The sequence below is a fragment of the Sciurus vulgaris genome, assembly GCF_902686455.1.
Source record: "Sciurus vulgaris genome assembly, chromosome: 2".
Lineage (NCBI taxonomy): Eukaryota > Metazoa > Chordata > Mammalia > Rodentia > Sciuridae > Sciurus > Sciurus vulgaris.
In genome coordinates this window covers 56,538,494-56,600,057 of record NC_136462.1, presented here as the reverse complement: position 1 = coordinate 56,600,057, position 61,564 = coordinate 56,538,494, and the positions used below count along the sequence as shown (strand labels likewise).

At 35.7% G+C, this 61,564-nt stretch overlaps 1 protein-coding gene across 3 annotated transcripts; it reads right to left on the bottom strand.

Annotated features, from left to right (window-relative positions):
* Positions 1 to 1,753: 1,753 nt before the first annotated feature.
* On the bottom strand, positions 1,754 to 46,058 carry MIS18BP1 (MIS18 binding protein 1). Of its 3 annotated transcripts, none has more exons than XM_079126021.1 (17): positions 45,989 to 46,058; positions 38,624 to 39,254; positions 34,634 to 34,738; positions 33,876 to 34,360; positions 29,849 to 29,922; positions 27,442 to 27,572; positions 24,529 to 24,616; positions 23,468 to 23,625; positions 18,918 to 19,054; positions 17,653 to 17,746; positions 14,633 to 15,503; positions 12,202 to 12,374; positions 11,379 to 11,536; positions 8,229 to 8,377; positions 4,989 to 5,076; positions 3,008 to 3,059; positions 1,754 to 2,706 (listed from the first exon to the last, which is right to left on the bottom strand). In XM_079126021.1, the coding sequence occupies exons 2-17, from the start codon at positions 39,159 to 39,161 to the stop codon at positions 2,603 to 2,605; spliced, it is 3,405 nt and encodes a 1,134-aa protein (XP_078982147.1). In that variant the 5' UTR covers positions 39,162 to 39,254; positions 45,989 to 46,058; the 3' UTR covers positions 1,754 to 2,602. The 3 variants fall into 3 exon arrangements, with proteins under 3 accessions (XP_078982147.1, XP_078982146.1, XP_078982148.1); XM_079126020.1 differs by lacking the exon at positions 45,989 to 46,058 and adding an exon at positions 45,636 to 45,752; XM_079126022.1 differs by lacking the exons at positions 34,634 to 34,738; positions 45,989 to 46,058 and adding an exon at positions 45,636 to 45,752.
* Positions 46,059 to 61,564: the final 15,506 nt, after the last annotated feature.

Here is a 61,564-nt window from a genome sequence, read left to right as displayed (position 1 = left end):
ATTAGGATTCACTAAGTTGCTTAGGGCCTCCCTATGTTGCTAATTTCAGTTTGTCTTTAATCAAAGTAGATTTATTTATACATTATAGAAAAAAATGACACTTTGTGTGTGTGTGGTACTAGGGATTGAACCTAGGAACGTTCAACCACTAAGCTACATCCCTTGTACTTTTTATTTAGAGACAGTGTCTAAGTTGCAGAGGCTGGTCTCAAACTTGCAACCAAGAAACTAGAGAGTTCTCCTTCACTTTTTTGACAAAAGTTAATTCTGAACTTTGTTTCTGAGATAGTATAAACTCTGAATTCCAACAATAGCTGACCTCTTATTTGCTGTCCAAAATTATGTCAAAGCCAAAGAGAAAAGAAACATTGTGAATTACTGGCTGGTGGTGTATTTACTTACTGGATCCAAAGTCATACCTTAGTATCTGTTTTGCTATAATGATTGGATTCTCCCCGCACCACCCCAGCATTTCTCTTTTACAGTGAGCATAATGCTAAGCTTTGTCAGAAGAAAAGGGCCTTTCTTGCTGGTTCCGTTGTGCTGTTTCATACTCCTGCACGTGGTCTATCAGTGGTAAGTGTGGGTGAGGACGTGTCGTGGTCCTCTGCCCCAGAAGTATGCTGGAAGTATGCCGCGTCCCTTCACAATTTCACACTGACCTGGGCTGGGTGACTTCTTTGTAAGCATCTCCCAAAGATACCACATACTCTCTGACTCTCCATATGTCCTCTCACCAGATAAAACATTGCACAAATTAACGTGATGTGAGAGAATAAAGAATTTGTTACGTTTGCTATGTGGAGAGCTTGCTTTAATTCTGGCTTCCAACAGCCTCCTCCTGTACTGTCATTGGTGTCCCTTAATCTATTAATCTTACTGATTACTAATCCATCTTATTATTTTAGTCCTTCAGCCCTTAAAGTCTTTGGCTTTTTCACTTTTAAGCTTTCTTCAGAGAGATTACTTACCTTATCTTAAACGTTATTAGTTTATTTTATGACCTAACAGAAATGGACGAGTACCAGGAACCTGGCAGGGTGGGATACAAAAAAAAAGTAGAAAAGGACATTGAAGGAGTTTTGATAGGACATGGGGAATATGAGCACTGAGGGTCAGACTTTGGGTCTGGGTTAAGTCTATGCCATTCCATAATTACCTTTTTGTTTTCTGTTATGGGATTTGGCTTTTAATCTTTGCTTTCTAGAGCTGGGGTTGAAGCTTAAGTGGTAGAGCACTTGCCTAGCATGTGTGAGGCACTGGGTTTGATTCTTAGCACCACATACAAATAAATAAAATAAAAGTCCAACAACAACTAAAAAATATATATATTTTTTAAATTTGCTTTCTGTTATAAACTGCTTTTGTGTTATGGATTTCTTAACTTCTAAAACACTACATTAACTTCAAGCACATATCAAATACTGGCAACTAAGTTTTAAATGGTATTTTTTAGGGCTACTACAAAATAAACCTTTCATACCCTTCTTTTCCTTTATTCCATCCTACATCTACTAAGAGTTTGGGGGGCAGAAATAATCGTAGTAGTTTAAAGAAGGATAGACCAATTGTACTACTTTAATCTTTCTAGAAGTGCTATAGTTACATAAATGATTGTTACTGACTACATTCTTTAGAAACAAGAAAATGTTATTTTCTACTAAAAGTTCAGATAGTTTTTGCATGGAACTTAATCAGCACCATTAACAAAATGTGTATTTATTTCTCTGATCTGTTAAAAAAAAAAAACAACAACCTAGAAACAAATACTACAAAAACTAACTTTATTTGAACAGTCTAATAGGACAGAGTCAATGAATGTGTACTATAAACAGAGGGAAAATATTTTATGTCAAATTTTGTAACATGATGTCAGAATTAAGCTAAAAGGTTATTTCTAAAGAGCTGTAAGTGAAATAAAGGATGTTTACTATGATACAACATTCATTAACTTGGCTCTTGTAATGGTGGATCAATTCACTGATTGTATAATTTATTTTTACTGAGACAAAATTTAAGCTATGTCTACAAATGAAAGCAGGGCTGTAGAATGCAACGGAATTTGTTCTCTGGTAAAATATTTATACATTAATAAAGTTATATAGGTTTCATATAGAGATCAATCAGTTTTTAAAAAAACGAGAAATATCAAATAGTTCCAACAACATGTAATTTAAACATTAAATCAACTCTGGCTTATAACAACAGGCAGTGACAAAGGCTAAAAAGTTTTCATGAATTTAGTGGTCACCAATCCAACTTCTTTCATCTTCCCACCTCCCCTTTCTAGGGTAGCAAAACTTTAAAAAAGTCTACTTGGGACATGATTTCATTAAATCATTAAAGTAAACAGACTTAGATGCTTATAAGAGACAACTATATTTTAATATTACAAAACCAGATTTACAGCTATCTAAAGTTGCAGCAATGAGAAATATTGTACAGGATATTTTAATTTGAATACAAACATAACACCTTTGAAAAAATAATCCACATTTTCATATGAAGCTATATTATGAAGAAAATGCTTATTCATCAAATGAAGACACTAACACTAACACACAGCTTTATGATAAAAACCTTTAAAATTTTCTCATTTTTACTATGCAGAATCAGAATTTGAAAAATAGTAATCTTTCTCTTCTTCATCTAAAGGTTCCACAGCATTATTGAAAAGTTTTCCAATACCAGAGTTTTCTCCTAAATCTGTAAAGAGATGTTTAATTAAAAAGGATTAATACATATCCAACTAATTTTAGTGAAACTGAAGATAAGTGGAAGGAACTAAATAGTAGTCGTTCTCTTTGGAGCCAATTAATTTTAGGATCATCTAAATAAAGATTACGGTAGAGGGCTGGAGTTGTGGCTCAGTGCGTGTGAGACCTTGCATTCGATCCTTAGCAACGCATATAAAGAAATAAATAAAAGATCCATTGACAACTAAAAAATATTTTTAAAAAATTACCATGTAATAGATCCTTACCTACAAAATGAATGAATAAATTACCTTGGTTAAACAGGATTTTTCTTGATGTTGGAGTTGGGAAATTGGTTTCAACCTATAAAAGAGTTCTCATTAGTAGCTAAATGGTATGTACTTTGATGCCTCCTCAAGCCTAGACAAATTTAAGTATGCTTTATCCCCACAGAATAACAGTTAAATCACTTAGTTATCTGTCAAAAGCCTAATTCTCTTTTTGAGTTCATCCAGGGCAAAAAAATCAATGTTGTTTCTTATTGTTGGTAAACATTACTATAAGAAAACATAAATGAATGCTACAATGGCTAAAGCTTCTAAAAATTGCCAATATACTAAGTATTTATTTCATTTAAATATTTAATAATCCTGGACTAGTAAACTTAAAATATACTTTATCATAATCGAAATAACTGAATATTTGGAATAGACTAGAAAATATAACAATAAACCTCTTACGCTAAGTATTGATGTGAGAAACTTCAGATTAAAATTTCATGGTCAGATACTGATGCAAATGACCTTTTCCCCCTTTGTGTAAAGAGGAAAAACACTATTACATCATTCAGCCCTCAAAATAATTCACTAACATAAAACAATATCATTATCCCATTGCCATACAACACATGAAATAAGATTAAAAAGCTCAAGAAGGAGCTGGGGTTGTGGCTCAGTGGTAGAGAACTTTCCTAGCATATGTGAGGTGCTGGGTTTGATTCTTGGCATCACATGTAAATAAGTGAATAAAATAAAGGTCTAGCAATATCTAAAAAATAATAATTTATAAAAAGCTCAAGTAGCATTGGGCATGGTGTACAGTAGGAATCCCAGCTAGTCATGAGGCTAATGCAGGATAATTGTATATTTTGAGTCCAGCCTGGGTAATTCAGTGAGACCTTGTCTCAAAAAGGGCTGGGGATGTAGCTCAGTTGTACAGCACCCCTGGGTTCAATCCCCGGCTGTTTTCCCAAAGGAATGTGGGATTGGAGAAAGGGAATCTTAAGGATCACGAGGAGTCTGGCTAGTTCATTTATGGAGTTCATATTTCTTTGGAAGAATGGAATCCCCAGACTGATTTTAAAGCAAGGTCCTAGTGAGGTACCTACTATTTCCTGTGTATAAGTAAAGCTCAGGAACATGGATGTGATTATGTAATCCTAATATTTAAAGACTCAGAGAGGAATTATACTCTAGGCAGTATGCTGCATAAACATTTCTTAGGGAAGAAGAGATGGCCATAACCTGGCTTTAAAGGAGTACTTTTAGGGTATCAATTTCCCCTAATCTGCCCCCATAAATTATTCTGAATTAGATTTTCTAAAATCCTACTACTTATATCTGGTTATCAGTAACAAAATCAAAGTAAAAATGTAAAAAAACAATTCAAGGGGATAAAGGATTCTCCTAATTTTTTCTCGAGGGTATATATATCTTTCTATTTTGGCAACCTTGAGTTAAAAGTTTTTTTTCTGTAATTGGATTTTAAATATTGAAATGAAAAAATTAAGTAGATGAATCTGAAAACCATCTGAAACTATTTTAAAGTTGTATGGAAGTCGATGAAATGTCTTCTATGAAAATCATGAGTCAACTAGTCTGATTACTCCCTTGTAACTGAATAGATACTTATTTTTTTGTGATGCTGGGGATCAAACCCAGGGCCTCATGCATGCTAGGCAAATGCTCTACCACTGAGCCACATCCCCAGCCTGATACTATCTTTTTTTTTTTTTTTTTTTTTTTAATACACGTTGAAATAACCTTCCCTGAGCTATATTTTTCCCCACTGTACCTCACTTCCCAAGTGGAAACTTTTACTCATTCTCACCTTGATCAAATGGTGAGCTGCCATCTATAATCTTACAGTAGTTATCATAGCTACATATTAGAATTCATTTATGTTAGATTTTAAGTAACTGCGGGGCATGGACTATTATATAGCTATTAAAGCACATAATATCTTATAGTTGTTTTACAGATAAATGTTGGAAAAGATAATAAAAATACTTACCTTTTTTTTCTTAACATTGCCCCAGACAATCCCACCATTACTTTTATGATTTTTTTGCATACGATAAACATACTTATCACAATCATTCCTGTTGAAATACAAAATAATTTCAAGTCAACATTAACTGTAATATTTTTACCTACAGGTTGAAAAGTAATTGATAAAATCTAAAATCTACTTCAATCTTAAAAAAGTAGGTTTTCATTGGGCCAGGTGGCACACGACTTTTAATCCTAGCAGCTGACCCAAGGTAGATCAAAAGTTCAAAGCCAGCCTCAGCAACTTAGTGAGACCCTATTTCAAAATAAAAAATTAAATAAAAGAGGGCTGGGAATGTGGTTCAGTGGTTCAGAGCCCCTGGGTTCAGTCTCCAGTACAAAAAAAAAAAAAAAAAAAAAAGACTTTCAGTAGTGAAGATGAGAATGCATACTATAGAAAAGAACAAAATGCTGCCATCGAACATTTCCCATCTCTTTTCCATCTCTATCTTGCTGCCTCTTCTAAAACTCTCAGAGACTTCCTGTTAGACTCCCTTTGTTATATTTACCCCTTTTCCTGTTCATGTCCTTCTAGTGAAGGACAGATTGAATTTCACAGCTGATAACTTTAAGGCTATGCCTGGTGATGCATACTCTGAATTTATATTCTCCAATTGTGTTTGGTTTTCAATCGCTCAGCTTTTATTTCTCCATAATTATATATTTCCCATGCCAACTATGAAGTTTTTTATTTTTCATTTCTTTTTACCTTATCTCTACTCCAGCTCAGTCTCAGAACATAGGATTGATTTATAATTTACAGATGAAAATTGAAGCCAAAACATAATGGTTGTTTTCAATTCCCTATCCCTGCAATTTCTAGTTCTACTTATGATAGTAAACATCAGCTGAACAATTATCTTCTCCCTTGGCCCTGAGATCTCAGCACCTCCTAAGTATATTGTACAATAAAAACTGAAGTCTTCTACTTTAAAGTGATAAATTTCATTATTTAAAATTCTTGTAAAAAGTAGTAGAGCTGGTGAAATCAAGAAATAGCACAGAAACAACATGTATCCCATTTGTTTACAATAAAAATAAATTAAAAAAAAAAAAGAAATAGCAAAGGTTTAGAAAACTCAATTTAAGTACAAAAGTTTTGAGGAAAGACAGATTCACTGTAGTCTGTTAGGTATTTGCCCTATAAGGGAAAAAAAAAGTCCTACATTATTATAAAAGCAGTATAAACAGAAAACAACCTTCCCTTGAAGATTAAACAAAAACAGACTCATACCAGTGTTATTCCACAGTGTACAGATAATAGCTGTTGATGTTTTGGTCAAAATATTTCCTTTCTTTTAAGAAGTCATGTTGTATAAAACTGAGATCATGCCATATTCTATTTTATTTAATTTTTAAAAACTAATATCCACTGAACATTATTCCATGTCAACAGTTTTTGAAGACATGATTTTTAATGTTACATATCTTTCTGTTAATTGGACAAAAATTTCATTAATGTTCCCTTATTTTTGGACTTTTAGGTTATTTTCATATTTTCAGTATGCTTTGTCATGAATATCCTTGTTCAGACAAATATAAAAACATGCTTGCCTAGATCTCTTATTTCCTTAAAGCTGATGAAAAAAATTCATATTTTTAAAGCTTTTCATGATTTGGACAACATACTTATGAAAACTGCTCAAAGTTATACTCAGTATACTTTCACCTGCACTAAATATTAAAACAAAATTTAAAATAAAATTTGTGAATTGAGAAGGAAATATAATTTTTCCTCCAATAAAAATGTAAATTAAAGTTTCATTGAGCTTCATGAGAGTACTGAATAGTTTTTCTGTCATTATTTGGCTTCTGACTCTCACAGTATAGAAATGGATCTTACTAGGATCAACATTTTTTTAAATTTTTATTTTTTTAGTTTATTTATTTTTATGTGGTGCTGAGGATCGAACCCAGTGCCTCACACGTACTGGGCAAGTGCTCTACCGCTGAGCCACAATCTAAGCCCCTAAGATCAGCATTTTAAATTGCCATATAGAATAGCCATCATTGTGACACCCGACTATTGGACACTCCTATTTCTTAATTTTATTTATATTTCAAATTGTTCTTATATACACATAATTCAAGATTAAAGTCACTCTTTCGTTCATCCCTGGGTCCCTTCCTTAAAGACTGCAAATTTTTCAGATTCTTACCTATCTTGTCAAGAGATATTTAATTTAATAAAAGCAAGTATACACATACATATGCATATATAGGGCCTCTATGCAAATAATAACAAATTATTCACTGCATCGTACATTTTTAATTAATATATCTTGGGCATTTGACCATAGTAGTAATAAGAAATTTCTTTATTAATTTGTATGATGGCATAATATATCAGAATTCATCTTTAGAGTCCCTACTGATAAGGATTTGAATTCTGCCATTGTAACAATACTGAATATTAGCTGTACATTCACAATTCAAAAATAAAATTCCTAAAAAAAATAAAATAAAATAAAAATAGAATTCCTGGGTCAAAGGTCATGTATGTTTATCCACATTAACAGATTCTGACAAATCGTTGTTGCAGAGTCTACTTATTTATATTTATTCTTTCAAACTACAGATTGAACCAAGGGGAATTTTACCACCTATTCCCCCAAAGTCCTTTTTGTTTTTTATTTTGAGACAAGGCCTTGCTAAGTTGCTGGCTTGCCTCAAACTTTCGATCTTCCTCATCCTCCAGAGTGGCTGGGATTATAGGTGTGTGCCACAGCACCTGGCAGATTGCACTGATTTACCTTTATATTAAGAAATGCATGAGAAAAGCTTCTGTTTTCTTGTTAATTTGTAGGAAACATTAGGGAATAAATTGAAGTAAATTCTTTTTTGACTGTGATAAATTGAAGTAAATTCTTTTCTGAGATTATCTGTCTTTTGAATGTTTGTGGTAGTTAATACCAGGTGAAATGCATAAAACTTTTTTATATGGCTGACTTTATGAATCTTTTCATTTGTGGCTTCTGGACTTTGCATCACAGTTAGAAAAACCTTCTAACATACCATCTTCCTGCCTCAGCTTCTTGAGTAGCCGGGATTACAGGTGTGCACCATCATGCTTGGCCCATCATTCTTAAATAATGATAATTCTTCCCATTACTACATCTGTGTTCCTCAACTCATGAAATATTCAAATGTTGCTCAATATGCTGATGCATAAAATTAACATATCACATGCATAAATATTCACCTTTTTACAGAGACCAGCATGCCAGGACTGACATGCTGACACTGAGGAGTTTCTGCCAGTGGAAAGATAACTGATGATGGAGTTGTTGGATTTCTGTCCATATTTGGCAGGATATCATCAGCATCTTGACTGTACTGGAAACTTGGTAACTAGAAAACAAATATTTTCAGCAGACACACATAAAAATGAATTTATTTTCATTATCATAAAATGATTTTTAGTGAATTGTTTTCCTCCTTATAATTTTCCAAATTAGATAATTAAAAACAGTAGATGACAGAATCACTAAAAACAAAACACTTTTTTTTGCATGTAAAATGGAGACAGTAACACTAAAGACTAAAGGCTGTTTAGACCAGAAGTATGCAAATGATTTTTGTAGAATCAGATGGTAAATACTTTAGGATTTATGGCCTACACAGTCTTTGTCCCAACTACTCAAATGTGTCACTCGCATGAAAGCAGACGTAGATAATAATATGCAAACAAATGGACACCTCTGTGAAACAGATGATAAACTGAATTTGACCAAAAGGCCCACAGTTTGCTGACTTTAGGTGTAGAAATAATAACAATTAATTGATTCACTATTATAATTGGCCCTTAGTAGGGACTCATGCAGTGTTAAAGATCTTTATACTGAAATTGTAGATAAAGTAGACCTATGCCATAGAAAATGAGCTAATTCACTTTCCATTTCTATCTGCTTCTAATGTTGTTACTATTGTATTTAGTCCTAAACCTCCATGTCTAGAGCATGCAATGATGTGGGGTAACATAAAGGGTACGACCTCTACTGGCCACGATGTAGTGAAGGGAACACAGCACAGGCCTCGGTTGGCCCTTAAAATACATCCTTCTACAACTTGTGTAAGCAAAAAGGAGGCAGAAATAATGCCACTACTATTTTCTGCCAGGCACTGAGTACTAGCCTTGTTAAATTTTAGGAGATGATTTGACAACAATACCAAGAAACAGGTAGCTGAAAAAATTACTCAGTTATCATATTTATTAATTCAATTGTCATAGACACATATTTGTGCATTACTTTAATCCTAATATATTTAACATTTAGATTATAAAGTAGTCTTAAATTTGCACTTAATATTTGTACTGTATTTCACAGTTTATGAAAAACATTTACTGGATATATTGTTTCCAGTTTTTTGCTATAAAGATAAATCTGGAATGAGTATTTGCAAAGATTTTAAGCTTCTAAATTTCTTAGGATGAACTCTTAAGAACAGAATTTATCTTTATAGCTTTTGTAATATATTACCATAATGCTTTCTAAAAGGTATGATTCCATTGATGTATGACTGCATCAATATCAGACTTTCTTTTGTTAGCTGTGGACATTTTGACTTATTTTTTAAAAGTCAATAATATAGAAGGTATATAGATATATACCTCCCTATACCTATACATATATATTTTTGTATCACTGGGGACTGAACCAGCGGGGCTCTACCGCTGAGCCTAGCCCCATGTTTCCTGGAAAATTTGAGACCAAATTGGGGACCTTCATTCCTCAGCTTCCTGCATTGCTGTGATTATAGGCATATGCCACAGCACTTAGGAAAAAAAACTAAAACAAACAAAAAACCCCACCCAACTGTTCGTTACATTGATTTTTGTATTTCTTTTTTAGTCTCTACTAAATATTGCTATGATGTTTACTATTACTTTCCTACTGATTTGGGGTTTGATTTACTCTTATTTTTCTAGTTTCTTGAGTTGTAATGTTCGACTATTTATTTGGCATCTTTCTCATTTTTTTTTTTTTTTTTTTTCGGTGCTGGGGATCAAACCCAGGGCCTTGTGCTTGCAAGGCAAGCACTCTACCGACTGAGCTATCTCCCCAGCCCTCTCATTTTTAATGTAGGGGTTTATGGCTAACTTTCTTCTTAGTATGACTTTTACTGTATTCCTTGGGTTTTGGTATGTTGTGCTCATATTCGTTTGTTCCAAGGAATTGTTTAATTTACTTTTTTATTTCCTCACTGGCCAATGGTAATTTAAGAGTATATTTAGTTTTCATGTATAAATTAAGTTTCTCTTAGTGGTTTTTCAGGCACCACTGGTGTGGGCTCCACTGCTGGGAGGGGCATCTAGCAATGCCAGCTGTAGCAATGCTGGAACTACTGAGTATATACACTTGGCAGAGGCGGTGTAGGGCATATGCTCTCAAGCCAATGGGTAGGTGGCCAATGGGGCTGGTGGTAATGTTAGCAAGTGAAAAGGTATGGGTACCAGGTCCAGGGGGGAAATGCCTTGGTATCTTGGGTCCTGGGGGTATCCCCTACTGCTGAGTTTAACCACATGCCTAGGGCACTATGCAGGCCTGAGTGGTGCAGTCAATTGCACCTTGGGTCTAGTTGGGTTTGTAAGGCTGAAGCCCTCTGTCTTAGTACAGTAGAATATCTATGGGGCCCATGAGATTGGGATATACAGAGGCTTCTGGTCCCCTAGGGCAGTAGAAATTCCAACTGTGACTATTTCTCAAGATGGTGTCAAGCTACAGCAGTCTAGGCTCTTGGAATGTAGTTATCTATCTGTTGCTCTGGTCTTCTCTGTAGAAAAAGAAAAGGAGAGCTGAGAACCTCTATTTGGCCATCTTGGAATCTCCTTACATTTTAAACACGTTTTGACCTATTTCTTTCTTTTCTATTTGGTTTCACAATATTACTTTTGAACCACTGAAGGACAGACTCTAGAAACTGGTGAAAATGGCATATACCAGAAGATCGCTTCCTAACCTATTCTTTAGTCACATCTATAAAACTTATTCATCCTTGGCTGAAATATTAGTGATGAACACTAACCATACATAAAAATGAAAGGTATAAAATACAGTCAATATAAGAAGCTGGGTGTGGTGGCACACACCTCTAATCCCAGTGACTTAGAGGGCTAAGGCAGGAGGATCAAAAGTTCAAAGCCAGTCTCAGCAACTTAGCAAGACCCTGTTCCAAAATAAAAAATAAAAGGGCTTGGGATGTAGCTCAGTGGTGAAGTGTCCCTGGGTTTAATCCCTGGTACAAAAAAAAAAGAAAAAATCCTAAAACTAAAACCAAAACCAAAACCAAAAAACCAAAAAAATCAGCATAGGTTAAGAAAACAATGATTTCATGCATTTGAGACTCTTACCAATACTCTTCGATTCTGTAAAGGTGTTGTACTGAAAAAATCATCATGGTCATCTTTTGGCAACTGTTCCAGAAAATTCCTCATTTGTTGTTTCCTTTTAAGAGTTCCCACTTTGGCAGTTATCTTAATACTCTGCTTTTTATCATTGTCTCTCTCACCTTAAGAGTTATCAAAAACATTTTGATTAGGATTTAGTCATATAGTAACTGCTTTAAAGTTAACAGCTTCTATTATTTTAAGTATCCTATATAACAAAAGATTCTACATTGACATCTGTGTAGTATGATTAGCCTACATGAAACTCATTAAATTATGTTAAGATTAGGCACGATGAGGTTAAAGAGATTGTTACCCTGTGAGAAAGGCTATGTCCCATACCTCTGCTACTAAATGTCTGATTTGGTTATTTAGCTAAAATGTAAAACTTAGTGAATTATCTCTCTGACTCTTATTATAGGACTTCTTTTGCATAAAACACCTTTTACTAGAACCGTGGACGTGAGCATGTAATCCTGGGACTATGAAGACTAAATTTATTCTCAGTTTTCTTGTGAGTTACTACAGAGCCCTAGTCAAGTGGTGTCAATCAATTAGATCCTCAGAATAATAATTCAGGTACTGAATCTTTAATTTCAGATTTCCTAGAACAAATTGAAAGGCTACAAAACTACTACTGATGGAAGTAGCTATACAGGTTAACACTTAAAAAAATACCTACAATACACCTATAACATACTATAATAAGACTCATGGGTAAATATAAAATACACTGGTGAGTGATAAGAAATCTGTACTGAGCACTAGGAAAAATTACAAAGGTTACCATTTTGGTCTTTGGAATTGGCTTGCTTTTTCTTACTGACATTTTTCTGAGGACCTTTTCCTCGAGGATCTTCCATATATTTCTTCTGGCATTCTTTAGCAGTTCGAGAACCTACTATCATAGCTACATCTGACCAGAAACCAGGTTTGTGCTTCGGAAGAGATGCAACAGCACTGTGGAAGACCAAAATCAGTTAAGCAAGAAGCAAGTCAAATCTCCTGAAAGCATAACCATTGAGTAAATGAGGTTTACTGGGCTGAAGGAATTTTACCAAAACCATTCTAGATAACTTTTTGGAAAAAAGACGTTATTCCTCTGCTTAGTAACTTACTCTAAGTGCTTAAAATATGAAGACATAATTTTACGTATCTATTAGAATCTTTTTTTCTTTTTTTGCGGTGCTGGGGTTTGAACCCAGGGCTTTGTGCATGCAAGGCAAGCACTCTACCAACTGAGCTATATCCCCAGCCCTCCAACTCTCTTCTTAATACAGTGACTGCCAAATCTATCTCTCTGGCCCTGAATTCTTTTATTTAGATTTGTATTTAACTTTTCCCTGCTGGATATCACTGTATAAGGTCTGACTTAATACAATTAAGGTTGAGAACTTTATTTTTGGTTGATAAAAACAAACTTTCCCATGCCTCCACCCACTTTGCCTGCCCATTTTAATTTCTGGAAATGTAATTCTTTCTAAAACTAGGTTTAAATTCTTTGACGTAATTGATTTTTTTAAAATCTCATTAATTACCAAAGAGATATTCCATAGGGTCATTCTTTCTACAGCTTATTTTCTTGACACTACTCCTTTTCAGACCTTTGATTACTTTTGCCTGGACTCTGGAAGTAGCCTTACTTCTTGTTTTTTTTTTTCTTATGAACAACAAAAAACAATTTCAATTCTGACTGCAGGACCAAATAATCACTAGAGTGGTTTGAATATGCAAATTACTGTCATCTTTTACCTACTGAAGTGAAATCTTCAAGCATAGAGTCTGTTTTGTTTTTTTTCAGTACGGTAGAACCTAGAGGGATTCACCCCTGAGCTACATCCCCAGCCTTTTTATATGAGATAGGTTCCCAGTAAGGTGCCCAGGCTGGCCTCAAACTTGTGATTCCCCCTGCCTTAGTCTTTTGAGTCACTTGGATTACACATGTGCCACTGCACCTGACTTTTTTACTTATTTGCTCGCTTATTGCTTGCATTTTTACTATAAACTCTCAAATGATTCAAAAAAAAAAAAAAAAAGAGAGAGTTGGAATATGAGAGGACAAAAGATCACTGAGGAGGACACCATAAAGAAAGCAGCCTAGGGCTAGTGATATAGCTCCATTGGTAGAGTGCTTGTCTCCCATGCAAAAGGCCCTGGGTTCAATCCCCAGCACCACACACACACACAAAAAGCAGCTTAGAACAAGAACACTGAAGAATAAGAAGGAAGATTACCTTCTCTGTCTGAAAAGAAGGCAGAGGCCAGGAGTGGTAGTACACACCTGTAATCCCAGCAACTAGGGAGACCAAAGTAGGAGGAATGCAAATTCCAGATCAACCTCAGCAATTTACTAAGGACTCCATCTCAAAAATTAAAAAGGGTTGTGATGTAGCTCAGTGGTAAAGCATCCCTACGTTTAATCCCCAGTAAAAAATGAATATACAAATGAATGAATAAAACAGAGGAGGAACATTTGGGAAACGGAAGAATATAATGTTATGGAGATGCCTGAGGAAAAAATGTTTCAAGAAACCAGATTTGACCAAATGTTATAAGATTGAAGGAAACATTCCTGTTATCCTCTCCTTTATTAATCACATCTTCCTTTTTTCCACTGGATCATTTCCATCAGCATACCGCTATACTCTGTCATCAGCCATCTTACAAATAAGCAAGTTAGCAAACAACTAACTTCCCTAATCTTCACATTTGCTTTTGGTCCCCCTGAATTTTTCTACTTCCCATTGTTGCCAGATTTTTTTGGATTGTCCATCTAGTTGTCTTTAATGTCTTTGCCCTTCCATTCATTCCTTTTTTTTTTTTTTTACATATTTTTAATTGTAGATGGGTACAGCACCTTTATTTTATTTATTTATTTTTCTGTGGTGCTGAGGATCAACCCAGTGCCTCACACATGCTAGGCAAGCGCTCTACCACTGAACCCCAGCCTCTCCCATTCATTCTTGATCACTCAATTAGGGCCTGGTTTCTGTACTACCACATTACCCAAACTGCTTGTCAAGTCTATGTAGACAAATCCAATTCTAACCATACCTGAGTTAGCCACAACAAATCAATCCTACTCTTTTGAAAAACTAACTATTGGCATCTTATAGTAATAATGGTTACAAGTCACTAGAGTAGCTCCTTATTGATGTATTTTGTTTTTAACTCTTGTAGCCACTGTACATAGTTCAGAGTTATATTTAAGTACTTACCAATGAAGTTTCTGTAACTCCTCCTCATTCCATTCCTCATCTTGAATTAAGGAAGGTAAACATTCTAAGGGGTGCTTGTTAGTTTTATCAGATCTCATTCCCTCAATAACTGGTAGCTTATTCCTAACATCAGATTTCAGACTAGTTTCTTTACCAGAAGATCTAGGTTTCTTTTGTTTAATATGAAATTCATTTTCACTTTCCTCAGTTTCAGATTCTGAAATCGCTGAGATATTCCTTGTGGTATTTCTTGTGTTTTTTCTCTGCTGACCCATTGTTTCCTTGGTATTTCTTGCTCTGGTTTTCTTAACCTCTACTTTCCTTCTAATTTCCTTTTCTGTTTCACTTTCTTCACTTGACAAATTTGATGAGGACTGATGGTTGCAAAAAGACATAGCTACTTGAGTTTCAATTTTCTTCAATTTTGATAGCGATCTGGAATTTTCCTTAAAGTCACAGGTGACCATTTGTTCATTTATAGGGCTAGGCATTTTAATTTTCTGGTTGACAGTGAGTAAATGACATGCCTCACAATCTTCCTTGTTATTATTATTATGATGAACACTACACTCAAATGTATTTTCCAAAGTCTCAGTGGCTATACTCATGGGACTCACAGTTTTGTTTAAGTCTGACTTGTAAGTTTCTTCCTGATGCTTTGGTACTGCAAAGTCTGTTACTGCTTTAATGGTGTCAGAGGACAGATTATACTTCATGCACCTTTGCTCTATCAATTTTTTAGTTTTAAGTGGTGTTACTAAAATATAAGCCTCCTTCTGCTTGAGAGCCATGTATTTTCTTTCTTCATCTGAGCAAAACTGTTCTCTTGAGGTTAGAATATCAATGGGTACATTCAGTTCTTCAGTTCTCTCTTTAATTTCACAAGAAAAAACCAGAGACCAAAATCTCGAATTAGCTCTCAATTAAGTATAGAAAAATATTTTAATGTTAATATTTCTTTCCAAGTTCCATTGTATATCCTACTGTCTTATTAATCTTCCTGAAGCACAGGTAAATTCAAATCATTGCTCTTTCAATTATAAACAAAATTATTTACATAAACCTATCAATGACCTCTCAGTCTACTGGTATACATAAAAGCTCCTCTACTAGGCCTTCAATAGAGTGCCAGTCTTTCACTGTCCTTAAATCTGCACCATATTCTATCAGACCATTTGCTGTTTCTCAGATTTGCTTGGTTCTTGGCTTTAATGCTTTTCACTGTATTTGTAAAGTTTCCTCACCCTTCTACAAACCAAATAACTACCTGTTTTGGTTTTATTCTCTAACCCAGTTAAACCACAAACTTTGTCTTGATCCCCCTCAACTGAATGAAAGCTCTTCTTTAAGCTTCCAGCATACTCTTAAAATCACACCATGTTTGAGAATGTGTCCTGCATTATAATTGCACACTGGACTTTTAATTAGATTGGAAAAAAAATTAATGATAAGAACTTTATTTTCATGTTTGGATATTTTTGCTGTTGCTCGTACAAATTTTTATACTGCAGACACTAAAATAAATCTGTTAAATTAATTCTCTGGAGCTAAAATATTTAGAAGACATTAAGAACACCACTAGGATCACTAAACCTTACTAGACATGTAAAATATGAAACAATAGTTGTGCTAGTTAAGGAACATGGAACATGGAACTTCAATCTGTATGGCTCTACCTCAACCCTGATGGTAGTCAGAGACAAACCTTTGCTAAATTTCTGCCACCTCCATGAATTATGGGAAAATAACCAAAATGAAATAACTGGAGATTCTTTATCATATCATATGTCACTAAAGAAAATATGCTGACTACAGTTCTCTAATTTGAAACTTGAGAAACCAGAAGCTAAACTAACTGAAATTCTAAATTACCATTGTAATTATAAATTCATATAAATTTAAAATCATTATACAAGGGGCTAGGGATATAGCTCAGTTGGTGGAGTGCTTGCCTCACAAGCTCTAGGCCCTGGGTTCAATCCCCAGCACCACAAAAATCATCATACAACAACAGACTACACATTTTATATGCTACTGTTGACAAGATCGACAACAAAATTAAAGACTAATTCAAAATACTGAATCTGGGAAGAAAAATCTCTAAATTATATTTCATGAAGAAGTGGTACTAATCAAAAGTAACCCAAATTTTTCTGTAAGATTTTTCAATGGCATCATATATCTTCAAATCATGAGCAAATTATTTTCCCCTAATTCCTCATATAATTCAAGTGTTCAACTAAAAATTGGAAAATTCTGAAATTCTAATTTTGAACACAACATTTCTATTCGAAATATTTTTAACCATTTTATTAAATAATAAAGATTCTGCCTATTCTGGATACTTTAACCTAATACATATGAATCTGGCAGACTAAGCAATATTGCTTTCCTCTCCACATTTATAAATATTCTTCATTTTCATTTCTTTTCAGATACAGGAATAAAAAACATAAAAAGAAAAAATGCTATTAGACTGATGGATTTAAATAAATATTCAATTTTGAACTCACTAATATTTAGAGAAAGGTTCTTTAAGTGTTGATACACAGGATTTCAATTAAATTTCTCTGAAAATCCACACAACACAAAACTAATTCATGGTATTCATTTTATGAAAGGATTCAGTCTTTAAACATTTTTATAAGTATATTTACGAATACATATAATTTTGTGATCTAAATAAAATTACTTTGTACCCAGGTCAGAAAAGGCAGGTCTGTGCATAATGTAGTATTTAAAGAAACTGACTATTATTATTATTTTTTTTTGTGGTGCTGGGGATTGAACCCAGGGCCTGTGCTTGCAAGGCAAGCACTCTACCAACTGAGCTATATGCCTAGCCCAGAAACTGATTATTTTATTATGCAAATCATTTCATGTAAAAATAACAAAACCAAACATTTAAAGCCATCAAAATAGTTTAGATTAGAAAATTTATAAGATCACCTTTATCATATTAAAAGCATTTCAACAGTAGCTTCCTCCTTATCATTACAAAAGCATTAAAGATATATTACCTTGCTTCTGACTTTCAATTATCCTCTCATTTATCTCTTCACAATTTTCATGTTTCTTTGAAGACAATTTTTTTTCTTTTTTTCCAATCAATTTCTTAAAAAAAAAAAAAAAAAAAAGATGACTTGCTTTTATTTCAACAACTACCATTTAAACATGATCTCAAGCATTTTCACAACATGCATCAAACCTACAAACTTCTTGGTACTTGTAGTTCTAAAAATTTCATTAGAAGCATTCAGAAACTCATTAGAACTTAAACTTCAGAAGTACCATCTGGATATACACTATTACATATAATTCCTTTACTGACTTACTACTTTGTCGTTTTTCAAGTGCTTTTAAAATATAATTTCATTTAAGTTTCACTTTTTAAAATTTTTGTTACCAGGGGATTGAACTCAGGGGTGCTTAACCACTGAACCAATCCCCAGCCCTTTTTGTATTTTTTATTTTGAGATAGGCTCTCACTAAGTTGCTTAGGGCCTCACTAAATTGCTGAGGTGGACCTTGAACCTGCAATCCTCCTGCCTCAACCTCCCAAGTTGCTGGGATTACAGGCATGCACCACCACACCCAGCTCTAAGCTTCACTCTTTCAACTAATGACTGGGGAAAATAAATCAAGACGTTTACCTATCATTCCAAAGTTAATGAAAAGTTATGAGAATTATAGCAAAGTCACAATGGAAACATTAGAAGAGCTTTTCAAAATGGATTCAGGAGCCTTCAAGTGAAGACTTGTGCAAGAAGAGTCCAGCTGTGACCTAGGATTGTAAAGTTTGGTTGCCTTCTAACTTCAGGCAGCTAGAACAGATAATCACATTCTGCCCAGAGCCAAGATGCGTAAACAAGTTAGTGGACTCGTCTATGGACATTTTTACTACATATATATACATTTTTTTCTTTTTTCTCTTGGTTATGTGGCCCCTATTGCTAGCACCTGTTCTCAACACCAAAAGCAGTTTCTTCACACAAAAAAATTGTTTTTGTCTTGCAGTAGATTAACACTATTTGTTCTACATAAATTCTCACTTTTCCCAGCCTTCTATGGAACACTGATTTAGAGCTATCTGAATCTGGGTTTCCTGAATTGCAATTCTTAAGATCCCAATAAAGTTCCTTTTACTTTTACAGTTTCTAAAGTTGGACTGATCCACAAAATTCATACTGGCACTTAAACAGAACTTGTGTCTTTTAAGTTGGTTCTAAGCCTTTTTAAAAAATACACTATCCCTCTAAACAAGCAGTATACAGTAACGCCTTACCTGATTAGAAAAGTAGGATTCTCCTCTATTTTGAGTAGTATTATTTACTTGGTTATGTGGCGGTTTATTATGACAACTACTATAGCCATTGTTTATTCCTGTAGGTCCTGGCAATCCACTGCACTTATTCCCCAGTTCTGTGAACACAATGATGGACAGTTCAATAAATGATTACAGCAAAGATAAGCTGCTTTTCTACATTAAAGAGCCAACTTTGAAAAAAATTGTCTAGCCAAATGTCACAAATATTCACTATATTATATTGTGATGAAAAGCAATAGGATAGAATCAATCTGTATAGTTAGGTGTAATTTCAATCACTTTTATTTTCTTAAAAAAAAGGAGAACCATACTCATAACTGTTTTGAATTTCTTGTCACATCTGAAGAATAGTAATGTTAATTCATGTTGTAAATACAAATTCCTATTCATCCTAACTGCATGTCAACTAAGTAGAAAGCTAATACTCTTATATTTCTTCAATACTCCAATGTATAACTAAATTCATGCTAATTAAAATTTTAAGGAAAAACATTTTATAATATATTGTAGGGAAGCTATAAATTTACTTTTTTCTTAAAAGGTCTGATAATTTTAGTTTATGAGATGAACTGACCAGATTAACATAAAAACAAACAAACCCCAAGATTTTTTAAAAGGTTTAAATATGAGAGCCACATACGTAAGTAGGAGATTGAAAGGACTAGATTGTTGAAGCTCCTTAAGAGCGAAACAAAGAGATAGGGCTTGGGCTTTGGGGGGAAGGGAGCCCATGGGGGCAGGTTATGAAAGGTTGAGATAGGGAGGTTCACAGTGAGCAAGGATTGTCTGCTATGTACATAACAGCCATCAGTGATAAACTGTGTCTAGACTAGATGTCAGATTCTAATCTCTTCTTCTTGTGCACAGATCTTTCTCAGGCAGAAAGAAAAGCCTGTTCCTATTTTTTATAGATATAAATTTCTTTTGCAAAAAAATGCAGGCTTTATCAGCCACACTTGGTGGTGCACACTTGGGATCCCAGTGACTGTGGAGGATGAGGCAGAAGGATCCCAAATTCAAAGTCAGACCCAGTAACTCAGCAAGGCCCTAAACAACTGAGACCCTGTCTCAAAATAAAAAATAAAAAGTGCTGGCGATGTAGCTCAGTGGTTAAATCCCCAGAACCCAAAACAAAACAAATTTTAAAAATGCAATTTCCTACAAACTGTCTGTAGCTTCTCAGAAGAGCCATTGTGAAATATGCCTAAGAAATTTATTTCAGGGTGGCCTATTTAGGGATCCCACAATATAATATATCTCAACAAATGGTTATTGAGCTAAAAGTCTATATAAGTTAAAAATACTTATAAAATTAAAGACATTTTTATTATTCCTCAAGAAGCTGTAAAGATGTATAATAGATGATCCCAACCCCTGACAATACTACTGTATAGTGAAGGAGGCTGATATTTTAGATCATTTGTAATATACTCTGGTAAATGCAGTAACAGTAAATGTAAACTGTAATACTATAATGTAGAGGTTATAATACCAAATAGGCAAAACTACTTTAGGTAAATCATTAAAAGACACACACAATGACATTATCTTAAATTATGGATTGGTAACTCTATATAATCTTAAGTTATTTAATGTCAGGCACAGTTTAATTTAGTTTTTTCATGGACCATGTAATGATAACAATAATAAAAAGAGTAACAGTACCAACCAACACCACTCAAAATAATTTGTGACATGAGGACACTCAATGTCTTAAAGAGTTTCATAAAACAAAGAATAAGTCATAATAGAAAAATGACATGACTATAATAAAATACAGTATCTGACCCTAACGTGAACTTCCTGAAGGGAGGCATCGTATCTTATTCATCCCTAAGTTCCTAACAGTTAATATAGACCAAGGTCCATGAAAGGGTGCTTTAAATTGTTTGCTGAATGTTTTTCCTGTAGACACAGCTAGTATGCAAAACAGGTTACTAAATTTTAGTCTTTTAAATTTGTATTCCAACTTTGGGGGGAGCCATCCATGTCTACCAGAATCAGACTTGGTTGGGCCCATTTCTCAGATCCACCTTTAATACACCCAACGATGTGGACTGGAGAATCAATCCCAGTATTTATTGATGATATTCATATGATGGGAGGTTTTACAGGTACATTATGCCCATCCATGTGAATGGATTTAACTATACTGGCTAGTGGAAGCTTATCTATATGCTGGTTGCATGATAGACACTCTGGCTGTCTAGAGGTAACTTTTCAGGAAAAGACAGCATAAGGAATACCTAGGCCAGCCAATTATATTGGCCCTTGGAATGTAAGATTGTATGTTCAAACAGTTATTAGGATGGGACTTTCTTATAAAACAGCCAGTTATTTCTATGAAATATCCACCAATATCTTACTGCTTTAACTGTTCTGCAATAAAATCTGGCACCTTTCCTAAATGGATAAAATATACAAATGTGTTGCCAATACTACATAAAATCTCTAAAAGTGGTGGATGTGTTTTTGGATTGATCTTCAAAAATTGCTAAAAGACAGATCTAAGAAACTAGGCAAACAATTGAATTATTTAAAACTATTTTCAGAATACAAAATAAGATTAGGTATACAATTATTCTGATTTTGAAACTCCATGCAATTTGGACTAGTCCCTATTGTTTGGATATTACTTTGCACTGCTGGTAACCATGTAATAAGGATCAAATTAGAATCCAACAAATGGATTGATATTACACTAGAAAGATAAACAATTCACATTTGTATTCTAATAGTTATTTCTTATTTGATGATAATTTGGGTCCTATATATTTTAATGTTTTCTTTTAGGTTTCTATCTGTTCCCACATTCATTATATCTAGGGGCATAATTCCTTCTGTCATAAAATGATTGAGATCAATTAAATACTTTTAACAGCTACTTCTACAAATATCAATGATGAGCCTTTCACTCTCCAATGTAAACAAAGGCTTAAATGTCATAATGACTGTAAGCATGTCTGTGTTGCTACAACTAAATATCATACTTCTCAATGGGACTAAGAGATAATTAAGATTCATCTAATGGACATTTGATGTAGCAATAATAATAGCCTGGATCTTATAAAATCACATTGCCACAACCAGGATATTCAAAAAGTAAAATTGATCTCATGGACTCTACTTCTCTAGCTGATCAAATACTTCCTAAATTGAATGGTATACTATTGGAATGATACATGTGCTATTAATTCTTTTTTTTATATGTTGCCATACCCTCAGAACCAAGATCCGAAACCTCAAAATAACTGCCCGTCATTTGCATTTTAAAAAATATAAAAGGGGGAATATGTGAGGAGCCATTCATGTCTACCAGAATCAGACTTGGCTGAGCCATGGGATACAGAGGTCTAAGTCCCAGGAACTGGCAATCATGAGATACTGTTCCAGACTGCTGGGGAGTAGGTGGCCCTGTATGGGAGTGGCTCACCGTCTAGGGATATACTAGTTCCCTAAGCAACTGGCTTCCCTAACTCCACCCCATCCTGTTCCTCACAGAAGGAGCCCCTCCTGGTCTGGGTCCCTTTACCTGTTATGACTATAAATAAAGATGGAAGTGGGGTTCTCCATCTTGTTGGAGGCCAAATCTGGTATGGCCCCACCATTCACACCCCCTTCCTTTTGAAAAGAGTATTGGCTCTTGTGTGTTTATTGATTAGATAAGTTTAATAGTAATTGATTGATTTATTGCTGGCATCATCCTCAGCTAACCCTTCCCTCATCCACAATGGATGTGGCTGAAACCCCCGTACAACCTACTTGCCCCTTGTTTTCTGAAACACTTTATGAAGCATATCTGCAATTCAGCTAAAATTTCTAAAAACTGCTGCTCTGAATGGAGGGGAAGGGAGATGGAGTTTAAGGTTTAAGACAAAAGAAAATCTACAAATAATTGAAAGTGAGATACTTTCAGTGATATTTTTGATTCAAAAGTAAAAAAGTCAATATCAGATGCTATAGTTCTAGGACTCCAGAACACTCAAAATGGGCTAGCAATAATAATAAGTAATATGCCTAATTTAGAGGTAATAGGTGACCTTTTTGATAAAAGGAAGAGTTGAGAAGAAATTGAAGTTATAGTGAACTTTTGCTAGGACAAGGCAAGTAAATTTAAATTATTCCTTTTTTTGTACTGGAAAGGATAAGCAAAGGATAAGCAAAGAGGAGGGAAGTTCCAAAGTGGGGGGCAGGGAGTGGTTAGAATGAGATACAGATTCATTTATATCCAGTGTGTCAAGTTTTTGGCAGAAACAATCCTTAAGTCTTTTAAAAGTTTTATAAGTTCTGTACAGCTTAGTTATAGGTCAAGGTAAATTTGGAAGAAATGTATAAAATAGATTTTAGTAACTTTTACTCATACATATTACTTAGAAAGGGCTATAAATTAATGTTCATACATTTTTGGGGGGCGTGGCATACAAGACAGACTATATAATTTAGCAAAAGGTTGAAATGGAATAGTCTGTCAGTTACCTCTATACCAATAGAGAAAAGACCAAACATACCCAAATTATCACTATCAAGGTCATAAGTGGTGCTGGCCTTTTGAACGGTATCTGTTTGGTTTTCTTCAGCATCATTTTTTCTTGATTTTCGTGTGTGAGAGGCAAACACTGCAGTTTTCTCTTTTCTTCTGGTTTCTTCCCTGTTCTTTTCATCAGCCCTAAAGACAACTATATTATTTTTTTCTCTAATCTTATTTCTCAAAAAATAAAGTACTAAACCCACAAATAAATGAATGAAACCCCTTCAGATAAAGCTCCCCCTCCCAGCCAACTGTATTTTTAATGTTACAATTTAAAATTTTCCAGATTTCCATCCCCTACTCCACAGAGAACTCAAGTGCAACATGCTGAGTCAGAGGATTCATAAAACCTAACTGCTTCCTACTGTATGCTCTTACTTCCTACTTAAGCTGATATTATAAGAAAACTATGGGGCAAATTCAATCAGTTGTCTGTTTTTGTAAATAAAGTTTACTGAAGCATAGACATGTTAACCTATTTACATACTACCTATAGCTACTTTTCTGCCAAGAAGACAGGACTGAGTGGCTGCGATAGCGACAACATATCCACACAAATACTTACCATCTGTCCCTATAAGTTATGTGTACTATGATTGACTTTAAGCTCTGTATCCCCTATGAGCACCTTAAGAACAAGAATTATTTAAATTCTTTGTTTTCTTACTACCAACTACAATGTCTGCTAAGTAGCTGACAGTGAATAACTACTGAGAATTAATGAAAAGAAAAAAGGACCACGAACTTTCAGGCTAGTATTAAACACCCTTACACTCTTCAAAGGTGAATGAAGATGATTTCTGGAAAAATGCTGAAAGTTTTATTTCCCTTTTAGATTTATCAACATGACAGAAAGTGTTATTTTTCTCTGAAACTCTTTTGAGATCAAAGAGAACTTCAAAACTGGTACCATCCCCAAAAAACAACTATATGTATGTATTGTAAAGCGCATTATATTTTATATCTAAAATGCATGCATTTATTAAATGTAAGTTATACCTTAATAATATTCATTTTTAAAATCTTAAAAGAATACTTTACCTTAATTGTTCTAGAAAATTATCAATGTGTTCTTTCCAATTTTCTGGAAATCCAAACATAAATTTCCTTGTGAGAAAATATGGATATCCTATTTAAGGATAAATGACAACAACAACAATTATCTAAAAGCCTAGAATTTTAAAGAGATATCATTAATTCACTAAATCAAACTGGAAGCATGTATTTTTGTTTATTATCTACCAAGCACTATCATAGATACTGAAGATTCAGCAGTTAACAAGATAGACAAAAATCCCTGACCTTGTAGAACTGGCCTTCTGGTATGTACAATTAGGCAAAGCAATAAGTAAAATGTTCTGTTTGCCAGATGGTTCTGCAGGGAAGGGGGATAAGGATGTTCATGAAAGAACAGCAATTCAGAAAACGATAGTCAGGGAAGACCTTACTGAAATGCTAAGCAAAAGTCCTGAAGAACCTGAGGGAATGAGTCATGTGGCAATATGGAATTAGAATGTTAGAAGCAGAGGAAAGTGAAGGCCATGAGGCAAGAGGACACCTGGTCTGTCTGTGGAATAATAAAATCAGTGGAGTAGAAGTGATGTGAGGGGTTAGTACTAGAAGGCTACTCAAATGGATAACAGACACAGTGCATGGCAAATTATAATCTGAAGCTTTGTGGTCATTTTATGGACCTTGACATTTACTTACAGTAAGATGGGAAGCTATGGAAAGACTTTGAGCAAAAGAGCTACAGGGTCTGACTTACTTTAATAAAACTGGATTAGCTGCTATTTTGAGAAGAGTCTGTGGAGGTATGAGTGGAGAAAGAACGAGATCAAGTAAGAGGCAATTATAATAATTGAGACAAAAGGCTGAGTGTGGTGGTGCACACCTGTAATCCAGTGACTTAGGAGGCTAAGGTTGGAGGATTGCAAGTATGAGAACAGCCTCAGCAACTTAGTGAGGCTCTAAACAATTTATTGAAAGCCTTTCTCAAAATAAAATATAAACTGGGCTAGGGATGTAGTTTGGTGGCTGAGCACCCCTGGGTTCAATCCCCAGTATTAAAACAAACAAACAAAAAACTGAGACAAAAGATGAGGTAGGTCCAGATTACAGTGGTGCAGCGGAGGTCTGTGTTTTAAAGTTCTTTTGGAGATACTGCCAGCAGGATGTACTGATACGCTAGATGTGGGTATGAGAGAAACTAAAAGATTTAAAAATGCGTCCAAGGAGCTGGGCATGATGGCATATGCCTCAGGAGGTTGAGACGAGGATTTCAGGTTCCGGGCCAATTTCAGCAACTCAGTGAGACCCTATCTTAAAAGAAAAAAAAAAATTTAAAGTGCCAGGATGTAGCTCAGTAACAGAGCACCCCAGGGTTTAATCCCTATTACTCTCCTATCCCAAAAAATGACCAAGGATTTTGCTAGTCAGTAGAAGCATGGAAAAAGGGGGAAGACTATAGGCCAAGCAAATTTAAGGAAGATTGGATGTTAAATCTGAGGTAATTATAAACATCCCAATGGAGATGTCAAACAGATGGAAAATGAAGTGGACACTTAGGAGAGATCTTGGTTTGAAATATAACATTGGGGGCTGGGGTGGTAGCTCAGTGTGGAGTGCTTGCCTAGATGTGTAAGTCATTTGGTTTGATTCTCAGAACTGCACATAAATAAAATAAAGGTACACTGGAAACTAAAAAAAATAATAATAAAAATAAAAATAAAAAAAAGAATTGTAACACTGGCATTTGTCATTTCAAGCCTAAAAGGAATCAGCACATAAAGGAGTGGAGAAAGACTCCTAAGTTACCCCATTACTTAGAGGCAAAGGAGAGAGAAATACTCAAATAAATTAAGGAGGAACAGGCAGTGAGGGAACATGAAAACTGAAATATTGTTTTCCAGAAGCCAAATAAAAAAAGTATCTCAAGGAAGTAGGTAGATTAACTCTATTAAGTGAATACTGGGTCTACCAATGCAGAGGCCACTGGTGACTTTGATGCAGGTGTTTTGGAGAAGAATCAGGGGTTAAGGCATGATTAAATAGTTCAAGAAAAAAAGGGAAAGAACTCAAGAGAAGTCAGATATAGTAAATACAGACAATCTTCTGAGAGTTGTTTTTATGTAAACGAGAGCAGTGGCTGAAAGAGGTATGCTTAAAAGAGCTGTTTTGGTTTGTTTTTGAAACAGCAGAAGAGAAAATTACTGGAGTGATTTCCTCAAGTAGAAGAATAAAAATGGGAGCTAGTATATAAATGGAAAGACTAACATATATAGGAACCTGGATAGTACATTCACAATGAAAGAACATATGGATGTAAAAAGGTAAATAAATGTGGTGGGGAAATTCTCTTCCGAATGTTCAGGCGCTCCCCTCTTATTCTATCCTCTTACCTGAGAAAGTATGAGGGAGAAGGCCGTGGAGATTTCCAAAAACATGAAATAGTAATCAGGAAGGATGGGAGAGTAAATAAAAATTAGGGAAATATAGTAGAATGCCAAGCAGCACAAGGGCCTACTAAAGAACTGGACTATAACTTGTTGCTGGTAAGCATAAATTTAAAGTAGACTATTTGGGTATGTTTTTCCACCTGTAGTCAGCTATATGCAAGGAACATGCAGCAAATTAGATTATACCAGGACTGAGGTTATGTCAGCTAGGTTCAACAGACGGAAACCAAGGAGTTCAATTATATTCTTATAAAGCAGTTCCTTATAAATAAGAGTATTTCACTTAAATTTTTTAAATCACGAAACTTAAACTGTGAGTAACAATGATGAAATTCAACAAAAATGATAAATTCTTATGCAAATTTTACACAATCTGATCAACTGTTTTACTTTACTCATAATTTTAAAAACACATACACACATATCACTGTTAGCAACTCGGTTAACTGCTTCACTTATTAAAACAATTTATCAATTAACAATGATACTCATTTACCTGCTTCTTTCATGGCAATCTTGTCTATTAATCCTTTTAATATATAAATGTTGCCTGATAAAGTCCTAACTTCATTGTGCTTAATCCGCTCTATAATTACATTACTGTGCCAATATATGTTAGTCATGTCTCTAAAAGAAAAAAATAACTTAGTGAAGGCCAGAATATTCACATTTTACCAGGAGTCATAATGTACATATATAAGTATACAAATTTCTAATAGAAAGCAGTAATCTGCACTCTGGCTACAGCAACAATAGCAATATTGTTAATCAAATTACAAAATATTTGCGTCACAAACACTGCAGCAAAACTTAACTGCTACACTAATGTGGTCCTTGAGTACTGTGACTAAACCATGTCCCTGATATAAAATACATCATTAGCATGGAGGCAGAGCTTTCTCTAAATAAGTTGTGCAGGCAATATTTGCAACTTCAGCTTAACTGATACTAAGCTTCCAAAGAACATTTTCCGTGATTCTGTCCCTCAGATTTTAATCTATTTTGACTTTTGTGCAGAAATGTAGTTTGTTTTGTTTTTTAAGTTGTGGTCTTGCTATTTTGCCCAGGATGGCCTGAACTTGTGATCCTCTTCCTTCACCTCCCAAATAACTAGGATTATTATAGGTGTCCATCACCAGGCTAGGCTCAGAAACACATCAGAACCATCTAATCTTGTGTGTGTGTGTGTGTGTGTGTATTTCCCCACAGTATATAACCAAATGTTTTTACCTTTCATTTTGGAAAAGTACTAAAAAGAAATTCTAGTTGGAAAAAAACCAAACTATGCAAATCATTGGCCCAAAAATCTACTCTTCATATTTCTTTAAATGAAGCTAAGAATAAATATAAAATAGAAATTAAGAAGATATATTAGATGAATGTTGAACATTCTCTCATTCATCAGATAATAACATACTATTTACAAACATAATAAGCAAGGAAGTTCTTTTAATCCAGTCAAATCGATTATATATTATACCCTAATACAGTATTCTCTTCTTGCATTCTTTTTTGCTTTATTTAACAAAGTTTTAAATAATACTCTAAAATCACTCTCCTTTAGTATTTTAATTTTTTTTAAATATATATATATTTTTAGTTGCCAATGGACCTTTATTTTACTTATTTGTATGTGGTGCTGAGGCTCGAACTCAGTGCCTCACACATGTGAGGCAAGTGCTCTACCACTGAGCTACAACCCCAGCCCTAGTATTTTAAATATTAACTCATTTAATTCTTAAAATGACCTACAGGACTGGGTGTGGTGGCTTACACCTGAAATCCCGGAGGCTGAGGCAGGATAGCATGTTCGAGGCTATCCTGGGCAATATAGCAAGACCACATCTTAAAAATAAAAATGAAATGACAGTAAGACCCTGTCTCAAAATAAAAATTAAATAATGAAAAAGGCTGGAGATATAGCTCAGTGATAGAATGCCCCTGGGTTCAATCCTCTGTATTGCCAAAAAAAAAAAAAAAAAAAAAAGATAATAATATATTCTCATTGTACGGATAAAGAAACTGAGTCTGAAAGAGGATAAGTAACTTACTTAAGTAATTCTGGTATAAACATCAACAATGGGATTCCTACAAAGACAATCTAGGCTACATCTTGGATATTAAGAAAATGGGCACAAGGCAAGCAAAGTGAATAATGAAGATCTTATATACTTAACTTTATAAACGTCCATGTACATACCTTAAATATTGATATCATATACTGTTTTATCAAAAAATTTGTGTTATCACTGAGAATAGGTTTTGAAAATAAAAAATATTAAAGGATCATACATGACTAAGCAGATAATACCAGTCAGAAAAAAATAAAGCACCATATCAATTTGAGCTGTCGCTATTTAAAGAACAACTTAAAACAGGAAAAAATAAGAAAGCTGGTGGCAATCAAGATGGTGAGTATTTGCATAGTCATTGTATATTTTTGTCTTTATAATCTTATGAGAAAGTTTTTATAGCTTTATAGAAAGATATCATTTCTCTCTTTTTTTTCTTTTTGGTACTAGAGACTGAACCCAGGGATGGTTTGCCACTAAGTTATATCTCCAGCTCCTTTTATTACTTTGATACAAGATGTCACTAAGTTGCTTAGGGACTAAGTCGATGAAGTTAGCCTGAAACCTGCAATCCTCCTGCATCAATCTCCCAAATCATTGGGATTACAGGCATGTACCACTGTGCCTGGTTTCTCTTGTATTACTTTTTAACTTTTTAAAGACAACTGTCTTCTTCTTTTTTTTTTTTTTTTTTTTTTTTGTGGTGCTGGGGATATGAACCCAGGGCCTTGTGCTTCCAAGGCAAGCACTCTATCAACTGAACTATATCCCCAGCCCAAGACAACTGTCTTCTTACATTTTATTACAAAAATATTTAAATGTTATACTTACATCAGTTTTCCTTCTACACATATAGCAGTATTATTATTGATGATTTTAATCATCCATTCTTGAAGCTGGATTACCTAATCAAGTATTAAGCAAAGAACATATTACTTGTTCTACTTGCAGCATAAACATTACAACTTAAATTACAAGAAAAAACTCATCTAAGTAATCCTAGCAATTCCTTATACCCATCTATGTAAGAATGTTAATCTATTTTAAATAGTAATTGTTAAAATTCTTATGTATGATGATCAGAAAATATTGAGACTAAACTGATGCTGCACAGCATAGTTTATCCTACAATCGAGAAGCAATTGTATTTCAAATATTCTTATATCAAATATCTTAACCGCTGTGGGGTGGGAAATCAGGGAAAATCCCAAGGTATACACTAAAACACCAATTCTCACAAAGAACCCAATAACTTGGAAGGAAAAAGAGTTGTGTCATACACCATAACCCTTGACCCTAAATCAATTAAAGCATTTTTTTTTGTAAAGTTGATTTAGAGTTGCATTTCAGTTTTCTATAAACTCTGGTGACTGCCAGTAATATACATTTAATAGCATTCTATTTCAAAGCAAAAGTATTTGAATAGGTCAGAAAACTCATTTTTATTTTAGTGTGGGTAAAATCTCATTCAAGTGGAAAACTTCCTATGAACATCTGTGCAAAAAAACTGTTTATATTTCTAGCAATGTAAGACTGAACTCTCTGATGAGAACAAAAGCCAAAATTTATAGGATAACTAATTTGAACCATCATATACATTACATGAAATTATAAATTTACATATAAAGACAAATTCTCTAGTGTTGGTTTTATACTGTATCAGGAAAAGATGTTAAAATGGGAAGATGGTCTTTGTTACTGCTCAGTTATGTTCATTTTAAATATTATAGGTAAGACCTGGAAAGGGACAGTAAAGAACATTACTTTTTTTCCTACTCCCCATATCTGCAACCACCTGAAATACATCAAAGCATTGGTCAGATGGAGATAATATTACAGTAAAAATGAATACTAACAGTGTTCCAAGTACCTTAGGTATACTCATGATATCTTTACAGCACGAGGAGGCAGGTATTATAACCTTCATTTTACAGACAGAGAAAGTATAAAATCTAGTTAAATAACTTAGCCATGTTAAACACATCTAATTAGAAGCACAGAAAGGTCACAAATCTGGGAATTCTGCCTCTAGAATCCTATACTACAATGCTTAAATAAAGTATCAAAATGCATATTTACTACTTATTCAGTAAATATTTATTGAGTTCTACACACTGTTCTAGACAGTTGGGATTCAGCAAAAACCAAAATACTGCTTTTATATAGTGTGTATGTGTGTGTGGTGTGTTTAGGGGAGATGGAGGCAAGAGGCACGTAAGGTAGTGGTATCCAAACAGACAAAGATTAAGATGTCAGCAGATAATAATTACTAGTAGAAATAAGTTTAAGGGATGAGATAAATGGAATGCTTCTTCAGGTATGATAGTTAAGGAAGGTCTTGGAGCATGGAATTGAACAAAGTGACAAATGAGCTACATGAATAACTATAAGATTTTTCTAAGCAAAGGACAAGTGTAAAGATCTTCATAGGTGGCACAGAAAGCACAGTAACTTGAAGGGAGTAAACAAAAGGAAATAAGAGGTGATGGTGGAGATCTTTCTCTAGGATTATAATGTGGAGTGCTATAAATCACAGTGAAGGCTTAAGAGCTTTTTCTTGGGATGCTGTTATGAGAAAAAGAGTTGAGTGTTATAACCTACAATGATTATAAAATGATGGACCCAGGGATCTACATGGGGTAAATAGGTAAATGAGGACCTGAACATAGATGGACTGAAGGCTATCTTAGTGAGGTCGAAGTATTGACGGTAAGGTTTAGAGGAAGAATATTGGAGGCAGAATGATCCTGAACAACAGAAACTGACAGTGAGACAGAGGGATGCTTGGAAGTGAGAATTTAGTGTATGTACTAGTAATAACAAAGTAAGAATAGAGAGAAAAAGTTAAAAAGGTCACTAAAGATGAAGAAATCTGCCAGTTACTCAGGAAGCTGAAAAAGGAGGATTACACATTTGAGGTTAGCTTCAGAAACTTAGTGAGACCCTGTCTCAAAGCAAAAAATAAAAAAAGAATGGGGATGTAGCTCAGCGGGAAAGTGCCCTGGATTACATTCCTAGTACCAGGGATAAAAAGAGTAATGATGGAATCAAGCGGATGAGAGTTGTTAGTAAGAGTCATATTTTGGTTAGAGCAAGGTTAACAAATGTTCACAGAAAATACACAACACGGGCTGGGGTTGTGGTGCAGTGGTAGGGCACTTGCCTAGCATGTGTGAGGCACTGGGTTTGATCCTCAGCATCACATAAAAAAATAAATAAATTGATTAAAAAAAATTTAAAAAGAAAATAGACAATACAACATTTTGCTGATGACATTTAGAGGTCAAGAGGGCATGATGCACTATTTCAAGAACTTGAGGATGAGATTGAGCAGAATTAGGGGATATATAGAACTATACTGAGTCATGGGAGGCTTGGTCTTCTGGTAACAGATAAGCAGCACTGCACACAGAAAGGAATTAGTACTATGGAATCTCTTAGAATAGCTGTCTTCAGACTGTTTTGCTCAACTCACTTTACTTTTTTTTGGTACTGGGGATTTAACTCAGTGCATGTAAAACCTGAGCCATATCCCCAGTTCTTTTTATTTTTTAAGAGAGAGTCTTGCTCAGTTACCTGCAGCCTTGCTAAACTGCTGAGGCTGGCTTTGCATTCAGGATCTTCCCGCCTCAGCCTCCTGAATTGCTGGGATTACAGGCGAGTGCCACTACACCTGGCCACTTCACACATTTTTGTCAACAACTAAAATGTTTCACTATAAGTTTAAGTATTTGCAAATAATGCATTTCTGGTGAATATATTGAAATATAAAACTGCAATTATTATATCACTCTAAAATTAAGGTGAGCTGGATGCAGTGGCACAAGACTGTAAACCCAGAGGCTCAGGCAGGAAGACTGCAAGTTTCATGCCACCTTCAGCAACTTAGCGAAATCCTAAGCAACTCAGCAAGACCCTGTCTCTAAATAAAATATAAAAAAAAGGCTGAGATGTAGCTCAGTGGTTAAACCCCCCTGGGGTTAATTACTGATACTCTTCCAAAAAATAAGTAAAATTAAGATGAAATTTGAATACCACTTCAATTTGATACCCAGAATCACCTATTTTAAAATAAATGGGAAAACTTGTATCTTTCTTTTTAAACTTGTATTTCCATTTCACTTCCTTCAGAGAATTTATCCTAATGTAACAGTTTGATGTTCTTAAGAAGTCTTTTATGGATCACCCTGCATCAGTAAATCTTGAAATCTTTATATGCTATAATTCCTTTCTTTTTCAAATACTCTGTTTGTACCCCAAAATCAGGGGAAAAAAATTAAGAGCAGGAACAAATTCAGTATTCATCCTTAAAGCCCTTAAGTAAATTGTTGAAGAATGTACAATTAGAAGTTGAATTATATTAGTTATGCATAAGAAAAACAGAGAAATGTAAACATTAACACCCGGGTCTTCTTATTTTCAGTTCATGTTCTTTTTACCATACCACACTGTTGCTACAGTAAATAATAATATAAAATGAAAATAGGCATGAGAGTTCAACTTCTTTAAAGAAAGGGGAAAAGAGGGGTGGGTGGGGTGGGGGGAAAAATAACAGAATGAATCAAACAGCATTACCTTATGTAAACATATGATTACACAAATGGTATGCCGTTACTCCATGTACAAACAGAAACAACATGTATCCCATTTGTTTATGATATAAATAAATTAAAAAAAAAAAAAAAAAAAAAAGGAAGAGAAAAGAAAGGGGAGTGACAGAGCTGGGGGTAGCTCAGTTGTAGGATGCTTGCCTAGCATGCACAAGGCCCTGGGTTCTATCCCTAGAATCACAAAGAAACATAAAACACAGCTAAGAATGAGTGGTAAAAACAAATATCTGCCTTAAGAAATTTCCTACCTTATTTTTTTTAACTTCATTTGTAATAGTTTTAATTATACTCGAAGGAGAAAGCTTTGAAATATTTCTTTTTGAATTCCGAGATACTGTTATATGACATCTTGGACTTGCAAGTACAATTTTACATGTATCTTTCATGGAACCTGAAAGAGTAGTCTTTCTAGACACTGACTTTTCATTTTGTTCCTCAATTTCTCCTTGTGAAGTCCCTTCTGTTGTCACCTCAGTATCAGAAACCAGTAATTGACTACTATTTTTAATAGGAACATAATTAGTATTAAGAGTCTTAACAGTAGAATTTTGGAGTTTTTCATAAGTAGAATCATTGCCTTCTAAAACAAATGTGTCCTTTTTGGATGTGGTGGTTCCAATTGTATTCTCTTTTGAGTGAAGAATTTGTTTTGTCAATTGAGCTCTAATTAATGCCTTGTTTGAGACTTCTGCAGCTGAAACATTTTCTTGTTCTTGGTTTAGAATTGGAAGTTCTGCAAAAAAATCACAAAACTTAAAGAAGAATCATATGAAATTAAAAGAAAGAAATAACAATTTAAAACTCTTTTATATTAAAAAGAAGCCTTCAAATTAGGACTGTACCTCCCTTCTACCCAGTATTTCTTTGAGTACCTCTAGATTGTATAATCCAACCTTTTGTCCACAGCCAATACTTATTGCTTATGATAGGAAAATAATTATCAAGAACATCTAGCAATACACTGAACTAACAAACTAAAAACAGACAAAATAAGACAACAGTTTACCATAAGTTAAATTGCATAGTTGTGCTTTCTTTTCCTTTTGATCTTGAATCTTTTGTTTGACAGGAAGAATATTTGATGATTCTACAGGAACTTCTTGGACTGAGATTGAGATTGTTTTAAAAAAAGAAATTATATTAGTTACACATAAGAAAAAAAATGCATGTTTAAAATCTTGAAATAAAGACATTTAGGTTTAATAATGATTAGACCAGTACAGTGTACTTTTGCAATATATGAGTCATACAAAATTTTCCCTTTATTATTTTCTCATGCCTTTATTTCATTCTTTATACATATATAATGCTGAGAAAAAAACTTAAAAATTTCTCTAAGGTATAATCTGCCTGAAGTAGACAAAAGTATACTATTAACCTTCTGTGAGGATACAAGAGGTGGCAAGGCTCAGGGTATGGCCTCCAGGAGCCCTGGTTCAGGCACCGAGGACAGGCTTGACCTCCATACAGCAACACACATCAGCCTACAGCATCTACACGGACATCAAGGCCCCATGTGCCTGGGCCTAAGCCCTGCTTGGAGAATCCGACTAAAAGGCAGATGGACAGTCCCACACAGTGGCCTGCAAGCTGATCCACACTTCCAGTCAAGAACTTTGGGAGTAAAGAAGACAGGGAACAAATAATAAACTACTAGACTCAGAAAACTGAAATCTGGAATAAAATTCTGGTGCTGCCACAAACTGGGTGTTAAGATTACACATGAAGTACCACCCAGCCTTGAAATTTCTGCTTCTGTTTGCTATAAATTTCGTGAGCACACACTTTTTTTGTGTGTGCTGGGGATTGAACCCAGGGCCTTGTACATGAGAGACAAGCACTCTACCAACTGAGCTATATCCCCAACCCGTTTGCTATAAATTTCTAGAACATGAAAGAACAGCTGAAGAGTGGTAACTTATTCTTTAAAAATCAACATGTTGAAAACCTAATCACAGCAGACTTAACTAAAATTTAAATCCCTTTGAAATCGCTTTTGTAGGCCTTCAGAGGCACAGAAGTCTATCACCTAGACAAATAAGGACTACTAGCATTGCTTACACTTTGTTCTGATTTACATCCTAGATCTTTAATATTTCTTATAAATAGAAATGAATTGCTTTACCCATAAAGGGGATGATTATAGACTTAAATTTGTGCTAGAGAAAGAAAACCTGAATTATTTTATGTTTGATATCAAATATCATACTTGAAAAAATAAGTAATGACTATGCTTTAATAGGACTTATGAATCTTAATATAAAGAATTTATTAGAATGATGTCATAAAAGGAAGTGACTAGTTTCTGTTTTTTAACTCATTCCATTGGAATGGCAGGGCAACATATTTAAGACAAGTGGGTAGTTTGATTAAATAATATATGTTGTAGAACATGGGTCCTTTATTTTTTGGTTTCTAAGGTTCATGCAGGAGCTACAAAAATGTTTCTAAAATTACTTACAAAATTTGTGTGCATTTTCTGGTGAATGGGTTATCAGAGTCTCAAAACAGACACGTACTTCTTCCTTTCTCAGATTCTGTATTATATGTATACGAAACATTTTCCCTTTTCTCTTAGGCTATATACGAAATAGATTATTTTGTGTGGTCCTCCACCTCTACTCCAAACTCCCTGTTAGAAAATGTTACTGTTTTTGAGATCTATTTTACAATCTATTGTGCAGTGGTTAAGAAAATGGGCTCTTTGCCAGTTCTATTTAATAAGACTGGTAAATGCACATCTATCCATGGTGTTTACTGAAAAGATTAAATGAGAGAACACTTGTAAAATGTTCTTTATCAATTACTGAAATTACTCAAAATCTGTTTCATGTGCTCCAATTTCTGACACTTTCTGTCTTTTCAGGTCATTCTCTCCAATCCACTGACTATCCCAACAAGACTTTCCTGATCTCTTTCAGATGTTCTTTTTCTTCAATCAGTTTAAATTTCATGGCTGACTGTGGTTATACCTCTGTACTCATCCTCAATTCTTGTCCTTCTGTCACTTCATTTACTTGGTAAAACTATAACCCAAATAAAATTTAACTCCCTGCCTATCCACACCAGCATCTATGAAGTTAAACAGAGCTAGAGGAAAACTTACAACCATATTTACTGGTTCCACTTCAAATTCATGCCTACAAATCTCAAATAGCAATTTAATATTACCCAGAAACTCAAGTTTAAGCTTAGATAATTAACTATTCCCCACTCCTATACTATCCAAACTTCCACCTCCTCAATCTTCAATACTATATCCCATACTCACTCTCAGTTGATGATCTTACTTCTTATTTCAGACTATGTGTGAAGTTTTACAATGACCCACCAGTATCTGTATTTATATACTGCTTTTGTTCTTGTTAACTATTGGTTAGTGTCCCAGCTAAGGTCAAATTGCTACTTATGCATTAGATTCTATTTCCTTTCAGCTATTCAAGGAAATCAAACAAGCAATCTGTTCATCGCTTCCCACTGAATTATTCACAAAAGCATATAAAAATACTGTTATTTCACCAAATATTAAAAACTACATAAATTCTTTAACAATTCTCATTTTTTCTTTGCTCTCCTCAGAAATACTTATCTATGGTCACCATGTCTACTTTCTTTACTTAATTCTCTCTTGAACCCTTTCGTAACATTTTTACTCCTTCCATTCCACCAAAACTGCCCTCATTCAAGTCACCAGTGACCTCCACATCGCTAAATCCAAGGGCCAAATCTCAGTCTACTGCTCTATTAGCTGGGTCAGACACAGTTTATGACTCCTTCCATTTTTGAGCATTTTGTTCTCTCAGTTTCTTCAGCTTCATTCTCCAGGTTCTCATTCTTCCTGATCATCTTTCTCAGTGGCCTTCTACTCTTTATTTTAACTTCTAAATGTTGGAATACCACAGGGCTCAGCCCTTGAACATTTCTTCTTTCTACACTTAACGCTTTGATTTAATCTCACAGCTTTAAATAATTTGGTGCTAATAATTCCCAAATGAACTTCTCTTCCCTGTATTACTTTCTTAAATTCCAACTACAATTTTCTAACAGTCTAACTGACATACACACTTAGATTTCTAATAGACATATCAAAATTAATCTGACCAAAAAATAACAAGCTCCTCATACCATTCTTCCTTCAATCTACAACAATTCAGTTAAATTATCCTTCCAGTTGGTCAGGATAAAACCCCAAACCCCAAAACCAACCTGGAATTATTCTTTATAATGCCTTTTCTCTTTTACATTCTACACCTAACTTATGAGCCAAGTCTGTTGGTTCTACCTTCAAAATATATCCAGACTCTAACCACTTTTTAATTTAACCACTCCTACCATCTGGACCAAGTTGGTACTATCTGCCACATGCATTATTGTAGTTTTTCTATTTCAAATCAACAGCCAGAGTGATATTTCAAAAACGTAAGTTATATCTTGCCATTCCTCTGCTCAAAGCCTTCCAATGGCTCCTTGTTTTGCTCAGTAAAAAATAAGCCTTTACATTTTTTTAATCTATTAAGTTCTATATTATCTGATCCTCTCTTATCATACAGTCTTATTTCATAACACAATAACTTTATATTTTGTCCCTGAATTTTTCAGGCATGCTCCTATTTGAGGGCATTTATATCAGCTGTTATGTAGGTGTCTGGATCATCCTTCTCCATTTCCCAAAATATCTATCACTTCCTTCAGTTTTTGGGCTCAACTGCCATCTCACTGATGCTTACTCTGACCACTCCACTGAAAATTACAACATCTTCCAACTCTCCCCATCATCTTTACTCTGCTTTTCCTTTCTCTTCTTCTTTCTACTTTTCCTCTTCAATTATACTATAAAAAGTACTCTTTTAATTTACCTGAACGTGGGCTATGCTCACAGAGGCAGAGATTTTGGTGCATTTTGCTCATTACTGTATCCCAAGATAACCTAAGTTATCTGACACATTAAAACACTTAGGACTTTATAGCTTTTTAACCAACACATAATAAAACTAACCTCTTAGTGAATCGTTATCTGATAAGAATGATTTGTTTTCCTTTTCTTCATAGAGGTAGGTATGCTGTAATAGTCTTTTCTCATCTTTGTTAGGAGTAATGATTTTATGATTTTCACTTTTTGGTGGTTCCAACAAACCACTGTTTCTTGATGCTTGTTCTTGCTTATCACGCAGTACTTTTTCTTTCATTCTTTGAAATATTTTTCCTGGTGATTCATAGTTTGCTTTACTTTTTAATCTATCCTTGCTGGGCTTGATAGCACTAATGTTAAGAAAACTGTTAGAGGTAGTAGCCTCTGTTAGCATGGTAGATTGAAATATATTTTTACTGTTAGAAGTTGTTATTTCTAGAGATTGCTTCTTTTTATGGTCATTCAATTTTAAAGAGGCGTTCTGATAGTTGACCAAATCTTTTATAGGAGTAAGTGTGCCTGAAGGAATGTTGTCAAAAAAGATTGCATCCAGGGGCATACTTCTTTTTTGAGATGTCTCTGAAGACAAATGAATTCCTGGATGTTTTAAAGGTGTTGTAATCATCTTGATAAGGACAGTAGCAAAAAAATTTCTCTAACAGAGAATCCAATCAAGCACAATTTTCAGGACAGAATGTCAGCAGAGGTCCAGAGAAACCTGTAGTTCAATGGGAAAACAATCATCATCATGCTTTGGTACAGAAAGTTTTTTTATTTGCTTTCCATAACAATATCCTAATTAAAAGGTTCAACTGTTCATAAAAACACTAGATAATCTATATAGCTCACAAATCAGACTAGGATTTTATTTATTTATTTTGTTAAAGTCTCATTTTTATCATTTTTCAATAGGTAAGCAATTTGATCTTTAATTTTACTTCTTTACGAAAAGCAGTATTCACCAAACAATAGCTCTACTGAGTTTTGATGTTTTTGAAATTTATTTGAAGTTTTAGATGTTTCAATCTAATATCTTCATCAAAAAGGAATGACATCTTTCAGTATTATATTGTGATAAAAGACTAAGCTTCACAAATGTGGCATTTCCCTTAATGCAATTAAATTTTAAGGCAGCACATAAAATGTTCAAAAGAAATAAAAGATGAAAATTCTATTCAATTATTTAAGTAATCTCCAATCCTGACTTCTGTGCTCCAGAACACTTAAACTGAGGTCTTAATTGAAAACATTCAAATAGAAAGTAAATTACATTTACTTTAATTTTTTGAAAAAAAGGAATGCTATTTAGAATTTTTGGAGAAAATTATGAAAATTATGTACTTGAACATACCAGTTCTTAAACTTGTTTTACACTTGATCTTAGTCAAAAGGCCAAGAAGCAATCAGACTTTTTAAATTTTGCTTCTTATATATAAATTTTATTTCCCATACCTAGAAATTAAGATTCTAGGTGAGGAACCACAAGTTGCATATAGTAATTCTTAGAAAAATAAATAAGATATTTCAATCCAAGAGGCCTGGAACTTACTAATCAAGATTTATAGCATCTCTTACTACTGAATTTATAACTATTACACTATTTTTTTACATCATCTAATTATAAAAAGCCTATCAGAGAAAATAATAATGCAATCAGATCAAAAAGACATCAAGTATGTCTATCTACAGAAACGTCTATGTTAAATAAGCAATTTAAAAATTCATATTCAAAGCATTTTATCCGATACTTTATGACTGAAAGGGGAAACAAAAGAAAGTATTAATAATAATAGCTAACAAGGAGGGTATCTTGGAAGTCTGGTCCTGTGACAGAAAAACTATTGTAATTGTTTCACAAAATTCACATTAATGCATATATTTGTATGTCTGCCAATGTGCTAGGTGTCAGAAGGTGAGTGTTGGGAGTTATAATAATCATTATTGTTCACTTTAAACAGTATCAATAAGAAAGTACTATTTCTCATAACCAAAAATGTTTAGGGACAAATGCAGGGGAAAATGGCAAAGTATGTTCAAGATTTCCCAGTCTCAATTCCTCAAACCCTATGAAATGCCTAACAGGAAGCAGAAATTGCAAACAAACTAGTTGCACTGAAAATGGGCCCGTTCTGTACTGACATAAAGAACTGCTTTAATTTAAAGGCTGATAATTATGTGCACATTGAAAGGCTCAGAGCTTCTCCCAACAACCTACCCTCACCCCAACCAATTCGAACAAGCAGCAGGATGAAAGTGAACAAGCAAGATTCTGACAAAATCCTCAAATTCTACTCTCACCGCAAAAGACACAAGAAGTTCCTCTAGGAATCGTTTCTTTCCTACCATGTAATAGCAATACTAAAGAAGCTAAACATATGCCAGTGGTTTTGGTGTAGTTAGTGGAAGAGAAGATGTTGGGGAAGGAGTCACTTAGGATTTTTTCTGACCATAAAGTCTCTGCAGAATACATATAGAAGAAAAACAAACCAACGGATATAAGTTACCCAAGAAAGATCTGAAGCCCCACTCCCCTCCTAGTTAAAAGAGCAAAACAAAGAAAACAAATCATTAATTATTAATGCTCAGCCTTTGATGAAACAGAGGTTAGAAAATGGGAAAATATAAAGAACTCAACAGCAAAAAACAAAAGAATAATCCTGTTTAAAAATGGGCAAGAGATGGGCTGGAGTTGTGGCTCAGTGGTAGAGTGTCTGCCCAACATGTGTGAGGCACTAGATTCGATTCTCAGCACTACATATAAATAAATGAATAAAATAAAGATCTATCAAAGTCTAAAAAATTTTTTCTTTACAAAAATGGGCAAAAGTCCCTAATAAATATTTCTCAAAAGACATTAAAAAGTTAACAGGTACTTGAAAAAGTACTCAAAACATTTCTAATCATCAGGGAAATGCAAATCAAAAACACATTGAGATACCACCTCACTCTAGTTAGAATGGTTATTATCTATAAAATACAAAAGAAAACAACTGTTGGCAAGGATGTGGCAAAAAGGGAACCCTTCCACATTGTTGTAATGTAAATTAGTATAACTGTTGCTGAGAACAGTATGAAGTTTCCTCAAAAAATTAAAAATAATTATCATATGATCCAGTAATCCCCATGGCAGAGAAATCTGTACACTCTTGTTCATTGAAGACTATTCACAATAACCAAACTTGGAAACAACCTAAATGCCCAATAACAGAGCGATGGATAAAGAAAATGTGGTTCAACTACAAAATGAAATACTATCTAGCTATAAAAGAATGCTATCTTGTCATCGGAGACAACATGGATGAAGCTGGATAAAATTATGTTAAGTGAAACAAACCCCATACAGAAAGACATGTACTGAATGAGCTTACTCATGTAGAATCTGTAAAAAGCTGACATTATAATAGAGAGGATAGAAAGGTAGTTACCAGAGAATGGGAAGGGAGTTGGGAAAGAGGAGATGAGATGGGAATGGGGGAAGAGGGAATACAAGGAGAAGGGGAAGGAAAGACAGTCAAGGGACACAGAATTACAATTAGGAGGAATAAGTTCTGAAGTTTTATTGCTAAGACATATTTTTAAAAATAGCTAGAAGAAAGTTTTTGTTCTCACCACAAAGAAATGACAAAATTTGTGAGGTGACAGATATACTAATTACCCTGATATACAATGTATACATACATGTATTGAAACATAAAACTATAGCCAACAAATATACACAAAGTATCAATAAAAACAAGAAAAAGAATCACAGAAATTAAACTGGAAGTGGAGGAGAATAAGGGAGTATAAATAGGTGGAAAATAATAAAAACAGCTAAAAAACAGAAATGAAACAAGAAGATAAAATTATAAAGTAAGCTATAAAGAAACTGAAGGTGGATGTTGGTAATTCAACAAGGACATAAATGGAATCCCTAAAGAAACACAAAACAATGGAAATGAACAAACAGTGCAAGTCAATATTCCTGAAATAAAAAGTAACTTGACATACTTGAGTAGCAAGGAAAGTTGACAAAAAAAGTCACTGCCAAGACATATATGTGAAGTTATGTCGAAATAATACCTCTTCAAAAAATAAATAACTGTATCCTTCAAGTGAAGCAAAGAATAGAACATAATGAAGGTCAAGCAGACAGGATCTAATAGATGGAAATTTTTAGGGGACAGACAGATGAGGATGGTGTGAACACAAGGTTAAGAGACTAATTCTATAAAATGGGCCAACTGTGCTGACCCTCATATGCTTTCGTTGCCAAAAAGCACAAAAAGCAATTTACATGCAGCCCTGCCTGGCTAAATACACTCCTTAGCAAACTACCTGTTATCTGCAAGGAAATGCAGGCAAGAAATAACCTTGATAAGAGGAACCCAAGTTACTATGAAGGAAGAAACTTTTGTGACCCTTTTCACAGACCAGATTCCGGGAGGATAATTCCTCCTAACATAAAACTTGTAAAAATGATTAAGAATCCAATTAGAACAGCTCAGCATGGGTCAAGGGAACCTAGAATTGTCATGGCAATACGTATGTAAAAGTCTGATGTCACTCTGCTGTTGGTGGAAAGTCAAGAGGTAGACCTGGGGAGACTATGGAAAATTCTCTAGGATCCACAATAAAACTCAGTACAGGAGAGGTACATTGTCCCTCTCCTCTATAAGAGGTCCCACTTTTTCTCTCCCTTTGCCTTTTCCTATCCCTTCAATAAAACTTATGCCTGTTACTCTGAGAGACATCTCTGAAATCGTTCTGACTTGATTGCAAGAAATGGAGTTTGAAAAGAAGGTCTTCATGCTACTTCAGTTTCTTGGAAGGCCCCAGCTCTGTAACAGAAATCACTGCTGAGAAAAAGATTTTCTACATAAGATCCTTCTCAGACTAGAGAAAGTGACTTCTAAAATGGTATACTTCTGTTTTCTTTAATTGCTTATGGCTGTTTGGAAAATCTATTTTTTTAGTTTTTTTTTTTTTTTTTTTTTAATGTGGTGCTGGGGATCAAACCCAGTGCCTCACACATGGGAGGGAAGCACTCTACCACTGAGCCACAACCCCAGCCCTGGAAAATCTACTTCAGAAACTGACAAATGCTGACGTAGTAGGGAAAAAAATGCTCTTTATTCATTACAAAGACTCAGTATCTGGAAAACCGTATTTATGAAATGGTGGGCAATAAATAGTATATGTAAAGAATTAAGGTTAAACAACTGTAATTGTGTATATGATACTGAATGCTACTCCTCCCCAAAATAAAGTTCTTCTGGGGTTTACTGCAGTGGTAGCTGTAGTAAAAATTACTATAATGGAATGGGTTGAAAATCCCAGAGCACACTAACCAAAACTGGGAGTGGAGTTAGGGAAACAAATTAAGTTAATGGGCAAATAAAACTGTGTGGATATGGCAAAGGACTTAGCATATAAGACAAAGGGATAATATACATGACATTCAATGAGATCAATGAATCAATTTTAAAGAATAACCAACATGGAAAATGGCCAAAGTACATGAAAGGCAATTCACAGAAGAAATTTAAAAAGCCAATAAATGAGTCATCCAACATCCTATTTTACTAATAAATGAAGAGATGCAAATTAAAATGTTTTACTTATCAGATTGGTAAAGATTAATTTCAAAGAGTCATCCAACACCCTATTTTACTAATAAATGAAGAGATGCAAATTAAAATGTTTTATTTATCAGATTGGTAAAGATTAATTTCAAAATATAGGTCTGAATAACACTAATATTGAAATTCTTCTAAATTATTTTCCCCACAGAAACATCTACATAAGAATGCAAATACATATTAGTGTTAATACTAATACATATTAATAATAGCCAATATCTACTTAATAGTATTTACATCATGCCTGTCACTATATAAACTTATTGCAACTCTTATGAGGTAAGCACTGTTATTGTGACCAGCTGGAATAAGGTGATTAAGTGGTGTGCCCAAGTTTACACTTATCAGTGGTGGAGAAAGAGCAGGAACCAAGTCTACTCGATTTCAAAGCCTAAGTTTTTCAGCAACAGGCAATAAAAGCTACCACCATACAATGACCTTCACTGCAGTACCAAGGAAATCAAAAACAACCTAAACGTTCACCAACACTGGACAAAATAAACTTCAAAATAAAATCTTAAAAATTTAATTCCATCTATCCAACAAAAAAATAATATATGTACTAACATGCAAGCTTCCAGGAAATTGTAAATTAAAAAAAGGATGCATATCAGGACGTATGGTTTCATTTCTTAAAAAAAATAAACATATATAAGCATAAACATTGGGGGAGAATTTGGAAGAAAAAGTAATAAATTGTAAACCGTTTATTTTTCAAGAGTATGATGAGGGCTGGGAATATAGCTCAGTTGGTAGAGTGCTTGCCTCGCATGCACAAGGCCCTGGGTTCAATCCCCAACACCACCACCAAAAAAAAAAAAAAAAAGGGTAGGATGAAGAGGCCTTCCATTAGCATTTCAAAATGTTTGCAACCAACATGTAATTTAATTAGAAGAAACAAACTGGATGGGCTTGTCCGGGCGGGTTGGCACACTTCTGTAATCTCAGACTTCGGAGGAATATCAACCTCCGATGTTGGCGGAACCCAAGTTTACAGCCAGTCTCAGCAAATTAGCGATACCCTAAGCAACTTAGTGAGAACCGGTCTTAAGGGGGGGGTGGGGGATGGAAAAAGGGCTAGGGATGTGGCTCAGTGGTAAAGGTCCCCTGGGTTCAATCCCCAATACCCTTACCCCCATCACACACAAAAAAACTGGATGGTCCGTTACTTCTATGTCCCTGTGAGTCCTGGGTCCCAAGGTGAAGAGTGGGGCACCGAGGGAAACATTTTTCCTACCTGATAATTATTCTAACCTAAGATTCTTTCCCTAGAACTGATTTTTGAGCAGAGGCGTTGTGCTCTGCCCTGGACAACCGGAGCAGAGAGGCGACAAGCGAGTGTGCGCAGTCGTGAAACCTCTGTCGGAGCCAGAAGGGTACAAAAGCCCGCGTGGGCCCCGAAGGCGGAAGGGCCGGCCGCACCCGGAGGCGGCGGCTCGCGCGGCGCGAGGCCAGGGCAGCGGGGCCGGGGCTCGTACCTTGGGTGAAGGGCCCGGCAGGGCGAATGCCGCAGTCCCAGCTGGGCTCGGCGCCGAGGGCACCCAGCGCCCCGGGTCCGCAGCCGCGCGGCGCGAAGCGACGCTCACCTCCCTCCCTCCCAAGCTTCCCTCCCTCCCACAACAGTCTAGGATTTCAAATCTGAAAGGCCCGCCCTCCAGCTAGCCCGGGATTGGCACGCTCAGGAATTGCGTCACCGTGAGTCTCACAGGGACTCAACCCGCTACCACGAGGACCACACTGGGTTCATAAAATGGGTGTTACCCTAGGCTGCCGCGGCTGGGGCGCGCGCCCTGCGCAGAGTTAGGTTCGTCTTTATAGGGCGCGCGCTCACCCCGTATTCCGCCGCTGCTCGGATAATGCTCCTCCTCCGAAGGGCCGACGCCAGACACCGCGGGCGCGCTCCGCAACGGCCCTCACTAAGTTTGGCCCTTCCCGGCCACCCGCCTCCCTGCTCCTGCACCGCCCCACGCGCTAGGTGCCATTCGTTATCCATTCCTTCCGTCTCCCCGGCTCGCCGAGTGGAGTTGAGATAATTTTTCTCAATGCAGTACATATTTGAGGCTAAGAAAGAACGCTTTGTTCTTGGGACATAGTAGGCCGAATGCAAAAGTTACATACACAATTTAATATTGGGTTGGGGCTTATTATTATTTTTTAACCCGAGCATCTCGGATTTTAAAAGCATTCCTTTTTTAAAAAACAGAATCATTTGGTGTATCTTGTGTTCTATTGTCTTGTAGACTTTTAAAAATCCTGATTGTATTTCTAAACATCGTTTCTAATATTGTTTTGGAAAAATACTACCTTGTAAAGGTGTTTCAGGTTTACATACATTGTGAGCGAGGCACGGAGCTTGCCCACCCCTCCCCCGACCCTTACAGCTTCCCGTAATCGGTTTGCATTTGCATTTATTTATCCATTTATTGGTACTTGGAATCTAACCCAGAAATGCTTTGTCACTGAGCTACATCCCTAGTCCTTTTTATTTTTCATTTGAGACAGGGTCTCACTAAATTGAAGGGCCTCACTAAACTGCTGGGGCTGATCCTCTGGATTCGCTGGAGTCACAGGCGGGCGCCATCCCACCGGGTAATTTCTCTTATTAACATCTTGCATTCATGTGGTACATTTGTTACAATTAAAGAACCAATATTGGCGAGTTCTTGATAATTAAAAGCCTTCGTTCATTTATATTTCAGATTTCCCTCGGTTTGGGCCGGGGATGTAGTAAAACAGGAATCCCGACTGCGGTAGGCTGGGAGGTGCTTTGTGACCGTGTCTGCAGATGGTGCCCCGCCTTCCATCGCAGCCAGTTACCGTCTGCTGCGTCAACTGCGCAAGACGTCTTCCCTGGCTGGGAGCGTTTTGTAGGACACCTAGTTTGAGTCCTGAAGCCATATAACTCCAAATCTGCATCATCGCTCCATGACCTGTGCCCCTCTATTCATGAATCAACATTTGGGACAGGAAAGCTTTTTTGAGTGTGTTTCATTCAAGAAAGTTCCTTGCCTGGCGAGGTGGCGCAGGCCTGTAATCCCAGCCTCTCGGGAACCTGAGGCTGGATGATCAAGAGTTTAAAGTCAGCCTTAGTTTAGGAAGGCTCTAACTAATTTAGTGAGACCCTGTCTCGAAATAAAAATTAAAAAGGGCTAGGGATGTGCTTCAGTGGTTAAGCGCCACCTGGTTCAGCCCTCAGTGGTTAAGCTTCCCTGGGTTCAACACTGATACAAAAACCAAAAAACCCCTCAACTTCCTGTAGTCATTTATCACGATTCCCTGTTAAGTACTGGACTGAAAAGGTTGTTATGGATTGAAAATTAGAAGTGGCCTTTTCAGTCCCCTCTTCGAAATTCTGTGTCTGCTAAATTTTGTGCACACTAAATTCTTTGAACCCAAAATATAAATTTAAAACATACAAATGAAAGCAAGTAAGGAGAAGAAACTAGTTGGGGGTGTAACTGAAAGTTCAGTCCTTGTCCCTAATGCTGATTAATGCCAGTTTATAATGAGGACAATGTTTTGAGAAAAAGGAAATACGTTTTATTGCTTTGCCAGCAAAGGAGAAACAGGGGACTTCTGTCCCTGAGGCTGTGATTCTGCCCATCAGAAACCCCCCCCCCCCATGACTGTTGATGAATTTATTTGCTCAATCAGTAATGGTCCTGGCAAAAATTAGTTAACCAGAATAGAGGGCTTTAAAAGAAGCAATTCAAAGGCTACATTCCAGGTGTGCCCTGACAGGGGGTCCCAGGTGCACCCAGAAGGTGTGTTGAAATTCACTTCTTAGATCCTCTGGCGGATATCTCCTTCCTGTGGGGGTTGTGTTCATGCACAGTTAACTAGGGGAAGAGAAGGTAACATTGTCTCCCTAATCTTGTCAGGCAGAGGGGAGAAGAAAGAAAAGAACATGTCCTTTTAAAAATAAGCCTCAGATCAAGGATGGCTATATTCAAAAGTTAAAGTGGACCATTGTTACAAGGGTAGGGAAAAGGGCTGCAAATCTACTTGAATAAAATAGTTTCTTGTCTTTACAGCATAATGAGAAAATGGTTGCTTATTTATTTGCACCAAGTTTGGGAAACATCAGACTTAAATTGTAGATTAAGCGACACCTACAAAACACTTTGTGGGATAGAGGGACTTTGAAGAGATAGACGTTTAACCACCAAAGTGTCTGAAATAGAGGTGTGAGAGGTTTTTAAACCTGTGATGGAAATAGTCATGGCTCACACAAAAGAAAAATAGGAACCCTTGAAATATTAAGAGCAAACGCTCAGAATTTCAGACTTATTTTTTTTTAATTAGCTACTTATACTCCAGTGCGAACAATAAGAACTTCCATAAGAATGACTAACGAGGGGTTGGGGATATAGCTCAGTTGGTAGAGTGCTTGCCTCAGAAACTCAAGGCCCTGGGTTCAAATCTCCAGCACTGCAAAAAAAAAAAAAAAAAAAAAAAAAAAGACTAATGATTTTCCAAGAAAAACTATATAAAATAATTGTGGGTAACAAAATTTGATAAGAAGGCATAGAGGCTAAGGGACAATGTATATCAATTCATTGGGATATCAGCATGCTGGCCTGGGTGGGCCCTCTTTTACATTTCTGTCTGCCTGGAGGAAAGTGCTTCTTCTAGCTCATAGCCTCCTGAAATAATCTGTCCCATTCTAGGCCTATTACTCATGAGAACACATACAGACCCTACTAAGGTTTAAAGAAAAGACAGGAGGAAGATACTGGAAGCTTCACATTGTGTCAAAGTTGCTGCCAAGGCATCTAAGACAATTAACCTGGAGGAATATTCCCAGGACCGTGATAAGTTCTAGCAGGACTAAATGACCATTACACTTTAATTGATTAATTTTGGCACTGGTTGTGATTAAGTTCATGTTCTACCACTGATCTACACTTTTAGGGGAATTAGAAAAATGTTCTTTCTTCAAGGCAAGTGATTTTTAGCCAGGAACACCTTTGCTCCCTGAGGAGACAGTTGACAGTATCCAGAGACATCCATGATTGTCACAACTAAGGAGAGTGCGACTGGAATCTAGTGGGTAGAGGACATCTTTTAAATATCCTAGAATGCACAGGATAGCTCCTCCACTATACAGAATTATTCATTCTACATCAGCAGTGGAGATCCAAGATGGCGGACTAGAGGGAGGCTGTGTTCCTTGTCGCTCTGTAACTCAGGTTTCAAGCAGAGGATATCTTTGAGGCAGTCTTTGCTGCTTATCGATCCCCTGTAGTTTACCTCATTTGTCCATCACCTGCAGTCTGCCAGCATATTGACTACTTTTTGAGTGCAGATTGCTCATTGACTGTGGTGACTATCATCCACCATTTGCCTGCCTCTTGCCTGCCCATTGCCTGCCTTTCACCTACCCATCACCCACCACCTAAGGTCCACCTGCCGATTGTCTACCAGTAGCCAGCAGACCGACCACCACCAGTGAACAGCTGCCTGCTATTGCCTGGAAGTCCACAGTCACAGAACCCACAGGTTTGGTTACATGTGGCTACTGCCATTTTGAGACAACAGCCAGGACCTGTAGGACCCCTGGACAGTCTGACTGAACCCCATCTCCAGGACCCCTCAGCCCAACTGACCACACCCTGCTTCCAGGACCCCCAGACACACTGACTGTGCCCCACCTCCAGGAACCCCAGCCGACCACACCCACACCCAGAGCTGCAGCTCCCCAGTTGCCAACACATTTGGAAGTTAGAGTGGTCATCTTGGATTATCCTGGAAGTGGTAGCTCCCATCTTTAGGTGGGGCAAATCTCATCCTGAGACACCTGCTGGAATCTGGAAGCTCATTGTGTGATACCTCTCATGCATCAGGCTACTGAAGACTGGGAAGTTTGAGTACTATATGACTGTTAGAGTGTAGTTTTTTTTTTTTTTTTTTCTCCTTTTTGAAAAATTTTAAGTTTTTACTTTACTTTTCTTGCTCTATTTTCCTTTTGTTTCCCCGTTTCCTCAGAGTCATTTTCTCCCTTTTCTCATGCTAAAAATGAACTTCTTTTGATTCCACTTTCACTCTTTCTACAATCTAGAATTTCTATACTTTTTTCCTATCCCACTAAGTTACATCCTACACCCCTCCCCATCCTCTTTGTCCTCCATTAGAAACTGCAGGCCTTATTGCAAAATCTATTTGTTATACTGTAGATAATAATTGAACTCATTTTGTTTATTACGACAATATTGTTAACTTCTTCATAGAGGCTATCTGGTATAGGGCTGCATATTGTCTGTACTAGGCACTGCTAATACTGATCTCCACCTTAAAGAAGAGGTTTTGGAAACCTATAGGGTCACTATAAGCCTATAGGGGGGAAACTGCAATACCCCTGATCTGCTCTGCTAGAGGGGAAGATATGTGAACAACATGAAAAAATAAGGGAAGAAAATGATCCAAACAAACCTAGATTCTATATTAATAGAACCCAGTGATAGCATGGTTGAAGAAATGTCAGAAAAGGAGTTCAGAATATACATAGTTAAAATGATTTGTGAAGCAAAGGATGAGATAAGAGCAAATGCAGGCAATGAATGATCACCCAAATAAGCAGTTGAAAGAGCAACTTCAGGAAGCAGAAGATCACTTCAACAAAGAGCTAGAGATTCTGAAAAAAAAAACAAAAAACAAAAAACAAACAAACAAACAAACAAAAAAACAGAAATCCTTGAAATGAAGGAAACAATAAACCAAATAAAAAACTCAATAGAAAGCATCACCAACAGACTAAGTTACTTGGAAAAGAGAACCTCAGACAATGAAGACAAAATATTTAATCCTGAAAATAAAGTTGACCAAACAGAGAAGATGGTAAGAAATCATGAACAAAACCTCTAAGAGCTATGGGACATCATGAAAAGACCAAATTTCAGAACTATCAGGATTGAGGATACAAACCAAAGGAATGAACAACCTATTCAATGAAATGATATCAGAAAATTTCCCAAACCTGAAGAGTGAAATGGAAAATCAAATATAAGAGGCTTACAGAACACCAAATGCACAAAATCACAACAGATCCACATCAAGGCACATTATAATGAAAATGCCTAACATCCAAAATAAAGGTAGGTTTTGAAGGCTGTGAAAGCAAAGCATCAGATTACATACAGGGGGAAACCAATACAGATAGCAGCAGACTTCTCAACCCAGACTCTAAAAGCTAGAAGGACCTGGAACGACATATTTCAAGCTCTGAAAGAACATGGTTGCCAACCAAGAATCCTATACCCAGCAAAACTCACCTTCAGATTGGAAGATGAAATAACATCCTTCCATGATAAACAAAAGTTAAAAGAATTTACAAATAGAAAGCCTGCACTACAGAATATTCTCAGCAAAATATTCCATGAGGAGGAAATGAAAAACAACAATGTAGGTCAGCAAAGAGAGGAACTACCTTAAAGGAAAAACCAATCAAAGGAGAAACTAAGTCAAGTTAAAAACCAAAAATAAGCCAAATGACTGGGAATACAAATCATATCTCAATATTAACCCTGAACGTTAATGGCCTAAATTTATCAATCAAAAGACACAGACTGGCAGATTGGATTAAAAAGAAAGACCCAACAATATGATGCCTTCAAGGGACTCATCTCACAGAAAAGGACATCCACAGACTAAAGATGAAAGGATGGGAAAAAACCTACCACACACACAGACTCAGTAAAAAATCAAGGGGTTTCCATCCTTATATCAGATAAAGTGAACTTCAAGCCAAAGTTGGTTAGAAATGATAAAGAAGGACATTTCATACTGCTTAAGGGAACCATAAATCAGGAAGACATACAATTGTAAATATTTATACCCCAAACAATGGTGCATCCATGTACATCAAACAAATACTTCTCAATTCCAGGAATCAAATAGACCACAACACAATAATTCTGGGTGACTTTAACACACCGCTCTCACCACTGAATATATCTTCCAAACAAAAACTAAACAAAGAAACCGTAGAACTCAATAACACAATCAATAACACAATCAATAACTTAGACTTAACAGACATATATAGAATATTCCATCCATCAGTGAGCAAATACACTTTCTTCTAAGCAGCACATGACTCCTTCTCTAAAATAGACCATATGTTATGCCACAAAGCAGCCCTTGGTAAATGCAAAAAAATAGAGATACTGCCTTGTGTTCTATCACATCATAATGGAATGAAATTAGAAATCAATGACAAAACAAAAAACAAATTATTACAGCACCAGGAGACTAAGTAATATGCTATTGAATGAAGCATGGATAACTGAAAACATCAGGGAGGAGATAAAACATCAGCAGTGCTAAGGTTGAGAAATCCAACTTTTGGCATATGTATAACTGCATAACCAGTAATGCCTGTAGTGTGTATCCCTAGAAGAGGATGAAGAGGGAGCCAACAGGTTCCTGCTATGGAAAAGACTTTAGAGATTGCTGTGTGACAGAGAGAGTAGACATACAATCAGAAAACCTTATAAATGGGATAAGTGCTATGAAGATATATCACCTCAGATTGAATAGGAAGCTAAGGCAGAGGTAGGAGTATAATTTACTGTGGGATAAGTACTGAGAAAGATGAAAGGGGAAGAAGAGTATTGGACCTTGTCAGTCTTCATGTCTTAATGCAGATCTGACATTTTTAATAGGAATGAGAGATTTGTGGAAGTTCATCAGAGGAATTTTGCAGAGGGCAGAAATGGCCCAGACACTGGTATCTGCTCACTGGAGATTTCCTGGGAAGAATGCCTTGACTCAAAGCCTTTTACAGACTCAAAGGTATTAAGGCAAACTACATTCCTCACAGCTCAATGGCATTCTACAAAAGGAGATCACAGTTGCATACTTCCGTGGCTGCCATAGAAGGATAACTAAATGATCTTAGTAGAAGGATTTTATTTCCAGAAGTTACTGTGAGGAGGGCAGGTAGGTATAATACCTTTGCCAAGGACTGTGGGAGGTGAGTATAGGTAATGACTGCCTACTGTGTATGGGATTTCCTTTTAAGTAATAGAAATATTTTGTAGATGGTGGTACAGAACTTTGTAAATGTACTAAATGTCACTGAATTGTACATTTCTAAATAGTTATTATATATCATGTGGATTTTATTGTAGTTTTGCAACTCACAGAAGAAATATGTTGTGGTGGGGACGGTTTCCGCCATGCTGCTTGACAAGTTTCGAGTAAGGGGAAGGGCTTGGTAAGGCCACCATTCCAGGAAATTGCCGCTATTCATCTCTCCTAGGAATTGGGTGTTTTCTTGTAATTATCATACTTATAACTATACAACTGCAAATCATATTCCCTGGATTTTTGTGATAAGAATTTAACCTTAATGAGTCTGTGGAGCTTGGGGGAGCGTGAGCAATGCTTTAAAAAATGTACCAATATCACACATAATAAGTCTGAAGGTACAGAGTTTGAGAAGTTCTTCAAGAAAACTACAGTTACAGGAATTGCTTGCTCCTATGCTGAGCACACCTGCCCCAGTTAATGCTTGACCAGCAAAACAGCCTGACAAGCAGAACAGGAGACTTGTTGTCCCCACAGTGCAAGGACTGCCCTACTTAGCTTACAGGATTGGGGGATGTTTGTGGTATCCACCTGGAGGGAAACAAGCAAATAAGTATAAGGACCCACCTCCCACAGATCCACCTCTTCCCTATACAGGAGTGTACAATGAAAATGGTGAATAAGTAATTAATATTAGTGGTAAATGGACAAATGTCTAATATTTGTCCTTCCTTCAAAGGCTTGGACATCAAGGGCCACCCTGGAAATGTAGGACTAAAGAACAAAGAAACAGCATATGCAAACAACTAGAAAAATATTATCGTAACATCAAATGCCCTCATTGCATGTTAACTGGTTATGAGTAGTTTTTGCTGGTTTAGGTCTCACATGTGTATTACAGTAGGTAGAGGACAAATCAATAACATAAAGAATGTTAGGATAAAAATTAGCAGTTACACTGATTGTTTGGCAGTAAATAACTTAGTTTTAACTGAGCTTGTTTAGTAGACCTTTAAGGTTAAATCAAAAACATAATAATATGAAATAATAATATGAAAGATTAAGTTGCATGTTTTGCTTAGCCGTTTGGTAAAATTAGCTTAAAACAAAATAGAGTCATTATGCTGACAATAGGTCTGACACCAAAGGGTAAACAAAGGCCAGTAGGATGAAAAGAGGACAATACCTTTCACTGTAACATGCTTATGTGAGTGGTTCCAAGTAAATATAGAAAGTTGACCATAATGTACCTGCTATGTGTTAGACACCTGCTGGAAAGTGTGGTTAATGAAAAATCTTGTGGTAATTTCTCTATAACTTTGTTTAATCCTGCTTTACTTAATACTATAAAAGAAGAGCTAAAATAAATCTGAGCAGCACTTGCTTCAAGTTGCTCCAGGGGTTCATATAGTTCCTCTGTGCTGACTCCACCCATTCTTCCGGGAACCCGCAAGTTGCTGGGGTTGACTCCTGGCAATGTTGTGCATTTTAATCTAGCAAGCAAATACAAAAATCCACTTAAAGAATTTTAAAAACATTGCTTACCATTACTCTATGCAATGCATGTTGTTATTTTCTATTTATTTTTAAAAATGCATGTTGTATACAACTGTAGTATAATGTGAATATTTGAATCTTTCTGCATGTCAGCTTTTCATTTTTGATTTGATTTTTGGTATTGGGGTTTAGATTCATGGATACTTTACCACTAAGCCACGTCCCAGTCCCACTTTTTTTTTTTGGTGGGGGGGGACAGATTCTTGCTAAGTTGCTGAGGGTCTTACAAAGTAGCTGAGGCTGGTTTGAAAGTTGCAATCCTCCTGCTTCAACCTCCCAAGATCCTGGGATTACAGGCATGTACCACTGTGCCTGACTGGCTTTTCATTTTTTTTTAAATTAAAATTCACATGACATAAAATAACCATTTAGAAATATACAATTTAGTAACATTTAGTATATTTACAATGTTCTGCACCATCACCTACAAAACATTTTTATTACTTAAAAGAAAATCCTATACCTATTAAGTAGTCACTCCCCAGTCTCCCCTCCCACAGTCCTTGGCAAAGACCAATTTATTTTATGTTTCTATGAATGTATTTGTACAGATATTTCATATAAAATATTTGTTTCGCTTCCTCCCCATAAAATAATTTTTTGAGGTTCATATAAATTGCAGTGTGAATCAGTGTTTCAGTCCTTTTTATGGCTAAACAATATTGCATTTCATGTACATATCACATTGGTAATTTTTAGATTCCAAATGTCTCTTTTCAGCCATGTTCACCAGGGAATAGCCCTTCCTTGTTGACAAAATCCACAACCTAAGTGCTGGCTTTGTTACCCTGAAATTGACTGAGGCTGTTCTGTAGTTTAGCTCTGATGCCATCTTGTGGTTGAATGGATACCTGCACTGGGAGCCTTATATTGCAGTTTTGCTTCGGGATTTTTTTTTCCCCCTGACAATCTGGACCTGGTTTGCCTCATTAAGGAGACAAGAAAATCCAAGTGTTCACTGTTCACCACACTGAGAAGGTTCATCCCAGGGACAATTTCTCCGAGATTTCCCAAAGCTCTTTCAGGTTCAACATGTTCAGAATAGACTCTCCATTATTCTGCTACACCCTTCCCAATTATTTTCTCTCTTAAATTCATTCTCTCTACTTTTTCTATGAAAGGTTAAGTCAGAGTCTGAAGAGTCATTCTGCATTCTTCCTCTTTCTCCTATTCTGCTCCCCAATTCCAAATAACCACTAATTTCTTGTCTAGTTCTTTTATTCCTCTACTATTGTCTGAGTGATGACCTTCAGTATTTCTTACTGAAACCACTGCAGTTGTTTTTCTCTATCGTGTATTCATGTCTTTCATCTTCTTGTAGTATCTATATAAACTTTTTTTCATTTTTGTTTTAGCATGATTGATCTGAAGCTCGAATTTTAAATCCTTCAATGCCTCTTTAGAGCCTTAAGGGTAAGTCCAAGATCCTTGCTGTGGCTTACATAGGATCCTTTGAGTTGATATCTATCTGATTCTGGGCTTTCTATCTGGTATTGTGATTTTAAATGTTTACATAGACTTAGAGATGAGCAACGGAAATATTGCTGAGCATAAAAAAAATACACTTCAGCTTTTAGAGCATTTTTATGTTCACAGCAAACTTGAGAGGAAGATATAGAAATGTCTCATATGCTGCCTACCCTCACACATGCAATAGTCTCCCTCATTATCAGAATCTGTTGCCAGGGGTAATATGATAAATTTTCTCATGCTAGCATTCATGGCCTCTAGCATCTTGGGGTGTCTTGAAATATCCCTACACCGTGGTCTCTTTTTCTATCATAAGTCTCTGAGCCTTCTTTATTCATTCAATGGGGAATATATGAATCCTGTGCATAAAAATGACTGGCCAAATGAGACCAGGGTGTTGCCCCAGTTTAATTATCCATTCACACCTGCCTGCAGTTGCTGTTACACTGTCTCCTTGCGCCATGTTGAAAGTAGTCATATGCAGAACTTAATTTGGGCATGTGGGTAGAAATGTACCCCAAAATAGTTCTTTAAATTTTATATATTTTATTTTGTGAGTTTAAAAGCATTCTGAGAACAGGTCTACGAACCTTATCAGAATTCTCATATTGGTCCATAGCCCAAAATTTGTAAGAATTCTTGTTTCAGTTACTTTCTAATATGGGACTCAATATTCTTGAGTTTCCCATACCTATCTGGATCTTTTAAGCTCAGTGTTTTCACAGAAGCACTAGGGCATAGGGAGAAAGAAAGATATTAGAATCCAAGTATCTAATTTATTGACTCTAACTTTGTCTTCTTTCTTCCTTCTATAAACCTTTGTTCTGGAAGGGATAGACTTTCCATGTCATATTAGTGATTTTCAAACCTCTTGATTATGTGACCCCTTCATACTTTTAAGAAATATTGAAGACTCCAAAAACCTCTGGTTTGTTTGGGCCATATTCATCAATATTTGACATATTAGACATTAACAATTTTTAATGAGATTTATTTATTCATTAATTGTATGTATTATATAAATAATTTATGAAATATAACTATTTCCAAAGTAAAATACAATTAAAAAAAAGAGTGGCTTTATTTTATGCTTCTGCAATTCCCTTTGATGTCCGATTAAGTAGAAGATAGCTTACTAGAAGCTCATATCTGCTTCTGCTTTCAATTTGTTGCAATTTCACACATAATATAGCCACTGGAAAACCTCTCTATACTCTGGAGAGAATGAGTGAAAAAAGTGCATAACATTTTAATGTATTTTTAAAATAGATTCAACCTCATAGACCTCTCAAAATGATCTTGGGGATCTCTAGGGAATTTCTGGATCACACTTTGAGAATTGCTGTTCTGAATCTTGCTATGTAGATCTACACATTTTAGCCAAAAGGACCGCATCCTCTGACCTTTCTGCCAGATTGTCCTTATATACCTAGTCTTTGTTGGGAAATGCTCTTGGGAGTGAATCAGTTTAGAAATTACCAAACCTTGATTTCAAGACTGGTTTCAAAATCCTATTTTGATTCCCAGAAGCTGAATATTAGCTTTTCCTTTCATTTGCATTACTGCTGCAATACACATAAGTGTTCTTAAGATGTGGATATTCCTGTCAGGATATGGGGAGATTTATCACAAAGAAATGCAAAAACTAGAAAATAGAAAAATTAAAATTCCTGTTATTTTATTATGATAAAACAGTTTAGCTTGTTTTGCTTGCTTTTTCTCCAATTTGCTTCTCTGGGCTCACTTGATGCTCCTGCTTCTTTTTATTTTAAAATGATCTTAAGGTTATAGAAAAGTTACAAGTACAGTACAAAACCTTTTTTTAAAAAAAGTCAGCTATTTGAATGCTAGATCCCTTAATACTTTAGTATACACTTCCTATATGAGAGCATTCTCCTAGGTAACTTCAAAATAACCATGAAACCAGGAAATTTACATTGATACTTTATTCCCCTCTAATTTCAGACCCTAATTTTGTGTACAACCATGCTTGGTATATTATGTATGGTGAATCATAGGTTTTTTTGGGGCAGTACTGACTATTGAACTCAAGGGTGCTCTATCACTGAGCTATACTCTCTGCCCTTTTAAATTTTTTTCTGAGACATGGTCTTACTAAGTTGCGTAGGCTGACCTCAAACTTGGCATCCTCCTGCCTCAGTTTCCTAAGCACCTAGAATTACAGCCATGCTACTACTACCTTGCCTGGTTCCAATATTGTATTTTGAAAGCATGCATGTAACTTGTGTGGTTTCACAGTTTCATAGCTGGAGAGGAATTTTTTTCAGGATAAATTGTACCTTGAATTTCACCTACACCTGATTTAGATGGTATTTAGATGAGACTTTGGATTTTAGACTTTAAATTTGATGCTGGGAAAAGTTAAATTTTTTGAGACTTTTAGGTTGAAATAAATGTGTCTTGCATATAATAAAGACATGGAAATTTTGGTGGGGTGAGTCAGGAGCAGAATGTTATAGATTGACTGTATTTTGCCCTTCCCAAAATTATATGTTAAAAGCCCTAACTCCCACATAAGCAACAATAGGTGTTGGCAAGGATGTGGGGAGAAAGGTACACTCATACATTGCTGGTGAGGTTGCAAACTAGTGCAGCCACTCTGGAAAGCAGTATGGAGATTCCTCAGAAAGCTTGGAATGGACCCACCATTTGACCCAGCTATCCCACTCCTTGGCCTATACCCAAAGAACTTAAAATCAGCATACTACAGAGATACAGCCACATCAATGTTCATAGCTGCTCAATTCACTATAGCCAGATTGTGGAACCAACCCAGATGCCCTTCAGTTGATGAATGGATAAAGAAACTGTGGCATATATATACAATGGAATATTACTCCGCCATGAGGAATGACAAAATTATGGCATTCGCAGGCAAATGGATGAAATTGGAGGGTATCATGCTAAGTGAGATAAGCCAATCTCAAAAAACTAAAGGACGAATGATCTCGCTGATAAGCGGATGAGGACATACGGGGGTGGGGGGTAGGAGGGGTTAGTGTTAGGGTTAGGGTTAGGTTTAGGGTTAGGGATAAGGAGGGTGGTAAGAATGAGGAAGAAAGGAATGTATAGAGGGAAAAGAGGGGTGGGAGGGGAGGGGGAAGGGGAAAAAATGACAAAATGAATCAAACAACATTGCGCTATGTAAATTTATGATTTTTAATTAAAATTAAAAATTAAAAAAAAAGACTGAAGTTAGAAAAGATAGGCAGAATTAATTTCAGTGTTCTATAGCATAATAGGTGATTATAGTCCACAGCAATTAATGATATAGTTCAAAATAACTAGAAAACAAGAATTCAAAGCTTCCCAATACATAAAAATGATAAATGTTGAAGGAGCTGGAAATGTTAATTATCCCGATTTGATCAATACATATTGTGAATTATCTTACAATACCCCATGCACATGTACAAATATTATGTAAATTAAAAAAAATAAATTTAGAAAAATTAAAAAAAAAAAAAAAAGCCCTAACTCCCCATGTGGCTGTATTTGGATATGAGGCCTTTAAGGAGGTAATTAGGTTAAATGATGTAATAAGGGTGGTACCTAATAGGATTGTTGGCCTTATAAGAAGAGGAAGATCTCTCTTTTCTCCCCCTCTCCACTCTGCCTCCTAACCCTTCTTCCCTCCCTCCCTCTTTTTCCCCTCTTCTCTCTTCTTGGTGCCCAACAGAGGAAAGTACATGTGTGGGTACAGCAAGAGAGGCAAAAAACAAAAAACAAAAAACAAACAAACAAGCAAACAAACAAACAAAAAAAAAACAAGGCAAAAAACCCTTACCAGGAACTGAATTGTCTAGTACTTGATCTGGAACATCTAGCTCATAGAAATGTAAGAAAATAAATTGCTGTAGTTTAAGTCACCAGTCTGTGGTCTTTTGTTATGGGAGCCAAGCAGGTTAATACAAAAGGGGAGGGAGGGAAAGAGAAAAGGAAGAGGAAAAAGAGAAAGTTTGCAACAGGGGATGTGAAAGCTTTTGGGGGTGATGGGTATATTTATATCTTGCTCCCAATTGACCTATTGATCAATTTGGGGAGAATTGACAATATTGCTTCTAATCAATGAATATCATATATGCTTACATTTATCTATATCTCTTTTATTCTTAAATTCTTAATTAGAACTCTAGATCAAATATTTGTGTTCTCTGTCCTCCACCAATAGTAACCCTAAGGAAAATAGACAGTTTTGTCCTATTTCCAAGAAAAGACTTGGAGGTCACGGCTTTATTTGTGAAACAGAATGCTGGGTTTTGAGGGACATTTCATTTAGTCAATAGTATACCTGACCATCTGTAATGGTCATTTGCTGATTGTTACCTAGTATCTTTTCACCCATTTTTGGTGACAGTATCAGATATTGTGTCTAGAATCCATTCTTTCCCAACCTCAGTCCTAGATGGTTCCAGATGGTGCTTCACCTTTGGCCCTAGGAATGGAATAGGTAACCCAGGCTTTAATCAGTTAGCACATCACACTACTTGCACACAGTGTTTAATTCAGGGTGGGTGAATGATCTAGGTGAGTCCACTCAAAGATGATATTGGGCAATTTGTTGTCAGAAAAGTAGGATTTCTTTTTTTGTTATGATCTTAAATGAGGCAGTTTCGGTGGTTTTCGTGCCATCACATGTGAAGAGTTTTGTCTGAGAAGAGAATGAACACAGAATAAATAGGCCAACCCAAAGATCTGGAGACAGCGAAACCAGCTACTGGATCAAGCAGTATCTGAACCTAATAATAACTCTCAGCTTCTTAGTTGTGTAAGCTAATTGTTTCTTTTTCTGCTCAAGTCAGTTCAGGTTAGCTTTTGTCAAAATCAAAAAAGTTTCAATTTTTAGGATATTGAAAACATTTATAATATTTGACAGCATACCAGAAATATTCAGAATAAGTGAGGTGATCAGTATCCCTGCTTTGTTCTGGTATATTGGTCCTAGAGTATTATGTTTGTTATAGGGTGCAATTCTCAAAAATAAGAAGGAGGAGGAATTGAAGAGGAGGAAGGAAAGAAGAAAAGAAAGGAATATAAATGTAAATGTTAATTGATATGAAGTGATGCTCAATCTTTCAAACAATTAAATAAGTAAAAATGAAAACAGCAACAGGACAGCCCAGTGATGACTATATTGGCAAAGATTCAACTATAAAAATGCCCAGTGCTGGTGACTGTAAAGTGGCAGACTCTCTCCCACGCAGTTGCTGCAAATATAATGGGAATTTGATAATAACTATCACAATTTTAAATGGACATAGCTGAATCTAACAATTCCTATTTGAGAAATTTATTCTAATACATGCACAGAGAATAATATATGCACAAG

Excerpts from the sequence above, each read along its gene's own strand:
- MIS18BP1 (XM_079126021.1), bottom strand. The coding sequence starts at position 39,161 with ATGATTACAACACCTTTAAAACATCCAGGAATTCATTTGTCTTCAGAG. Across the intron at positions 12,375-14,632 it reads GAGTTACAGAAACTTCATTG|TGCTGTTGCATCTCTTCCGA; the intron begins GTAAGTACTTAA and ends GGTCTTCCACAG. Across the intron at positions 2,707-3,007 it reads AAAAATCCTGTTTAACCAAG|ATTTAGGAGAAAACTCTGGT; the intron begins GTAATTTATTCA and ends ATCTCTTTACAG.